This window comes from Stegostoma tigrinum, chromosome 19, assembly GCF_030684315.1.
Source record: "Stegostoma tigrinum isolate sSteTig4 chromosome 19, sSteTig4.hap1, whole genome shotgun sequence".
Classification (NCBI taxonomy): domain Eukaryota; kingdom Metazoa; phylum Chordata; class Chondrichthyes; order Orectolobiformes; family Stegostomatidae; genus Stegostoma; species Stegostoma tigrinum.
The window spans coordinates 47,333,156-47,405,244 of NC_081372.1; the positions used below are offsets into that span (position 1 = coordinate 47,333,156).

Sequence of the window (72,089 nt, forward strand, 5' to 3'; positions counted from 1 at the left end):
TTTAAAGCCTTGGGCCATTGTAATTACCAAAGTCAGAAAGAGAGTTCTATTTAGATTGTAAAATAATAAAATGTGAGGCTGGATGAACACAGCAGGCAAAGCAGCATCTCAGGAGCACAAAAGCTGACGTTTCGGGCCTAGACCCTTCGGTCTAGGCCCGAAACGTCAGCTTTTGTGCTCCTGAGATGCTGCTTGGCCTGCTGTGTTCATCCAGCCTCACATTTTATTATCTTGGATTCTCCAGCATCTGCAGTTCCCATTACCTCTGATTCTATTTAGATTGTGCCTTTTTTGTTCTTAGTTTCCCGATAATATGTCAAATATATGAGAGCTGAAAGCTTGGATCTCATGAAATCCATTCATCAGATGGAAATCAGTCCTGGACTCCCAAAGTGAGACTTAACGCAGTCCACTTCAATATTTACACTGGAAACAATTTCACACCAATACAGAAAAGCATTTAAAAGAAAAATAATGATTAAAATGATACATGAGTTTTATTAATTCTTTTTCATTTCCAACCCACACACATTTAGAGCATGCAGTGACATGACCTGTTGACTGTGTCCCTGTTAGCTGTACATCTTGCATATGTGCAGCAATTAGTGTTGCTTGAGAGCTCAGCCCTGGTTGACGTCATGACTCTACCTCTGGGATGTTGCAGCTTTGTGAAACTGGGTGAAATAATAAAATTGTAGACCTGCTGGAATCACAAGATTGGAGCCCTTCTTTACCACCTGGCTACAGCACTCCATTGAGAATTATATATGACATACATGTTATATATCTGATTACTGCTTAATGTATGCAGTCACCCTTAACAGTAAGAATAGTCCTCAGGGATGAAAGCCTTTTCTCATTTGTAGAAGTTCTGCCCTGACAGCATGGGTTTGCTGGGAAATCCTTGGGGAAGAGAGCATGTAGTATGCCTCATAGTCAGATGCGGATTCTCTGCATATCTAAAGAGCTCTGTTTGCTATGGGTGCAGAACCACCTTCACTGGGCTATAGCTCTGAAAGCTAAGGCAACATGTAAGTTTATCTGAGATAATGGGAACTGCAGATGCTGGAGAATTCCAAGACAACAAAATGCGAGGCTGGATGAACACAGCAGGCCAAGCAGCATCTCAGGGGCACAAAAGCTGACGTTTCGGGCCTAGACCCTTTTTGATCTGGCCCTTTTAAAGAAAGACTGAAATGTTTATGTTTTTAACTTTTGTTCTTACTTTTCTAACTATTGCTATAAATAACTATAAGGTAATGTAACTTTTTTTTCATCTCTCTACTTTGTACCTTAGATTTGTACCAAGATACTTTGTATCTAATATGGTGCTGTGTGGGGTGACGTTGTAAACTTTTCACTGTACTCCTGTACATGAGACAATTAATCTGTTCTAATACTATTTCTAAGGACAGGGGAACCATGATGACTTGAAAATATATCAGCATTCCTTCTGTGTCACTGGGTTAAATATCTGGAACTCCTTCCCTAACAGCATTGTGAGTCTAAGTACACAAAATGGACATCAGTGGTTCAAGAAGGCAGTTCACCTTCTCAAAGACAGCGAGAGCTGTGTTATAACAGCTGGTCCAGCCAGTGGCTCCCAAATCAAATTAATGAATCTTTAAAAAGTAAGTGATATGAAATGTATTGCATTATTGCAACAATTTACAGATGACATGAATCTGATCTACATTACTACAAAGACTGTGAGGGCCACACTAGCTCACGGTCTGCCTCCTCCAAATTTTTTTATTCTGACCAAATCCCTGTGACATCACCACTGGTACTGGTGTTTACTGCACTCATTCAAGAATTAATGGTTTTTGATGCATATACAGCACTAGTGATTCCATTCACTATCACCCAATGACTATTGAAGACCTGTTCAAAGAATATCTTTGAAAGATCACGGGTCAACTGAGATTTGAAGAGGATGCATTGCATAGCAAAAACCCGCATAACATACAGAAACTATGATAAACACTGTACTTAACATTACTATATTCATATGTAATGTTTGTCCACAAGCATGTGTATCAAAGGTGCAGTGCTCAGACAGAATATAGTGATCGATTTGGTCATTTCCTCTCTTAAAGTGCAAGTAAATACCAGCCCAACATCCAAAATAACTTGTGCAACACCATCACACCAAACATTGCCCTTGAATAGGAATTAACAATTTTGAACAAATAGAGAGCACTTGCTGCAATAATTACAAAACTCCAATGTGTTGAAATAAGATGCATTTGTCATCAGTCCCCTGAAACATGTTGAGAGATTCTCTGATGAAGGGTCTAGGCCCGAAACGTCAGCTTTTGTGCTCCTGAGATGCTGCTTGGCCTGCTGTGTTCATCCAGCCTCGCATTTTGTTGTCATGTAAGTTTATCTCTTGATTATCCCTATTTGCCTAAATGAAAGGAAATATGACTCTATAAAAGTCTGAAATGGTACTGTGCAGCCAATGTGAATTAAACTAATGTGGAATTAAATATTTGTAGGAGGTGAAGAGATTGTCAGTTGAGAAAGAAAAGCGCACAGCAAGAACTCATGAGAATACAGTGTTTGAAGCTTCTGGTTTAGTTGAAGTGCTTTGAGCCTGCTTTCTGGGACATTTTTTAAAGAGGGAAATATCAACTGCAAGAATGCACAGGGTGTCAGTTCAGGAGTTTCTGCACATCAGTTGTTAAACTGAGCAGAATGTGTTCATCACCCAGAACATGCCCCTGGAAAGAAACAGCAGAGAATGCCCTCAAGGTCATGACCGTCACTTTCACAATGAAAGAAAGCAAACGTCAAGTTAACTGGCTGTTTACTTCAATGTGCCAGAAAAGAATCAGGGATGCAGAGAGAGCAGGCTGTATTCTGTGCCCCCAATCGCTCTTGATGCTGCTGCTGCTACCTGTGTCTGACCTCATTCCTGCCAAGTATGACCGTTTCTCAATCAACATGTTCCTCCACACTCTCATAATCCCATGTGCTCTTACCTTAGTTCTCCTCCCACTTTGTATTCCTCTTGGGTGTGACCTCATTTCCTGGCCAATTGGTTCGTATGAAGTCAGTACCACACTGCCTCAAGAGGCCCCATGTGGTCCTCTGGTTGTGAGTCACAGATCCAAGCCCTCAAGGGCCACCACAATGACTGCAGATTTGGTTTCAATACTGGCACATTCACTGGCTGTCAGCAACATTCCCGTGTGTGTGGGAGTGGCAGACATGGATGGCGATGATGAGTCATAGTCGTAGAGGTATACATATCAGAAACGCACCCTTCAGCCCAACTCGTCCATGCCGAGCAGGTTTCCTGAACTAAACTAGTCCCATTTGCCTGCATTTGGCCCATATCCCTCTAGATTTTTTCCAATCCATGTACTTGTCCAAACATTTTTTTCAATGTTGTAATCGCACTCATCTCTACCATTTTCTCTGGTATCTTGTTCCATACCTGCACCACCATCTGTTTAAAAAAGTTGCTCCTCAGGATCAATTTTAATCTTTCTCTTCTCATCTTAAACCTATGCCCTCTAGTTTTGAACTCTCCTACCCAGGGGAACAGACCGTGGCTATCCATGCCCCTCATGATCTTATAAACCTCGATAAAGTCATCTTCCCGGCCTCCTATGCTCCAGGGGAAAAAGTGCTCCAGCCTATTCAGCCTCTCCCTATAACTCAAATCCTGCAGCCCCAGTAACAACCTTGTCAATCTTTTCTGAACCCTCTCCAGTTTAATAGCATCCTTCCTACAGCAGGGCCACCAGCGTTTTATGCAGTACTCCAAATGTGGTTTGCCAATGTCTTGTACAACTATAACATGCGATCCCAACTCTTGTACTTCATTCCTTTGAATTAAATTGAAGGAGAAAGGCTGATACTTAATCATCTAGCAAACTGCCTAATGAATGGAAAGGGAGTGAAACCACAAGATCAGATAGCTGGCCATATCCTGCACAGGCCACCTCTCTGTGTAGTTGCCCCCATGACACCATCAGCAAATAGACTATTTACATTAGCTTTTGTATTCAGGTATGAACTTGCTGGATACTGTCAGACAGATTAGTTGCTACTGATTGGATTACTGTTCTTCCCCAGATTCTTGCAAGATCTCCATGCATTTGTTGCAAAACCATTGAATGCTAAGGAATAATGGTAAGTATTTCTTCTGTTGTATGAATGGTACTTGCCATTTGTTGGCCAAAGCATGTATAATGTCCAGATCTAGATGCATTTGAAATGTTGAAGGGATATTAAATTGAAATCGAGTCCAAACAATTTCAAATTAGGCGATGGGCTGCCACTCTGATGACTGAAAACATTCAAGCTGTGGGAAACAGATTTTCCACAGTCTAGCTGCCATTGTTTAAAATGCAATCACTGCAATAAAATCTTTAAAGGAAAATCTAAAGTTTAGCAAAGTAAAATATGAATTCCTCCGTTATAACCCCACCACTACCATTCATACAGAAGGGCATACTGTGTAAGATTAAACACAAACAAAATTAAGATAAACTGTTTTGTTGTTGGCCATAATTCTAGCACCCATAGTTGCAATCATGTTCAACATTACCAGGAGTCAAAAATATGAATTCAAGATCAGGCAAGTTGTCTCTGTGTGTAGATGGTGTACAAACATCTATTAAGGAAATTATAGGCACTGCTGAAAGCTCAGATTTCAGTCACGTGAAACAAACCAGAGGAGGGATAAACCCTGTAGTAAATCATTGCAGATCCTAACTTCCATTTACTGTGCAACAAAGAATTTTCTTAAAGCACCATTTGCACACTAGCATTCCAAGATATCAACACATGCCGAAATGCTTATCTCAAAAAAATTCTGCCTAGTCAAAGCTGCCATCTTTCAGACAAGCGATCAAAGAAATCCTACTCATTCCTGAAGAGTGCCAAAGACCACACAGTGTCAAGAAAACAGCTCACCACCACCTTCACCAGGGGAAATAGATTTTGGCCCAGCCAGTGACACCGATATCTCGTGAACAAATAAAACAAAAATCGAGCCATGAATCTTGGCAAGGAAGAAAGAGAACAGGATCATGTACAAAAAACTGTGTATATGGTAGTATAACCATAATGATATCTGTCGGTGCCCAAATGCTTGTTGTGGAAAGGTGTGTGAAAGTAGTGCGCAACTGTTATATTTCATTCACATCCCAGTCGGAAAGCAAATGGAACTTGTATCAGGATCTTTTGTGTAGGTTTCCACATAGGAAAAAAAGGCACCTGAGGATCATGTGTAACATCCATAATAGTACTCTGTACCAGCAACATTTTCAACCTGGGAGATCCTTTATCAACTTGAATAGCATTTCATATAGGAGGTACGTTGATTATGCACAGCTGTTCTAATCCAGCGAAAAGGGTTTATATGTTATTTATTTTATTGGAGATGAACTCTCTCGTACAAAAAATAATGAATTTGATCCCTAACTGCCATTGATTTAGTGAAGGATTTCCATGTGTGAGTCCATACTTAAGCCATTTCATGATTCACTGGAAATGTTGTATAAATCATAGATCATAGAATCCTTACAGTGTGGAAACATGCTCTTCAACCCAACAAGCCCACACTGACCTCAGCGCATCCCACCCAGACCCATCCCCATATAACCCACCTAACCTACACTTCCCTGAACACTATGGGCAATTGAGCATGGCCAATTCATCCAGCCTGCACATCTTTTGACCGTGGGAGGAAACCGAAGCACCCGGAGGAAACCATGGAAAGTTGGTATTGATGTGAGCTGCAAGCATCGCCAAGCTGGCATCTGGCTGGGGTCATGCCAGGGCATTTCCCGTTGAGGATCACAACATCAGTATTTATAGGCTTAGAAGACAGACCTGCACTGAAGAAAGCTCAAACCTACTCCAAAACGTCAAGATCTAATGTAAATTTAGGTTTCAAGGGATCAAATGGTATTGGTAGAAAGTGGGATCAGCGGACTTGTTTGATGATCCACCATGATCATATTGAATGGTGGATCAGGCTCGAAGGGGTGAATGGCCTCCTTACTAAATCATAGAACACCTACAGTGTGGAAGTCGGCTATTTGGCCCATCGAGTCCAAGCCAATCTTCCGAGCAGTATCCCACCCAGACCTTATCCCTATAACCCTATATTTCACATGGCTGACTCACCTAACCTGCGCATCTGTGGACTGTGGGAGGAAACCAGACCACCGGGAGGAAACCCACGCAAACATGGGGAGAATGTGCAAACTCCTCATAGACAGTTGCCTGAGGCTGGAATTGAACCTGGGTCCCTTGTGCCTACACATGCTCCTATTTTTCTGATTACTCACATGGACATGCATGAATTACTATTTGAAGCCAACACAAATCATTCAGAAATTACACTTCATTTAAATACTAAAATAATCTCAAAATTGTACAAAATATTTTCCAATCCTTATTTTACTTGGAGAATTGTCTCCAGATGAATGTTATAAATAACCGATGAGAAGCTAAATGTGACTACAAGATTCCTCTTGGATCTGTGTCAACATATTTTCTCCCAGGGGAATATCTTCTGGGAGTTGTTGTAAAGTTTCTGTGAGTCATTAACATAGACACTGGGTTGAAATTACGCTCTTTTAAAAACATTTCTCTTTTCCCAACCATCGGCTCTGCCTCCAGTTCTGAAAGGGTAAGGGGAACTTGCAGCTGAATTACCCAAAGCTAAATTCCCAAGTATACACCCATCTCAGTTCACTGTGTTGCTGTCCTTTAATTGGGAGGAGGGAAACAAAGAAAGGATTTGCCCCCACTTACCATATGGTGATGCCCTTTGGGAACATGGGAACAGACAGATTGTACTTTACTGCAAATCTCTATCTGTTGGTTAGCTGTTAACGCTTACTGGCTGAGCACAAGATACACCTCTCTTCTGCGGTTGGAGATTAACTGGAACATGATTAACTCAACTGACTGGCAAAAGTTCTGACTCATGCCAACACGCCTATAACAATCCTATTTAAATACATCTCATGTTGTTTTCTTTCTAAACCACTGAATTCCTGTAAATTATTTAACTCACTCAATTTACCGAAAGAATATTGTAAATGTGCTGGTGGCAACATACAGGTATGCTCCAAGTTGCCACAATATCATCACACTTTGAAATTTAGCCCTCTTTGGTATAGTCAGGGATTGTCCATTTCATTTCTGGACAATATAGCTCTGGGTAATTCTCTGCCCCCTGCATGCATCAGTAGATTGGAAGGATGATTGTGGTACATGAATACAGGCAAAAACCAGATTAGTGCAAACTTCTGTAACCAAACGCGGAAGTCACTTGCTGATGACAGGTGGTAGTACCATTTGTGATCAAAGTTGTTCTTAACTCGAACTTTTACTTGGTTCAGTTGTTACAGGCAATGCAGGAGATGTCTATCTCCCAACTCACCATTCACAGATGCATCATACACTACACAAAGATGCCAACTGGCTGGAGCCACTCAGTGCTTTGGAAAATACACAACAGAATTTCATCATACAAAGGTCTCTCATGATGGAGCAAACAGGAAAAGACAGACAGCATCAATAAGTGATAATGGGAACTGCAGATGCTGGAGACTCCAAGACAATAAAATGTGAGGCTGGATGAACACAGCAGGCCCAGCAGCATCTCAGGAGCACAAAAGCTGACGTTTCGGGCCTAGACCCTTCAGGATGAAGGGTCTAGGCCCGAAACGTCAGCTTTAGTGCTCCTGAGATGCTGCTGGGCCTGCTGTGTTCATCCAGCCTCACATTTTATTGTCTCAGCATCAATAAGTGTTGGAAGGTGACCTCAGCAAAGAACTAGACGGCCCACTTTCCCAGATAAGTGGCCACACAGCCGAATAAGCAATAAAGGTGGAGCTGGAAAAGCACAGTAGATGTGGCAGCATCCAAGGAGCAGGAAAGTCTACGTTTTGGGCCAAAACCCTTCATCAGGACTGGGGAGGGGGAGCGGAGCCCAGAAATAAATAGAGGGAGGGGAGGTGAGATGGAGATAGGGTAGATGCAAGTAGGAGGTTATTGTGTGGGTCAGTGGGAAGGGTAGTGTGGATAGGTGAGCCAGAAGATGAACAGGCTGGGGGAAGAGAGATTTTGAAACTGGTGAAGTAAAAAATCAGGCCATTGTTCTGTAAATTCCCAAGGTGAAATATCAGGTGTTATTCCATCAGTTTACATTTGGCCTCACTCTGATAGTAGAGGAGGCCAAGGATGGATATGTCATCAGGGGAGTGGATGGGGGAGTTAAACTGAATGGTCAAAAGAAGATCAGGTTGGTTGGTGCGTGCAGAGTGCAGATATTTGGTAAACTGGCCCCTGAGTCTGAGTTTAATCTCCCCGCTATAGAGGAGACCCTGTCAGGAACAATGGACACAGTAGATGAAATTAAATGAAGTGCAGGTGAATCTCTGCTGGATTTGGAAGGATTTGGAAGGATCTCCAGACTACATTTTCTACATGAGCTCCATATTAGGAATAAGTCAACCAGGATTCTTCAATCAACAGCAAATAACTGGGTTACCATCAAAACCAAACCTACTCTAACAAAGACACAAAGATTAATGACAAACAGTTTGTATTTTGCAAATAAATATATGTAACCTTTTATGAAACTGCACACAAAATTCAGAGAAACAACGGAAATTAAAACTCTGCTGTCTGTTGATTTTAAAGTACATTGGTCAAATAATAGTTAAAGTCTTGTGAAATGGAATGAATGATGAGATGAGGAGAAATTTCTTCACCCAGAGAGTAGTTAGCTGTGAAATTCTCTGCTACAGAAAGCAGTTGAGACCAAATTCGTGAATGTTTTCAGAAAGGAAATAGATATATTTCTTAGGGCTAAAAAGATTAAAGGGAGATGGGGAGAAAACAGGAACAGGGTTGAGATGGATGATCAACAATGATGATAATGAACATTGCAGAAGCTCCACGGGCTGAATGGCCTACTCCTGCTTCAATTTTCTATGTTTCTATGTCACAGAGTATCCCAAATAATGTTCCAATTCTGAAATTAATTTTGCTTATGCTAATCATTGGCTGTGAGACGTCTTCCTTGAACAGTTGTAGTTGGCTGTTTGACCCTTTCTTCAGATGCCGGAATGGATTTTAGTGGGTGTCACCAGCAAACCTTCGCAAGTGGTAAGTATCATTTTCTGTGGATGTTCAACTCACCCACTGCTGAGAGGAGTTGCAAAGCAAGAGAGAGAGGGCAATAGCTGTTGTGCTTGGGTCTACTTCAATTCTCTCATGTAGCCTCTCCATCTCTAGACTACATTTTCTACATGAGCTCTCAGCTCCAATGTGCCATTATTACTGCTATACTGGTGCCTCAGCAAAGTAAGCATTGTTTAAAAGTAGATGATATATTTGTATGAGTCCTCACAACTTTTTTTTCAAAAATTTGGATTACAGGTCTTTGCAACAGCATGTTTTTAAAAAACAAATCTTGCCTTTATGTGCTAAAATTGGTGGAGTTGTGGGTAGTGAGAAAGCTTGTCAAAGGATATAGGAAGATTTAGATCATTTGGAAAGTTGGATGGAGAAATGACAGGTAGAGTTCAAACAGGACATGTGTGAGTCAATGCATTTTGGCAGGTCAAATGAAAGTAAAGCATGCAGCAAATTGCAGGACCCTTAGGAGCATTGATACACAGAGGTAATAAGGTGTAGAGCTGGATGAACACAGCAGGCCAAGCAGCATCAGAGGAGCAGGAAAGCTGACGTTTCGGTTCTGGACCTTTCTTCTTTCTGAAACATCAGACCTGTAGCATCAGCTTTCCTCCTCCTCTGATGCTACCTGGCCTGCCGTGTTCATCCAACTTTACACCTTGTTGTCTCAGGCCCCAGTATGGGCAGTTCCTATTATCTGAGTTAATATACAGAGGCATCTGAGGTGCAAGTCCACAGCTCCCTGGAAGTGGCATCACAAGTGAATAAGATGGTAAAGAATGCAAATGGTATGCTGCCTTCATCAGTCGGGGCAATGAGTATAAAAGTAGTCAAATTGTATTGTAAATGTATAAAACTTCAGTGAGGCCACATTTGGAATATTGTGCGCAGTTATGGTTCCCAATAGGAAGGGTGTGGAAGCTTTGGAAAAGTTGCAAAATTGGTTTACCACGATGTTGCATAGATTGGAGTGTATTAGCAAAAAGGAGATGTTGGACAAGCTTGAAATGTTTTCACTACTGTGTCAAAGGCTGAGGGGCAATCCGATAGAAGTATATAAAATTATGAGAAGCATTGGTAGGGTGGATAGCCGGAGGCTTTTTCCCAGGGTGGAAATGCCAAATACTAGTGGACGTAGGTTAAAGGTGAGTGGGGGAATGTTTAGACGAAATGTGAGAGGCACTTTCTTTACACAGAAGGTGGTAGGTACCTGGATGGTGCTGCCAGGGGCAGTGGTAGGAGCAGATACAATAGCAACGTTTAAGAGGTATTTAGACAGCCAGATGGACAGTGAAGTAATGCAGAGTTATGGACTATGTGCAGGCAGATGAAATTAGTTAAGAATGGCATCATGGACAGCACAGACATGGTAGGCTGAAGGACCTGTACTTGTGCTGACTGTTCATGTTCTATGTTATTATATTGTACCATATCAGGATCGCCCAAGTACTTTATAACTCAAAGTGTTTTTGGAATATCGTTAGTGTTGTAATGTGGGTAAATGTTTTTGGGGAGATCAGCAGTGGAATTTAAATTAATTTAATAAAATCTGGAATTGAAAGCTGATCATAGTAGTGATGACCATAAATCAATAATTATTTGTAAAAATTCATCTGGTTTGCAAGCCAGAAAATCTGTCATTTTCGCCTGACCCCAGATGCACAGTAATACGGGTGGCTCTTAACTGCCCTCTGTAATGGGCTATCATACCATTTAGTTCAAGGGGAATTAGGGGTGGGCAACAAATGTTGTTTTCAAATATATGCTGCTGGACCTAGTAATGTCTCTGGCTGATATTCACCCATACTGCACTGCATTAGATGCACTATGGCTTACTCACACTCTTAGGTCAGTCATTCCCTCTTGTAAGAGTACAGAGTCCAAAATTAAAGGGAGTAGGAGAGGAAAGGGGGGATCTTCACTGCGGATCTTGCACTTGACGCTTGCAGACTGTTTTAAAAAGGGAATAAATATATTAATGAGATAAAGGCGCTCAATCCATGGAGGCAGTTCAAATCACAGGAAACAAGGCTAAGGGCTTAAATGGCATAACAGCGCTTCGAACAAATGGAAATTGAAAGGCAGAGACTTTAAAGTTGTACGGTGAAATTAAATAACTTTAACTCCCTTCTTACTTCTTACATGCAGTGTGTCATGTTTGCGAATGGCTTGCTTCCCCTCTGGCTTGATGGGCTCGAAAATGACAGATAAGTTCACAGCCTCTGATGTTTCCACACTCTGTCACATATGGCAGCCACCACCTGACTACCTCATGGCACTCTGTCTACAGCACCTCACGCTCACACCTCCTCCTAAACTTCTCCACAACCCAATTAGTTTGGCTAGCTTTCAACCTGGTAATATCTCCCGACACAAACCAACTTACCTTCCTGATCCAATCCAACCAACCTTACCATTCTCATCGACTGCCACCCTATCCCCATATCCATTTATACACTGATCCATTCACTCACACATTTAGTTACACACACATTCACTACTACATTGAGAAGATTTGAGACCTTTATACTCATCAAGCATGTTTTTCTGCTACTAGATGAAGCAAAAAGAATGCTGAGCTAAACCTGAATTGTACAAGAGCCCAAAAAACCTGATCCTTGCCATTGAGATAAACTTTTGCAATTATGTCCTCTCTCCTCAGAAGGTGAGTTGACCTTCTAATTTGGGTTTTCGATAAAGTAGGATTTCCAAGTCCATCCAGGACCTTTGAGAGTACATGAAACTCTCTTTTGTGGGTGGCATACAGGGGATTCTGAGGGCCTGATAATTACTTTGGCCCACTGTGGATGACTAATTGAACTGATCAGATAAGGTATCGTCCAGAGCAGTGATGTGTTTGGTATTCTAATTTTTGTAACTTCATCCATCTCCTTTTCTTCATAACCTTCTCCATTGCAGGAGGTTCAGGAAGTAAGCAGCAGGAATGAGATCCTTCCATATTGCAGATAGCACATTGGTAGAATGCAAAACTTCAGGGTGATGCATACTTTCAGTCTCACGACCGATTTGCTCAGCATTCTCCAGCACAGCATACTTCAGAAATAAAAACACACAAACATTGCCACTTTACTTATTTGTCTCTCTGTAGGCATCTGACAACCCCTTTTGAGCAGTCAACTGTCATCATCTGCCTATTGACCTCACCAGCACCCATCACAAATATTGTCCTCCCTCCCCTTCATACGTTAAGGATTACCAACACTATCACCTTTTGACATTTCTCTTTGCAGGAGAAGAGAGCACATGACTTAGCAAAAGGCAGAGATCCCGAGGGAGGTCCTCCAGGGTCAGACACATAGGCCGTCTTTGACGAAGTGTGTCCACCTGCTCCACTCGGAGGAAGGAGGCTGCATATGTCAGCAATGAGCTGCTATGAAATCCTGAGCATCCTCAGGCACCAGTGCTCAGCCGTGTTGAGAGAGCTGATCCTCTTCCTGTAGACTCTGGTTTGTGGCTCTCATATCCTTGGTGCTGAGTCTCTCCATCCATTTCAACTGTCTGGTGGAGGGACATATGGTTGAATTTAATCTTGCTGGAATTGCTGATGAAGTTAGTCCTGTTGCTGCTCAAGTTGCTGGTCATGGTGGCTGTTGCCTTTGCTCTTTTACGTCAGTGGAAGTGGAATGGATACGTGAAGTGCCGCACTAGTGAAGTGCTATCCAAAGAAAGTTATCAATCCCATATCCACCAGTGATACCTATGTGCGGAAAAAGTCCTTTGAACAACAGATTTTCAAATGTCAGGACTGAGGAGCTGTCTTTTTCTTGGCCTTTTCAAAGTTAACCTGTTTAAAAAGATGTTCAATGTTAGTGCACTGATATTCAAGGATACAGTTTCAGTGGGGGTGACTTTAACTTCTAAGTTGGCCAACCAGCAGAATTTATTGCCATTTTTAATGAAGCTGTAAGTGTAAATGATGAAAACCTTCCCACCTTGCCAGCTTAATTGAGGAACCACTTCCCATCGCACCCTTGGTACCACGGCCAGTTGCTGGGAAATACAGGATTCAGGATTGAAGCAGCTTAATTTTATTCCCTTAACAACTTCAACAATTACTTATCCAATGGATTCAAGGATGTTTACTTGTAACTTTGAGTGGTGTTTTTCAGGGAAAGCTTGAAGATTGTGCATTATCTCTGAGATGCTGATCTGATGTTGAATTCCTGGATATTGCCACTTTGCCATTTCCAGACTTTCAATGGTATGGGAAAACTTGATCCTGATCTTAAATGTCACTCAATCTCCCTTCCATTTCATGAAAGATTTTCCAAATGCCCAGGTAGGCTTTGGTATTAATTTCAAATTGCTAAAATCTCAAGAAAGAAGCTTCAATTAAATACTATATTGTTGAACTGGCCTCTTCACAGTTGGTTACTTAGAAACCACAGAAAACGTCAACATTAAAACGTTCCTGGCAACTCAGCAGGGGATCATGCGCGCTCGACTATATAACTCCTCCCCACTCCTCCAGGTCATAGCAGCTAGGTTAGTTACTTTCCGATGTTGCTAAATAACAAATCTCTTCCGGAGATTGGAGGGCAAATTGTCCAGAGCACTGGCAAAACATTCATCAGGGAATGTGTGCTTGAGTTCAGAACTTTGTAGAAAGGAGATTCTGGTGAACAGGAATGTGATATTGCCATGTTCTGTATGGATTAAGGAATGGCAAGCACAGAATGCTTCACGGCACATTCCTTGTGACAAACTGCTGACTATTGGATGTCAGTCTTTGGACTGCCATTACCTTTACTATGCACATCCAAGACAGGCCAGGGCTCTACATAGGTAATCTCTACCACTTGGCCTCAGTCCAAGACCATTTTGCACTTGTGGAGAGTCATAACCAATGCTGCCCATTATGAGAAGAACCCTCTCTCTGGACTAAATGGCAGAATAATCACATGAAGGTAAGCAAATATCTCCTGACTGCAGGGATTTGCATTTGCCAAATAAATGAACTCATACCTATTGTCAAGGATGCAGGTGAATCTCCAAAGCTGTTCATATTGTATGTGGACTGCAGCAGTTCAAGAAAGTAGCTCAGCACCACCCTCTCAGTGGTAATTAGGAAAGGACAATAAATGCTGGCTCAGCCAGCAATACCCCCATCCCACAGGTGAATTAAACAAAACAGTGCAATGTTCTGGGTTCCTAATTCTTACAAGCAGCGACTGAAAGAACTTGTGGGATGATTTTCATATCTGTTTCTACATGACTGACTTTATTCAAATGTTAGAACTACACCTGAATAACATCTATTGTGTAGTAACACCCAATCACATTCATGGCCTTTATTTCGAAATAAAGCTCATTAAAGCTCATTAAAGCACTGTATGAAAGCTCAGTGTCTTTTACTAGGTTATTTCAATGCTAACCTGTTTAAAAAGATGTTCAATGTTAGTACAACTGACATTCAAGGATATGGGTTCAATGGAGATGACTTTAACTTTCAAGTTGACCAGCTAGCAGAATTTTTTGCCTTTTTTCATGAAGATATAAGTTTGGACATCTGTACTCCTATTTCAGGGCTAAATACTTACATGGGTTTAATATTTTCTTGATTATTCCTATAATACCAGGCAAGAGATTAGGCTACAACAGATCTGAACCAAACTGAATTCAATTTTTTAACCTCAAGCCAACAATCTGCTGATGTTATTCCAGAATCCTCATGCTATAATAAGTTACAAATTGTTATCTTTTGGCAATTGTGTTCTAATCAGATAAAAATTGGTTCCCGAGAGACATTTTGGAAAAGAAGCCTCCTTAATCTTTTTATAGGCACCTACAATGGAAATACTGTTAAATTTGTGTACCATGGTTGCAAATGTTTCATGTGGTATGCTGTGGTATGTTTTTCTTAAAGTAGCTCATGGAACAGGAAGTGGTGTCTGTACTTAAGGTGGTACTGTTTTTCACTGAACAAGTGTGGCAAATTTGTCGTTTTGGTAACAACAAAATTAATATTTGTCATTTTAATCATTATGACAATGTATAAAGAAATTACAGTATAATTACACTGGAAGAAAATGTAATAATTTCCTTGGGTATTTGTGAGTATGAATTTCAGACCTGTCTAAAAAGACAGTACACCTTTAATGGCATACATTCTGTACCTGCATTGTGATGTGGAGTTTAAACAAAGTGGTAAATTTATGCAGACCGTTACTGTGCGTCAGTTATTACGCTGTGAAAATTAAAAAAAAAACTTGCACACAAAAGTAGGCGTGAAGGAGAAAGACAGAGGGCCAGGGACAGCATATTGACCACTACAAACCATGGCAAACAGTGAGTGAAAATGCTGGATTGTTTGTTTTGATTCCCTTTCTCTGATTTCCTTTTTCTGGTATTAATTGACTTTTCTCAGTTTAATCTTTCTAATTCAATCAGATTTCAACAAAGTTTAGGAGTGGCATTTGGGGGTGGTCAATCTGCTTTGAATCGGGCTCTTTTGTTTGCCTGCTATTTTATGCATTGAACTTAGCCACTCATAGAAACAAGTAAGGAGGCAAAGATTTAAGACAGGAAGAAAAGCATTAAATCGAAACTGAAAAATTACGTGTATATCATTGCGCACTTTAGCACAAATTAAAAATTAGATCTTCCAGTCAATTAAAAATAACACGTGCGCAAATAGCGAGTAATCCTAGATAAAGGTTGATTTTGAGAACTCTGATTCATTGCTTTTAGATAGTGAAGGTAATAGGGAAAATAAGGCAAGGGCAGATGTCTGGTGTTAAATCTCAGTTCAAGCAGGACCTCATTGAATGGTTGGATTTGATTGAGAAATTAAATGACTTCTCCCTGTTCTTTTGGTCCTACAGGTTTCCAAGATTATTATTCTTCTCATTTGTGAAAGGATTACATAACCATTACTTTTATAAAGTCAAAAAATGAAGTTAAATTTCACACTTTCTTTTTAAGATCAGTTTGATCCCCATCGTTTCACATTGGGAGCTGGTTTCATGTTTTGATATATATTGCTGAAGTGATTCTAAATCAAGGCTGAAAAATGTTAGAGGTGCAGTTATTTTCCTGCCATCTGGGTCCACTGGAAGTTATGCACTGGAAGCATTTCTGGAATTTAAATGGACGATTGGTGTTTTGAATTTACCTCATCTGCATCAGCAACTGGATTCAGAAAAAAGATAGTTTTGATCCAACAGCTTCACACAAAAAATTTCCAAGAACACGGTGTCACAAATCATAAACTATTATGGGATACAAAATTTTCTATAGGCGCATATAGCATGCTTTCCTTCATTGGACGGGGTATAGAGTACAAGAGTTGGCAGGTCATGTTACAGTTGTATAAGACTTTGGTTCGGCCACATTTAAAGCACTGCGTACAGTTCTGGTCACCACATTACCAAAAGGATGTGGATGCTTTGGAGAAGGTGCAGAGGAGGTTCACCAGGATGTTGCCTGGTATGGAGGGTGCTAGCTATGAAGAGAGGTTGAGTAGATTAGGATTATTTTCATTAGAAAGACGGAGATTGAGGGGGGACCTGATTGAGGTCTACAAAATCATGAGGGGTATAGACAAGGTGGATAGCAAGTAGCTTTTTCCCAGAGTGGGGGACTCAGTTACTAGGGGTTTGGAGTTCAAAGTGAGAGGAGGAAAGTTTAAGGGAGATATGCGTGGAAAGTTCTTTACACAGAGGGTGGTGGGTGCCTGGAACGCGTTGCCGGCGGAGGTGGTAGATGCACACACGTTAGCGTCTTTTAAGATATGTGGACAGGTACATGGATGGGCGGGGAGCAAATGGACACAGACCTTTAGAAAATAGATGACAGGTTTAGACAGAGGATCTCAATCGGCGCCGGCTTGGAGGGCCGAAGGGCCTGTTCCTGTGCTGCAATTTTCTTTGTTCTTCTTTGTTCTTTGTTGAAGTAACTCAGAAGTCCCATTTGTGACATTATGGCATGGACTTAGGGCAACATATCCCCATTTCCAAAATGGGTGGAAAATGAACATATCATCAAAAGAAATCACAGCCCTAGGTCACCATTAGAGTTGAGGTGCCTGTTCAAATATTTAAATTTGTTTCCTACAAATAATTTAACAGTTTTTATTTAGTCTGAGAGGGAGCCGAGATATTAGCAAAATATATGAGAATGAATTCCTCATTTTGTTAAGTTGTGTGGTCTCACTTCCTGTACCTTTCCTGTTAACAAATGCTCCCCTGTAAATACCACTGCCATTTCTGCATATGGGCCTTTTCAGAGAACTATCAAAACTGGGCTGAATCTTTCTATATTTCAGCTAAATTTTTAGTTGATGTTTCATAAAGGGCTTCGCTCTGTGAGGTCTGGTGAGTTTTCTAATGTGGTATTCCCAATCCCACCTCATTCATCATTCACTGCTGCCTTATGGTATCCCTCTCATCTGATGTTAGCTGGATTTTCCCAATCATTGTAGCTGTAAGTACTCACTATTGCCACATTGTTCCAGGATATACCAGCTTTCCTGGTGCTGGCACCATATGTAAAAGGCCAATTTTTACCCTAGTCAAGCATTGGTAGTTTGGAGGTGCCCTACGCGGTTGCAGACTTGTGCCCTGGGCATGACAGATTGGTGCCCTGATTTGTGGACAACAATTTGGTGGATGGGGAGTTGCAGAGGAGGGACATCCTCTTTCCTCAGAGGAATCCACTAAAACCACAGCCTGATCCAACATTGCTACTTGCTTTATTATGGTCTGCACAATGCAGAAGAAGACCAAGAAATGCTGAAAGAAGGCCAATGACTTCCTGTGCTACATGAGGGTAAGTATCACCAACTTCTCTCTGCTACTTCATTGTCACTATGTCTCTGCTAGTGCACCAAGGCTCATGGTCTGCCACTCTCACAATCACATGTAACATCTTCACTCACCACTCATTTTCAGCCACCCAAAACTCCCTACACTGCCTTCTCTGCATGCTTTCTGTGCTGCCTACTCTCTCACTCAAGACACCTCACTACTTACCCCCAACTTGTACCAGCATTAATAGCTGGCCCACCCACTTGTACCTCACTCAAACCCTTCCTTTGCCTCCTTTCAGGAGGACTCAGCCTATAACAGGGCCAAAGGAGCCATTGGAGGTGAAGGGCTGCTGGATGTTTGTTTCCTCAAACCCTAAAGGAGAGAATCTTGACCTGTGTAGGTGAAGCCTGGGATTGTCCTGTGGTGATGCTAAAATCTCCATGTCCTGCCAGCCAAGTAAGAACCATTGCTTATGGTGTGCTAGTCTCCCTCAAAGCCACTGCAAATTTATTATTGTCATGCCACAGATTTTACCACTTGGCGAGGACACTTTCTCTTTTTATCTCTGGCAGGGTGTCCACAATAGGTGCAATCAAGAGCACCATCCCAAAAGGCATACTCTCTTCCAACTCTGAGGAAAAGAATAGTGAGGCCTCAGAGGCTTCACTAACACAGCTACATCCTGCAGCCCCCACTGCTAGGTGACACGCCTGTGGTATTTTCTCCAGATTACAACCAAGAGTACATTCTGGTGAGCGCATCATCACCATGTTTCCACAGCTGGTTGAGGAAGAAATTGCCAATGCTACTGGCACTTAGTGGACAATGGACAGAAAATCAGGCATCTTCTCAGCCTGGAACAGGAGAGATCTCCATTTGTTGGCAATAAGAGACACCATACAAGCAGGCACAAGAGCAATGGGCAGGCTTATTGGCACTAGGCAACCTGGCACTAAGGTTACAGTGCTGCAGCGCAGTCATTGGCACCCTGCTACCTCAGGTATGTGATCATCAGGTTGTCTCTTTTGACACATTGGTAGTTTGGCATGGAGAGGCAGGTCCTACAGTCTCAGTTTCCCCTGGATATACTCACAGGCCTGTAGTCCAACACTCTAGCCATTGGTACTCAGTACCAACAACAAGGTGCTGGGGAGATGAGGCACGTTGTCCTCACTCCAGGTGCCTCTTCCTGATGAAGAGATAGGGTGGTGCTGAATTCATCAAAGGCAGAGTAAAATGGCTGCCCAACATTTAGTGTCAAGGCTATCTTGGTCAACAAAGCAATTTTGCCTAACGAGCCTGGGAATGAAGCCAGCCTGATATTGATTGGGTGACGAGTCACATTTACTCCATCTGAAAATAGCTTTCTCTGGCCTTGCAATATCAACAATGATCTGACTTCTCTCTCTCTGAAGCTGTTGTAGCTCTAAATCATGTCTTCAGCACTTCAAAGTTAGGCTTCTCTCATTCATCAGTCTACCATCTGCAAGTCCCTCCAGTTTTCAGACTAACACTGTTGCTATGTTACTGAACTGGCAACGATCTCCACACATGAGTTTAAGTCACATCATGGCAGCTGAGGAATGTAAATTTGTTTAATAATTACATCTGGAATAAAAAGCTAGTTTCCGTAATGGCAGACACATAAATATGGAATAAACTCTTAATACCAAGTCTGATCTACATTTGATTCCAGGCACACAATAATACATTAATTTGTCAAGGGAATTTAGGGCAAGAAATAAATGATAGCCTTGTCATTGATGCACCATATCATAAGTAATACAAACAAAATCTTGATTATTTCAAAACATTAAACATTTTCTTAAAACTTTGCATAAATCCACTTCTCCCCAAAGTAGTGATGTCCTTTGGTGTTATACAAGTGAGACTGTCTACCCTTCCAATACAAGACTGCGGATTACATCCCATTCCATCTCATGTGGCATTGATAGTTGCATGTTCAGCCATTGTGCTCCTGCCTTCCAGAATACTTCAGTCCATTTATAATATCTTGCAATGCCTCTCCTTAGAATTTTCCTGCCTGTGCTTTTACTTTCCAACCCAGACCTCTCCATTCTGTCTTCCTACCAAGGTCTTTATCAACCGTTCCTCTTCCCTCATTAAGAAACCCTTGCCCACATCATCCTTGAAATAATTCTGTGGAAGCCGATATTGCATCACCAAGTCACCCTTTATTCACACATGGAGAGTCCTTGACACTGAACCAACTCCCACAGAGTCTCAGCCCTCAGAGTGAACAGGATGTCTGACATACCTATTCTTATCTGTCAGCCTGGGCTCCCTGATTGGGACTGGTAACCTGGTCTAATCAGGGAGCTCATACTTTATGTGGTCCACCTGGCTGACCTTGTTACAAACTCTACAGCCCTTCCCCTCTGAATCCAAGGACATAAGTCAGTTCTTTTGGTTATAGCGATTCCTGGAGTTTTTTCGCATCAGGTCAACTGTACTGAGGATCAGGGTACATGTTGTTCCCACACTTTGTGAGTTTGTGAGTTTGCAGCTTTCAAATGCTCCATGTGCTTGCTCAGGACTGTCACACCTAGCTGAACTCCACTCATCACTGATCTTGACCTCATGTCGAGCCAGCCTCTTACCCATGCAGGCCCATTTCCAGTGATCTTGCACCAAACTGTGTCTGGCATTGGCGTTCCTGATGCAGTTTCACCCTCCCACCCAGGTTTAGGAATATCTGATTTAACCTGGTGTAGAGTCTTCTCCCCATTGGCAACTCTGCTGGAGCTATTCCTGTAGTTGCATGAGGGGTGGACCTTTAATCAAATAGGGGCTGGGATGGTTTGGTACCTAGTGAAGCTATAGGCTGTTTCTTTAAGCCTGCCTTCAATGTTTGGACTGCTTTTTCCACCAGGCCATTGGATGATGGATAGTATGGAGCTGTCCTTATATGTCAAATCCCATTTGACTTTTGGAAGTAGTCAAATTCCCTGCTGGTATATGATTGCCCATTTTCTGTGACCAACACTGCTGCGCAGTTTTTCTGTTGTTGTTCCTGTGTTTGATGAATGAACTCTATGAACTTTGAGTGGGTGTCTGCAATAATTAAGAAGATTTTTATTGAGCGAATGAAAGCACCTGTATAGTCCACATGTAACCAAGTTCGGGGCTTACTTGGCCATTCCCATGAATGTGGGGGAGCTGCTGGCCCTAATTTTTGGCACACTGGCCATTGCCTGATCAATGTGGCTGTAATGTCATCTGCTGAAGATACCCCAAATAGCAGCACAAGGGTGGGTATTCAATTGTAACATACATCTGGAAACCTTATCTAACCACAATTACAAGTGGACAAGGCTCACATACATCTTTGTGAAGCACGGGCCCCGTGCGTAATTGCAAGTACACAAGTCTCATGCCCATCTATGTGAAGTACAGGCCCAGTGAGTATGAGTCCTCTACGCAAGGGCCTGGATATTTATCTAGTTGTGAGAAAAGTTTCCAATTTATTTAAAACTCCCACAAAGTTGAACCACCCGTTGGGCATTGACAATCAGTACAAATGGAGTGAAAACTGTGCTGATTTTAAGATTACTTCACTTTCCAGCCTTCTGATTTCAGCCTCTAATTTTCCCTGTGAGGCAAATGGCACTGTGTGGGACTTGCAGTATTGTGGAATTGCTTCCTGGTCAGCACGCAAGGTGGTCTTAGCTCCTTTGATAGTTCCTAGACCTTCTTGAAAAACTTCCAAGGATTTTATTAGGACTTCACTCGGACAGCCATTTTCTAATCGAGAAATCTAGGTGAATCTCTCTCAATCAATTTCAATCCATCAGGCTTGGGCCTAAGCCTTTTAGTACAATCAGTGGTAACTGAGCCAGCTGCTTCTCGTAAGATACCGGAACAGAAGTAGCACCCTTAATCGGTAAAGGTTCCCGGTATAGGTTTTCAGTCTAGACAAGGTTTTGCACAAACTTAAGGCTTGGAGTCCATAGCAAATTTTGTTTATGTGATCACTGAAACAGCTATGCTGGTATCGACCTCCATTAGAACCGCATGACCATTTAACCAGATGTTTATTTGATTGATTCTAATTTGGATGATGCTACGCAATTTAACTGTTCTAGGCCAGATGTAGGGTGAACTTTCCAGAGTGTGGAGTCTCCTGGAATACTGGGTTATGAGTTCTCTTCCTCAGTTTGGTTCGAGAGGGACTCTTTTACTCTCTCAAGTCTATGTACTGGCAGTGACGACAAAGGCTTGCCAGCCCAGATCCAGAAGAAAAGTTTAACTGTTTAGCAGAGGCTTGGCTTTGTGTTGGGGTTTTGCCAGCCTAAAGTCGCTCTGTTCAAGATATATCCTGAGTGAGGCTATGGAATTTCCTTCACTTAAGTGGTGCTCCCTAATCTCAATCAGACTGGTGAGGGTGTCCACTTCCTCAAAGTACCCTGCAATTTGTATGTTCTATTTACCACATGTTCCAATGATAAAGCCAGTAGTAATGCTGTTTGAAGTCTGGTTGGGCTTCAGCTGGCAAGCACTTTTGCTTGGTTGAATCATTAATCACACATACCAAATGGTCTCTCAGCATCTCATTAAGGATTAAATGAAATCTAGTCAAAAATCCCAAAACGGATTCTTCTGGTTCTCGAATTGCTAAGTAAAAATGATAACATCTCAGAATTAGAGGAGGCTTGGTTTTGTAATATTTCTTAACTAAATCCATCGACTGAAATATTTTAGTATCTGATGCTTCAGGGAAACTTAAGCTCCTAATAACTGAAAAAGTTGTTGATCCACAAGCTGTCAGGAAAATTATTTATTGCTTTTCAACTGCCCCAATATAATTTGCTTGAGAAAAAAAAACATTCTTTCCATGTACTGGGCCTAGTCTTCAACGGCATTGTTGAATGAGCCTTCCCAAATAATGGTCAGATGTCAGAAATTCTCATCCCATCTCAAATACAACTGTTGCGAGCAAGTTTCTTCAGGACTGTGCTTTACTCTCATTGCCATAGAAATAACTCCACTGAGGCTGGCATCCTGCCACCAAGTCACTCTTTATTTACACATGGAGAGTCATTGACATTGGTCCAGCTCCCTCAGAGCCAGCTCACAGAGTGTCAGAATGTCTGACACTCATCTTTTTAACTGTAAGCCAGGTATCCTTCTGGTTAAAAGCCCCAATCAGGGAACTCCTATTCATCTGGCTGATCTTGTTACAATCACTGCTGTCGTGCATTTAAATGCCGTTATGTAAGTACAGTGTTAAACTGATGTACCTTTAATTCTTCAATAATTTTGAAGGATAGCTTCAGATGAACAAATATCATTCATCATTTTACATAAACAAAAATGAGACAAAAGTCCCCGTGGGTGAAATTACATTAAATTATATTGCTGAATAAAAACTTGATACATTTGAATGAATTTCCTTTGCTGTTCTAACAAAATAGAAAATTGGTTACGTCCTCATTAGGGGAGTCCTAACCGCTGCAAATTCTCAACACCTAACACAATTTCCCTTTCTTCAAGGTGCAGACCGTGTCATGCAAGATGTGAGTTACGTTGACTTGCATTGTGAGAAGAATAACCAAGATCACCGAACTGCTGAGATCAGCACCAAGCGACTGATAGTCAGGCGTGGACAGCCCTTCAAGATCACAGTGCAATTTAACAGAAATCAATATGATCCAGACAATGACAGATTTAAACTTGTTGCTCAAACAGGTAACCACTTTGCAATAATGGTGCGAAACTTCACAGAGTATCTATTAATGATAATCGATAAAGCGAATTTTAAAAAAAATCATTGTTCTTTTACTTCTCTAATAACTGATTTTAGTGTGTGTTTGTACCGCCAAGATCTTTGATTGGTTTGCGTGACTGAAGGGTCACATGAAATGATGGTTGAATTACAATTTTCGTTTTGAAAAGCTCACATGCTTTTTTTTACATTTTTACAATCACCATCGGCCAGACAGGGAGTGGCAGACAGGATGTTGAAACTGGGCAAAAAGTTGAGATAAAATATCATAGTTTCCCCTTATTTTCAACGTTATGGCCAACTGCTTTTGCAGCATCCTGTCTGAGTAGAGTGTTATCAGATTTTGTGGTTTAGTTGCTTGCTTGCAATTACTTTTCTGGCAGTTGAGCGTTCTGATTTGAAGACCATGACATTTAAACAAACACTCACAACTCCATTAACTGGACTTGGACATTAGATCATTAGAAATAGGAATAGGAATGGTCCATACAGCCCATTGAACGTCTTCTGTCATTTATTGATTGATCTGAATTTTGCTTTATCTCCACTTTTCTGCCTGTTCGTCATAATTCTTGACTCCTTTGTTAATCAAAAATCTGAGTTAGGCTTGAATATGTATTCCGGCCTAACTTATATTGCTTCTGTAGATAAGAATTTAAAGCTTTATGACTTCCTAAACGAAGAAATTCCTCCTCATCTCCATCTTACTATTACTATTACTATTTTTAAACTATGCCCCCGCCTCCAGTTTACATTTCTACATGAAAATAAACACGTATTCTGTACCATCCAATCAAATATCTGAAATTAGGAGTCTAATGGGGATCTTGAAACCATTGTCGATTGTCAGAAAAACCCATCTGCTTCATTAACCATCCCTCCCTGGACCGGCCTATATGTGACTCCAGACCCACAACAATGTGGTTGACATTTAACTGCCTTCTGTGCAATTCGGGATGAACCATGAAGTCCTGGCCTGGTTAGTGATGCCCACATCCCATGAATGAATCAGAAAATCCCCTTCAGATTCTTGTAGCAAGATTTGCTGTCGGTCTGATAGTGATCGTCAAGTAGTTAATGTCTGTTCTAGAAATAGTGCTTCCATTAAAGGTCACTAATTTGATTGTTGGTTAAAAATCAGTTTAAATAGCTTTAGAATTAATTAATTCATTTCTGTTCCTTTATTTTAGGGACTAACCCTTCGGAGACTTCAGGAACTAAAATCCTGTTTCTGCCATCGGACACAATAAACGCAAAGAGATGGAGTGCTGTTGTTGTCTCCTCGTCCAGAATCAGTTTGTCACTAATTATAAGCGCAGCACCAAATGCTAAGATTGGTTGTCACACCATTGCCCTGCAGAAAGTAACTGTGGATCAGACTCTCGTCTATCCACTTGGGGAGTTTGTCGTACTTTTCAATCCATGGTGTTCAGGTACCGTTGCTTTTAACATTCAATTCAAATGATTTCCTGTATTTACTCTGTTAGAACCATAATACAGGTTAACCAGAAGGCTGTTACTTTTGAGGAGATACTACTTTTTGATGTACTCTTCTCGAAGATTTGAAGATAGTCATAGGGCTTTGTGACATTTTCTTCCAGAAATACAACTTGAATGAAAAGTTGCTTTATTCCAGATTCTAGTTTGTACAGGTACAAGATGAAAATGTAAGAATAAGCGCTGTATGCTCTCAGGAAAGTTTATTTACTGGTGCATGGAATCTTGAATTAAATTTGCTTTGAAACTTAGATATGAAAGTCTAAAGAAATTTGAAATTTAGATTGATTTCTGATGACTTTGTGATCACGATGCCTTGTATACACATGACACAATTGTACCCTGTACTTACTTGGCTGATTGTCAGTAAATGTATTCCAGAAGGAAATACCTGTAAAGTAATGCATGACAGGCACAGTTATGGCTTATATGAAGCTTCAAAATGGAATAGATTCCTTTCCAAGTATTATGTATAAATATTTGACTTTGTTTTACCTCTAAGATAATGATGGAATAACTATGCTCATTAACCTTGTCCAGTTTCTAGTGAAGGGATTTGGCTCAAAAGAGCCCATGCAATCGTAATGTACAGGCAGATAAACGCTGTTGAAGACCTTGGAACTGGTTACCTCTAGTTGTAGCTGTAGATCAGGTGTGATATCAAAATTTCAATAAAAATTTCAAACCTGAACTCAGGAGGTTTTAACTGACACAGTAAAGGGAGTGGAAGTGGGGCACAGTTGCTGGGTAATGTTCCAAAGAGGCCTGTCCTTTCTTTCGGTGTGCTAATGAGGCGACGTGACTCAGTTGTGAAGAAGCATGCTTCAAATCAAAACCTTAATTCTACTTTCTCTTCACAGATAGCTGCCAAATGTGCTGAGTTTCTGCAGCAATTTCTTCTTTGTTTCAATTCTACAGCTTCTGCAGTGGTTTATCTTATTTTAGTACATAGCTCAGATCTTTTCTCTCCTTCAGCTTTAATGCCAGCTAGCCAGACATTTTGACCAGAACTGCATCCCAAATGTGGAAGCCAGCCACAATAAATATTGAGTCCATTGCCTCTGTGCTGATAGGATGCTTCTAAATACAAAGCCTTTCTTTATTAATAGCTAGAGTGACAAACCAACACAGGCAAAGTTGCAAAGGCTGCATATTACAGTTGGGGATCATGGTCACAGGGCACTTAGCCATTTAGATCTTTCCTGACTTCCTTATAGTTGTCTTGCTTTTTACTTTAAGTTAAAGGAAGATTATATCATCTCCTCCATGACATTTACTCATGGTTTATGCTAAGTTACATTAATTCACTATTCCGGAGAGTGGGACCTCATATAAAAAAAAGACTGCCCTTACGTGTATAGAAAAGATAAGTACGTGTCCAATTCTAATCAGAATGGGTATCACGTGATGTTTACAATTAGTTAACTTCTCCTCATCCCTCACTCAAAATGTGTCTGGGCTTTAATTTTCTGCAGTGGTCAGGGTAACAGACCTTTTTAGACCTCAGTGACCGGTGGGACTAAAAGCATATCGTATTATGCAATGATATTTAAGGATGAGAGATAAACAGAAGACCATTGAGGGATATAAATCAGAGTCAAATCCAGTGCTGAAAGAGGAATAAAGAGAAACAAAGGAAGATTGGATAAACTGTGGGAAAAAAACAGAGAGAAATAAAATAAGAGAAACACTGTCTCGGAAACAACTGTGCTAAACTTAAATATCTACAATTACAAAAAAAAATGAGGGCAGTGAGCTGGATTGAACTGGGAAAGGAGTTTAGCAGAAAATACAGTTGACGTTTAGGGCGGCACGGTGGCTCAGTGGTTAGCACTGCAGCCTCACAGCACCAGAGACCTGGGTTTGATTCCACCCTCAGGCAACTGCCTGTGTGGAGTTTACACGTTCTCCCCATGTCTGCGTGGGTTTCCTCCGGGTGCTCCGGTTTCCTCCCACAGTCCAAAGATGTGCAGGTTAGGTAGATTCACCATGGTAAATTGCCCACAATGTTTAACGATGTGTAGGTTAGGTGGGTCACTGAAGGATGTGTCTGGGTGGGATGCTCTGTCGTTCGGTATGGACTTGTTGGGCCAAAGGGCTTGTTTCCAAACTGTAGGGATTCTATGATCTACGTTCAATGGCAAAAAGTTCAGGACTTGCAGCAAAGATATATCCCACTCAGGAAGATGGATTCATGGAAATGGACAAACCAGCCTTGGTCAACCAAGAAAGCTAAGGATAGTATTGAACTGAAAAATAAAAACACACACACACAATGTAGCAAAGATTAATGATAAACCAGAGGACTGGGAGAGAGAGAGAGGGAGAAAACAAAGCATGAGGGGAAAATGAGCAAATAATATCAAAATAGACTGCAAGACTTCTTTAAAAGTGTTGAAAGGAAGAAAGTAGCCACAGTAAATATAGGTCCATTAAAGAATGATGCTGAGAAAGCAATAATGGGGAACCAGGAAATGGCAGAGGAGATGAATTGATGTTTTACATCAGTCTTCATGGTAGAGGACACTAATAGCACTAAATCAAGGGGAAACAGATGGGAAGGAGTAAATACAACGACTATCACCAGAGAAAAAAATATCAGGGAAAATAATGGGGCTGAAGGCTGATATTTCCACTGGACCTAATAGATTGCCTCCTGGAATATTAGACAAAGTTATTGCAGAGATAATGAATGCACTGGTAGTGATCATTCAAGAACCTGTAGATTCTGGAGAAGCTCCAGAGGATTATAGAATTGCCCATGTAAAACCATTATACAAGAGCAGAGAGAAAGAAAAAAAAGGTAACCATAGGCCCTTTATCTGGTTATTTGTCATTGGGAAAATGCTATATTGCTGCAAAGGATGTAATACCAGAATTTTTAGGAATACTTAATATCGTGAAACAGAGTCAATGTGGCCTAATAAAGTGGAAATAATACATGAAAAATTTACTAGAATTCTTTGAGAAGGTTACAAACAGAACAGATAAAGAGGAGCCAATAGATGTAGTATATTTGTATTTCTAAAAGGCATTGCTTAAAACACCACATGTAATGTTACTTAATAGGATAAGAACCCATACTGTTGGGATGCAGTAAATTAGCATGGCTAGAGGGTAGTCCAACTGATAGAAGGCAGAGTGTTGGGCTAAATGTGGTATTTTCAGGATCACATCTTGGAACTAGTAGAGTACAAAAAGGCTCAATGCTGAGACCACCATAAATTATAATTTAAATTATTGGGTGAATGAATTTGTTATACTATAGCCAAGTTTGCAGAGACACAAAAATATTCGGGAAGGCAGTAGTAGAATGACACAAACACTCGAATCTTACAATAATTCACTGAGTGTCAATTTCATTACGTTTTACGGAAGGTCCTTCTGTGTGGGACTTGGTGAGGTTTCTTGCTGCATTGTTCCAAGCCCACCACATTAATTATCTACCATGCCTCTATGGTGCCCCGCTGTCAGGTTCGTTTTCGGAGACCCTCACGGACTTGCTGCAATATCAAGACATTGACCTGTTTAGAAAAACACAAATCCCTTTATTGCCAAGCAAGTACAAGCTGGGGAGAATCGCTGTACTTAACCCAGCACAGAGTGCAGAGTCTCGCAAGTAATTCTTTCCGAGCAGCGGACAGTCCCCACTTTTTATACTTTACAAAAGACATGTTGCATAAAACGATTTCACAATTTACAATGACATGATACATAAAACGATAACTACAACAGACAAAAACAGGATACCAAACAATTATTACATAAAAGACCAGGACATAGCATCGATTGCCAGTGAAGTAGCTGCTAATGGCAGGAAGCGATTTCGAGTTATTGCCTGGGACAGATAGTGATTTCAAGTTGCCAGTGTGTCTGGCTAGAACAAAGTCAGTGCCCTGGCCCCATTGTCAGCGACAGAAGTTACATGCTTTAGAGATTTCACATCTTTACCAAATTTTCCCCACCTAACCCTACTTGAAACAGTTTGATTCTAATTTTAATTCAGTCAGGATGCTTAAGACAGCGTCTGCATACCGACGTGTGAGAAGATAAGGAGTTACAAAAGCTTTACACTGAATTCCTAGCTGGGCAGGAAGCTTCAGGGCAGTGCCTGCATACCTATGTGTAGGTAGACAAAAGACTTTACTTCTATAAATTAAAGTTTCTGTATAGGAATCAAATGCAGATAAAAGACTTTAATTTATAGAAATATAGAAATCAATGGGATGTTATCACATTAACACCTCACTGCTTGCCTGATGCTATGTCAATTCTACCACCTTGTTTTGCCTAGAAGAATTCACCTTTATGAGGATATCTGGGAATGGGCTGGTATCCCTGGCAGCTATAGTGTCTTTAAAAGGCTGTATACCTGAATAAACGCTGTTAGTCCAGAGCTGCCCTGCATGACTCTGATATTTGCTTGGGGTGTGGCAAATAAAGAAGAAACTCACACCCCACTCTTCGGATAGGTACCTGGAGATACTGATGAATGAGGAGGTGCAGACAGGATTGATCTCTTCCCTTCGGACCAGCAGAGGATGCCATGCTTACAGACACTGCCCGCTTGGTTCAAGGTTCCATGTAATTGAAATCTCAGCTGTCTGAGGAATGCCCAGCAATAAAGGAAGAAGGTCAATGACATCTTCTGTTTTATGAGGCAAATGCCACCACAGTGTTACCTCATGCTCACTCTACCCCTGTTACTGCACCCACCACCCAACAAATTCTACCGATGTTCTACTTCTCTCAGAATTACCCACAATATTTTCCCTCACTCTCCCTCACCCACCTCAGGCCATCTACTTTCTAATCCTAAATAGCACCTGTGCTGCCTACTCACTCACTTGAGAACAGTCCCCTACCACTGTTTTCCCTACATCTTCAGCACAAACAGCTGTGCCATCCATGTTCATCTTGCTCAATCTTTCATTCTTTCTCTGAATCCAGGAGAAACGGGTCAGAAGTAGACATGGTGGGTAGTGGGCTGTCTAATATTCAGCACCTCACCCTCTTTAAGGAGAGAATCCTGACTCTGACAGCACCACATGACTGTGCACAAACCTTGGAATCAATATCAGAGACTGCACTTGAATGGTAGTAGATTCGCCAACTTTAAGTACCTTTAAGTCATCATTGGACAAGCATATGGACGTACATGGAATAGTGTAGGTTAGATGGGCTTCAGATCGGTATGACAGGTCGGCACAACATCGAGGGCCGAAGGCCTGTACTGTGCTGTAATGTTCTATGTTCTATTGTACCAGGTGTCCTGACTGAAGGCTGTCTTCTTGCACTTGACTAAGGACTGCTGCCAACCAACACAAGTATCTTGGCCTTAAGCCTGCACACGAGAGGAAGGTGATGGCCTAATGTTAGCCCAGAGACTCAGATAATGTTATGGGGGCCCGGTTTCAAATCCCACCATGTCAGATGATGGAACCTGAATTCAACAATTATCTGGAATTAAGAAATTAATGATGACCATGATTGTTGATTGTTGGGGAAAAATGAAACTCGTCTGGTTCACTAATGTCCTCTAGGGACTTTGGCCTCTGAGAATTAGAGATGGGCAATAAATGCTGCCTGGCAGTGATGCCCTCATCCTATGAATGAATAAAGGAAAAGCAAAATGGCAAGACAAGGCAATGCAGAATTAAATGAGATTGGTAACTCTGGCTGGATGTGGTGTGGAAGGGGGTAGGCTGGGCATAACCATGACCATCCAGGTTGACTCAAGGTTAGTGAGCATGAAAAAATCAAGCAAACAGTCTGGTGATGCAAGAGGTCTAATCCAAGAGCTGGGTGGCATCAAACCACCAGCGAGTTGTGGATCTATGCAAGTTACACACCCACAGTGGGTCTGTTAATCTTCTGACTTCCATATTTGTGTGTGTGTGTGTGTGTGTGTGTGTGTGTGTGTGTGTGTGTGTGTGTGTGTGTGTGTGTGTGTGTGTGTATGTGTGTGTGAACACATTATTTTTACACCAAGATCTGGTCCATAGACACTGAACAGATTTTAAAAATTTGTTCATGATATGTGGACATCATTGTCTAGGCCAGCATTTATTGCCATGAGAGGAAGTGAGAGTGAGCTGCTTTTTTGAATTGCTTCAGTACATGGGGCAGGCATGTGCATAGTACCATTAGGGAGAGACTTCTAGGAATTTGACCGTGTGACAGGGAAGAATGGGCAATATAGGCTCAAGTCAGGAGAATGTATGACTTGAAACTGATTTTTCAGGTAGTATTGTTATTACGGATCTGCTGCCCTTGGTCTTCTAAGTAGTGAATCTTTAAGAAGGCTATTGTTTGCAGAACAACCTACACACCATGGTGATTTGAATTTGGTTATTAGTTGGCCTTCCAGAGATTACAATTTGTGTTGATTAATTATCACTGCTGTTGTGTGAATTATGTTCCAAACTCTAACATATCCAGAGATAAACACACAATCAGTAGCAAAATACAAACCCCAATTTTTTTCAATGCCCCGGTTGTACTGGAATGTCAGCACATAGAAGTTTCCCTTTTTGTTTGATTTCTTTTTAATTTGCATGCAAATACGCAGGTACCAAATAATTACAGGTCCCACTTCAGCATCCATCATTTATCATCAAGAAAGTGGCGTTATGAACATTGGAAATGATAAATAAATTCCATGCAGAGTACACCATTATGTCCCTTGTAACTTCAACTCTGCAAGTTAACCTTCAGCTTGAGAAAAGCATGACATTTAGTTTTTTTGCATGAAACATGTATGGCGTAAACAATCATGTATTTTCTTCACAGAAGCAGTGCATCCTTGAAATGATTTACTAATCTGAATATTAAAAGTGACTTGCTAACTCCTTCTATTGTTATGCCTTAAGATGTATGATGAACAGAAGGACTTAGCCAGCTATGAAGATCTCTGGCATTAAAGAGATCCTGTTCTAATCTCCTACAGTCCGCAAATTGTAGCTTTTGTAATTCTTGCACTTTCCTTTTCTTTTAGAGGATGAAGTCTTCATGAATGATGCTGCACAGCTAAATGAGTATGTGCTAAATGAGCAAGGAATTATCTTCACGGGTTGCTCTGAATACATTCAACATCTGCCATGGAACTTTGGACAGGTCTTTGTAAAACTGAGAATGTTTGTTATTAAGTTGTCTTTAGCAACTAAGCTCAACTGTTATTTTTCCTTATCTCCTTGTTGCTCATCGTACTTTTTTCCGAAGAATTGTTCATGAATATTACATAAAGCTAATTCTTTTAAGCAGTGTTCATGTTTTATTTTTAATCTGTTTTCTAGTTTGAAGAAGATATTTTAGACATCTGCCTTAAATTACTAGACAATAGTCACAAACATCTGAAAAACCCAGCAAAAGATTGTGCACGCAGAAGTTCACCTGTTTACATCTGTAGAATAGTATCCGCTATGGTAAGAACAGTTCTACAAAGTTAGTAGTCTTAATAAACAACAGTGTACCTTTTCAAAGCGTGACCTAATAATGTATTCCAGAAGACTAAGTATGCCACTGCTGACTGCTCAAGCTTTTATGAGCTTAGATTACTTATGACAATGGACTGAAGCTTACAGTTGTTGATTTACTCAGATTTGTTGAGCCTTTTGGAAGGTCTCTTACCATGACATCCAGTGAGATTCTCACAGTATCTTACCAAACTCATCTTATTAACGACCTGTGGTCCTATATTACCCTCACCCGCCCCCCCCCCGCCCCCGACTCACCGCTGATTCTAGCCCATCACTCATCTTACTTGGCACTGTTCCAGCTGCAGTTTGCTACCTACTGGATATTTGCTGACAGACTGGCATCCTTGGTATAGCTTTTAAAAAGCTACTGTGCTGCCAGACAATATTGGCAATCTGGCATTGCCCTCACAGAAACATAAAGGCATCACAGCCACAAAACTACACTACTTGTGGGACACTGTGCTGTACAGGAAGATGACTTCCCACTCTACCCAACGCATGATGGGCAGTGTGTCTGCACAAAACAGGGCATCAGTACAGAATTACAGGTAGTCTTTAAGCTTTTGGTGAAGTGCCGACATGCTAACAGGCATGGCATAGTGTTTGCAAGACAGAGTAAGGCAAAGCATGCATGCTGCAAGCATGCAGGTAGGCATCCAAACAAGTGCTAAGAGAGTAAGCATGCAGTGCTAAATTGCAGTGCTAAATTGCAGCATGGTCTAATCCGTGAGATGGATGCCTGTCCCTGCGGCAGAGTTGCCTTTCAATACTAGTTGCAATGCAGATCAATGCAGAGAGACACCATGAGGACGATGAGTGTTTCACAAATATGAGATGTCATAGTCCTGGTGATTGGATCCTTGCCTTGATGCCTGGGACTTGCTTAAAAGATTGACATTGAGATAGACCATGGTGGGCTTCACATGTGATTCTGCCACATTTCATGCCAAAGCCCACGGCATGCAGGCCTCAATAAGATTCTACCCAATATGTTGAATAGCCTTACAGTCTTTCTCATTTTTTTTTCATTTGGCTATTTGTGGGTTACCTGATCAATTTCACCTCTGGAGTTCATCTTCATGCACAATGGCTGTCAACGCCACAGACTCAACTAAAAGCTTGAACCACATTGATTGTCACCTCAAGCCTTGACATTTTCCTGAAGTTATGCTGAGAGCAATGATAGTCTTTTAATTCACTGCAAAAGGCTGAAAATATTTCAGTATCAGAAAATGAGTGTTTCTTTAAGTAGTTCAGTTCCATAAATAGTTGTAAATTATCACATTGATGCATTGATGTATTTTTCTTCTCAATATTGTCACAACGCCATAAAAAAGCCAGCACAACATTTCAGTCTTAACCTTTCAGATAAATTGTAATGATGATAATGGAATACTCTTTGGCAAATGGGATGATCCATATACTGATGGAGTGCATCCAGGGAAATGGAATGGAAGTGTTGCAATTCTTCGTCAGTGGAACCACAGTGGCTGTCAGCCAGTTTGCTATGGGCAGTGTTGGGTGTTTGCAGCAGTAGCCTGCACAGGTAGGCATAATTTGGTTTTCACGTGGAAATGATATTGAAACAAAAAAGAGTGTGCATTTAAATATTATCTTATATATTTGAAGTATGTTTTCATCCAAGTATATATGACTTTGCATAATTGCAATCTATATTTGTATAGATTCTAAGTTAACAGGTTCAATTAGTCCCATATTTTATGGAACAAATCAAAACAATTTTGCCATTAGAATCAATAAACATTTCACTGAAATGCCTTTCCCTCCCTCCCTCCCTCATAAGATGTGTTTTTTTTGATGAAAGTGACTCATTTTATTTAATTATATAGAACCAACAGGGCAAAATGCTCCATGATCCAACCATTCATATCGAAACAGCATATCCTCCCACTGCAACAACCACTTTCCACTCTGATCTCATGTGTGTCCCCCTACATGTTTGCCTCAACTGTCTCTCAAAAGATGTCAGTGCTGTTTGTTTCAAACACTCCTTGTCAGTCAACTCCATAAGAGATTCTATGTAAATAGTATCAGCTTTCCAAGAATAAAACCTGACCGCTCTGTTTCTGAATATAAAAAAACATATTCTTAAATCATGAAAATATTACTACAAACATTGTCTGAAATTACAATTTAAATTTATGGACTAAATTGAATTTCATGAGATCCTTATGCTGTCACTGTCTTAAAAATGGAATAACATTCAAAATAAATTCATCACTTTTCCTTTCTTTAGTTCTGAGGTGCTTAGGAATTCCAACCCGTGTTGTTACAAACTTTGAATCTGCACATGACACCAATGGGAACTTAATCATTGAGAATGAGTATGATGAAGAAGGAATGGAACTGGGCAAATCAGAAGATAGTATATGGTGAGTTAAAACTGTAACTACTGTGTCTTTAAAATTTTGTGACTCTAAAGTATCAACCATTGTTAAGATATTTTTGTCTGTTGAAAAATTTGTCCAAACTGAAATTGCAACTGGCAAAAAATTCATTAATCAGGCTTCCAATTATTTAACAAATACAATATGTACCTTTTGCTCAATAGGTTTATTTTTTTCCATAGAAGTTTGAGTACTCTGACTGAAGATTCCAGATGTTGTTGTATTTCAGGAATTTCCATGTTTGGGCAGAATCTTGGATGGCAAGATATGATTTGAGACCTGGTAACGATGGATGGCAGGCACTTGACCCAACGCCGCAGGAGAAAAGTGAAGGTCCAGAAACAAATGATGATTGCAGCCTTAATTGCATAATAAATAAAAAAAATATGCTGGCGTAATGGTTATTGTCACTATTGAAAAGAAGACTATTTGGTTCACTAATATCTTTTAGGAAAGACATCTGTCATCCTCCCCTAATCTGGACTACGTGTAACTCCAGACCTGCAACAATGTGGTTCACTCTTAATTGCTCTCTGAACTGGCCTATCCAGCCACCCAGTTGTGTCATATAGTTAAAAAGCCAAAACATTGAAAATAAATACAGATAGTCAGATAATGGTCAACAGTTGATTAAATGGGGTGTAATTTTAACTTTAGGAGTGTGAGACAGAAGGTTGTTGACTGTTGTCAATTATTTTTTGTTCATTCACGGGATGAGGATATTGCTGACTAGACCATCATTTTATTGTCCATCTCTAATTGCCCAGAGGGCAATAGACCAGAACAAGTAAGGATGACAGTTTCTTTCCCTAAAAAACTTTAGTGAACCAAATCGGTTTTTCTGACAATCGGCAATGGTTTTATTGTCACCATTATAGTCTTGATTCCAGATTGATTTTTCATTGAATTCAAAACTCATCATGTGCCATGGTGGATTTGAACCCGGGTCCCCAGAATATTAACTGGTTATCTGGATCAAGGCCATTGTCTCACTTAATTATTGTTTAGATTCCATACAACTAAGAATGATTTATGTTACACTGTCATGATGTGACACCTCAGCGCAAAGTTATACTCACTCTATTAATTTCTGTATGGTTTAGAGTAACAGCAGTTTACAGATAAAATGTAGCATTGAAATAAACCAACACCACTCTCCAAATTACAGTAACAAATATTCAGGATCATTATTGTTTACCAGGAGTATTCTGCTGTGGGCCAGCCCCAGTGAAAGCCATCAAAGAGGGGGAGACAGACATATGCTACGATGTTCCTTTCATATTTGCTGAAGTCAATGCGGATTGTGAGACTTGGGTCTATTCTAAAAAAGGGAAAAAGATGAAAATTGACTCTAATACAAGACTTGTTGGCCAGTACATCAGCACCAAGTGTGTTGGCAGCGATGACCGTGAGGATATCACAGCAAATTACAAATACCCTGAAGGTAATAAAACAAAGTCTGTTGTTAGAATAAATGAAGCAAATAGATTCTTTGTTGAAGTTGACACTAGTTATTATACATTTTAAATTATAGGATCAACTCGATAGCTGAAAAACCATGCTCACATCCCTCACTGATTGTGCATGGCACTTTGAAGTGTGGGGAAATCCTTAGGCTCTCAATTGAATTTAAAACATTGTGGTGGAATTTTCATTGCAATATAATTGATATAATGTAGGGTAGGAGTCATTGCAATAATTCTTGGCTAAAGCCCTTCATTGATCAGAAATGTTACAAAGTATACACGTGGGAAAAAAGAAACCTATAATTACACATTGATCTTCCCACCATCATCCCTCACCACCAAGCCCTTCCCTACCACGACTGCATCTAATATTTCATGGAGCAACTTGCGACTTGGCTTCACTAGTCTATTCAAAGACAATTTCTGGTTTCTGGCATTTTGTGAAGATATACCCCTTCGTGGCTCTGAACATATCTTTTGCCAGTCTGTATTTTTTCAGTAATCATAGTTTAACTTAAAATGGTTTCAGAATTAATCCTATGTGCTCCCAACATCAGTGTCTTTTACACTTAGGTTTCAAAACTGTATTGAAGAACCTAAATTTGATGAACCTATCTTCATTATCAATTTCTCTGACATGTTTGATCAATCTTGTTATCTTCTCTGAAAAGCTTCCAGGGTTTGAACATTTACTTTGTTTCTTGGTGACCAGAACTGAAAGCATTATTCAATGTTCAGTATGTTCAGAGTATTCTACATATTTGAGGATGATTATCTTGAAGGTGGACTAAATTGGTATTCTAATATAGCTCAGTATTTTGTTGGCTTTGTAACTGAATAAAACTTACTTTCAGTACCAGATATGTTTCGGCCTCTCTTCCATCTGGCTCAATCCTAATCATTATATAAATTCTGGCAGAGACCAGCAAAATGTTTATGGTTTGATTAATCTCTTTATTACAGCAGTTATTCCTTAAATGCAGGATTTCTAATTTATTTTCATTAAAACTTGGACAAAATCCATCCACCTCATTCTAGAAAGAGCTATATACAGTTGCCCACGTGGGCTAGGAGTATATATAGATTATGTTAAAAATCTGGTCTTATCTTATTAATAATTACAGGAATTGAAATCTAATTAGTATCTGTTTTATTCTCAATTGAAAAGACACTTTTTAGATATAGTTGGATCAATATTAACCAAGGATAAATGATATCTTCCATGATAATGTTTTGGTTAGGATTCAAGTTTCATAGTAACATTGTATTTGTTTTTCCCTTCAATCTACGTTTTGGGTAGTGGCCTGTTCACTGGGTTAGACATTTGTTATGAACCCAGCTGATTGGTTCTACTGGACAATTCTGAGTGAGACCTGGCTTGATAAATCATGTGTTTTTTTTTTTCTCTTTGCTTACATGGAGGTTATTTGCTGAACCTAGCCATAAAAGGCTGCAATTCATACCAACAATTGGCATACAAACACCCAAATCTCAGTGAAGGGCCATCTCTGTCTCTGTGTCTTTATTAGTCAAGGCATTGCGTTTAAGAGCAGGAGGGTTATTTTGGATCTGTATAAAACACTGGTCAGGCTGCACTCTAGAGTATTGTGTACAATTCTGTAATCTACATTACTGGAGGGATGTAACTGCACCAGAGAGGGTGTAAAGGATATTTACCAGGATGTTATTGAAAGCAACAACTGTTAGAGATGACAGCAGGTCAGACAGCATCCATGGAGAGAGAGCAATCTAATATTTCGAGTTTGCACAAAACTGGATGGGAATGTGAGTTGTGAAGAGGGTGCAGAGAACCTTCAAGGTGATTTAGACAAGTCAAGTGAGTGGGTAAAAATATGGCAAATGCAGTACTAGGTATGAAGTTATACACTTTGGTGTAAAAAACAGAAAGGAAGGGTATTATTTAAATGGTGACATATTGGGATGTGGATGAAGGGATCTAGGTGTAGTTGTACACCAGTCAAGGAAAATAGTCAGGCATGTGCAGTGAGCTGTTTGGAAGGCAAATGGTGTATTGGCCTTCTTTGTAACAGGATTTGAGCTGAGAAGTGAGGAATCATAGAATCCGCACAGAGTGAAATCAGGCCATTCAGCCCACTGAGTCCACATCAACCCTTCAAAGAGCATCCTACTCAGATCCATCCTGTCTGGGTAACCCTGCATTTGCCATGGCTAATCCACCTAGCCTGCACATCATTGTGACTGTGAATGGAGACCACAGCACCCAGAGGAAACCCATGCAGATGCAGGGAGAATGTGCAAATTCCACACAGACAGTTGCCTGAGGGTGGAATCAAACCTGGGTCCCTGGTGCTGTGAGGTAGCAGTGCTAATCATTGGTACATTGTGCCACCCTTGCAAGCTAGTGAGACACTGTGCCATTTTATTAGTTATAAAGGGTCTTGGGTGAGAACACATCCGTACTAATGTATCAGAGATAGTAAAAACTGCCGATGCTGGAGCCAGAGACAACACAGTGTGGAGCTGGAGGAACACAGCAGGCCAGTTAGCATCAGAGGAGTCCTCTAATGCTGCCTGGTCTGCTGTGTTCCTTCAGCCCCACACTGTAGTTTGTATGCAGTTTCTATGGATCCTCTACCTAATGGTATACTCTCTATAAAGGGAGTGCAGTAGAGATTCACAGGGATGACAGGACTGCTGTATGAGGGGAGATTGTTAGATTAGCCAGTATTCATTGGAGTTTAATATTTTGAGAGGGAATCTGAATGAAACATAAAATCCTGAGAGGGCTGGACCAACTAGATGCCAGGTGGCTATTTTCTTTGGTTGGTGAATCTAGAACCACGTGACACAGTCTCAGGATCGAAGGTAGATCATTTAGGGCTGAGATAAGCAATGATTTCTTTACTCAAAGAGTAGTGAACCAATGGAATTCTCCATCACAGAAGATTGTGGTGGCTAATTCACTGAATGTATTCAAGATCAGGTTAGATTTTTAGAGTTTAAAGGCATCAGCGTGTATGGGAAAAAGTTGGAGTATGGCATTGAACTAGAGGATTAGCCATGTACATATTGAATAGTGGAGCCAGCTAAAAGGGCCGCAAGGACTACTTTGTGCACCTAATTTCTATATTTCTCTGTTTGATGCTCCTTTATCTAAAGTCACATGATTTCTTAGAAATTACAGTTTTTTAAACTTACTATTCAAAATGACCTTCTGACTTCGTTAACATAAAGGTAACCCAGGACTTCGGACAACAGCAAACTAAAATGAGATTACAAGGTTTGGAGCTGGATGAACATAGCAGGCCAGGCAACAGCAGTGGAGCAGGAAAGCTGATGTTTTGGGCCCAGACCTGGCAGACGGGTCCTGCGTCTCAGATGCTGCCTGGCCTGCTGTGTTTATCCAGCTCCACACCTTGTTATCTCAGGCTCCAGCATCGGCAGTTCCTACCATCTGTTAGAAAACTAAAATGCATTTTTCTTCCAGTTTAGAACCAACGTTCCCAAATAACAATTGCATACTATCATCCTTCTTCACACCGTATTGAAGCTCTGGAGGGTATGAGTTGTTCATTAAATAAAAGCAGATATATCCTTTAATTCACGTGACAGCTTTTAGAAATTATTTTCTTTCACCTCTAGTGAAACTTCATTTTTAGCACAAATAATGATTTTCAAATATTAATTCATAATTATTATTTGTCTCCACAATTTTGACCCATTAACAAACTTCATCATCTTCTTCACTCCTGTAATGAAGATTTTTCCCATGCTATGCCCTCCTTTCAATGCTATTCCCATCCAATACTTTCCATCTGCTCCAGCCAGGATTATCACAAATCAAAGCATGTGATGGCTATAAAATTTCATGCAAGTTTTTTTAACATATTTGCTTGGGTTCTTGGCATGGTAGCAAAGACTGGATTTGTTGTCCAGCCCCAGTTGGCTTTGAACTATGTACCATGCTGGATCAACTCAGATGATAGTGAAGCATCAATCCATTAATGTGCACTTGGAGTCATAAGTAAGCCAGCTAAGGATGGCAGATTTCTGAATTGACACTAGTAAACCAAATGTGTTTGGTCAACTTTTATGAGCCTAGCTCTCAATTTTAAACCCTAATAAATTAAATACCAACTACCATGGTGGCATTTGAACCAAATCCTTACAGCACTAACCTAGGATTTTGGACTATGTGTTTGATGACAATATCACAGTACCATATTTGTCATCATAATTCATCACAGCCTAACAATTGACGTTAAAGGACTATTCACTGAATAATGAAAGCCAATAGTGCAATTCTAGGTTTTGTCCTTCGAAATTTGGGTCTAATCTGGTGAAGCTAAAGGTGAATGTGGAGTGGGTGGCTGGGTGGATAGCATGTTGATCAAGCAGAGTGACACCAGTAGTGTGGGTTTAATTCCTGTCCTTCTCGTCTCTCCCCTCACCTGACATGCAGTGACCCTCAGATTAATCCTCCACCATTTGTCTCTCTGTAATGAGGGCAGCCGTGTCGTCTGATAGGACAGTGGTGAATTTAGCTCATTTTTACAGGTCTGTCATTGATTCCACAAGTAATGGAATGATTTAAGGTGGTATAACTATCAAAAAGCAACATTGAAAACTTTTGCATTCTATGCATTATGGGCAAAGTTACATTTATTGCAGCATATTGAATTGGTTGAGAGATAATGGTCCAAGGACATGACCTATATTCTGTCTATGTAGTAAGAAAATGATTAATTTCCTTAGGTCTCACTCTTACCTTTTAGACCTAGATGCCCCCCCGCCCCCAACTCCCCCACCAGATCTTTGTATTTACTTCAGTATACCCAACAGGTTTCAGCTGATTTGACCTATTTGAAGGCCATGCTGTAGTCTCGAGCTTGAAACCTTTTGATGAATTACCATGCTGTGTGTTGATATGTTAATCCCCTGGACTTCTCTCCTTTTCCAATGAATCTGTAGTGAATAAATCATTATCTATGACTTCTGGTGCACCCTCTTGTGTATCCCATCTGCCAGGAAAGTTTGGTCCGCCTCCCCCTCTCTCCCGATTTATTCCAGTTCCCTCTCCCCATCCCCCTCTCTGATGAAGGGTCTAGGCCGGAAACGTCAGCTTTTGTGCTCCTAAGATGCTGCTTGGCCTGCTGTGTTCATCCAGACTCACACTTTGTTATCTTGTCAAGAAAGTTATTTTTTTTCTCTACTGTAACAGTTTTAATCATTTATTTTAAAGGCTCTGAAGAAGAGAGAAGAATTTTTCAGTTGGCTGAAAAAAGAAGAGTCCCTTTGAAGCCAGAAAATAAACTTCAGTTAAGTTTGAAGACCAATGATCCAGTTTACAATGGAACCACTGTTAAAGTGTCTGCGGTCATTTCCAACAAAAATTCAACAAAAAGAATCTGTACATTCAAAATTAATGCCATGAAGAAGAAATACAATAGATCATCAAGAGGGGAATGTATAAAGAAGTATCAGCAGGAGATCTATGTTGCAGGCCATAAAGGTAAGAGGGCAGAGGTTAGTTTCATATCTAGCCAGTTTTTACTTCTCTATGTCACAATGACACCACCTAGCAACTGGAGGAGCAGAACCTCATACTCCGCCTCGGGAGCCTACAACCCAATGGTCTCAGTGCCGACTTTACCAGTTTCAAAACCTCCCCACCCTCAGCCTCATCCCATGACCAATCCTCCCTCTCATTCCCACCTCCTTGACCTGACACAACTTGTCCATCTTCTCTCCCACCTATCAGCCCCTCCCTTCTCACTGACCAATCCCTACCACTGCCTACCTGCACTCACCTATCGCCATCCCACCTACCTTCCCCAGCCCCACCCCTCCTCTCTATTTATTTTGGAACTCTCTTCCCCCCTCCCCCATTTCTGAAGAAAGGTCCTGACCTGAAATGTCAATTTTCCTGCTCCTATTTTTAGCAGAAAGTGCCAATTTTGATGAGTTTCAATGGAGAGTTTCTCTCGATGTGTCCTAGTGAGGTTTCTCTCATTATTTTCTACTGTTTCCCTCATTAGCTGCGCACCATATTTCTGCCACACCCTGCTCGTGTTACCTTCCACTTAACAATGGCAGAAGTATACTTGGCTGTCAAGATATTCCAGGATTCCTGACGCCAACAATATTTATAAATCATAGCCATGCGCCAGATCAATTGCAGCTAGTTAGCAGCGCAGAATGAGATGAGAATTCAAAGGAAAATCATCTGAGGGCACCAAGACAGTATTGGTGATGCTTCAATGCATATACCAACTCAAATTTATAAATATTTCGCTTTTTTACATCATCACATGTCAGATCTATTGCCATGGTATCTGAAGCTGCAGGAACAAAGCTACCACCTATACAGTACCCGTTCCCTCCACCTAACCCGAAGAAACTACTGTTCTTTCCCCAGCATGTACAATCTTCTTACTATACAATGTGAGACATCACATACTGGAAAGCCTTCCAGTGGTTGAAAATGTACACTTTTATTGAACCGTAGCAAAAATGACAAAAAAGAAACAAAAGTGGCATTTGATTTTATGAACAGAGAGGGGCTGCTTGCTTTCTAAGACACAACAAATTTGAAGTCAGTGAATGATTGTAATGCTGTGGACAATGAACTCTGCTGTGGCTGGATCCATTGGTCATGGTTTCAATGGTCCTGTGTGGGAAATACCAGAAACAGAACATATCCTTGGTCATGTGCGCAGTCAGCCTCACACACAAAAAACAGTTTATCATAGACCTTGACACAATGGAACATGGAAGACTGTAATATGGAGGGCTCTGTAGTGTCTCTACATGGAGCCTTAACGCAGCAGATCTTATTCTGATGTATGCACTACAAGCCATACCAGACAAATACAAGAGGAGATTGCAAGCACAGTCGGATCACTGAAACCGTGGCCCTGCCAATCCCAACATCCTACGTCAGCCAAGAGGGGCAGCGTTGCATATAAGAACAATGTTGATGACTATTTATAGTGAAAGGTGAGAAGATATCAGCTCCTTGTCCTTGTAACACTTACGTGATCTTTCATTATGCTTATGAATTGTCACCAGCAGGTGAGACTTTCAAATTCATAGTAATCACTTCTGCTTCATAGAGATGACTATGGCCAATCTGCAATGGCCATTGACATGGTCAAGATTGCTTCATGACCAGGATTATTGAATGCTGCATATGTCTCACACATAGTTTACTGTGATTACCAATATCTTCAACCTGTACTGCATAGGTGCTTGACTAGTACAATTTGTTCTTTGGAGAGTCTCACATTTCACAAATAGAACCAGGGAGCTCAAACGCAAAAGAAACCTCTGCCCAACTCTGGGAGCGGTCATAATTATTTTCCATTTCCATTTTGCATTCATGATTTGCATGAGGATAGAAGAAAATACATATCATGCTCAGCAGACTGAATCTCAGGTTCAGCGAGGAAGTCAAGAGTTCTCCAACGCGATCCTCCACGTTCCTTTGTTTCTGACACTCCATCCATCCATCCTGAACTTGTACTGTATACACCCATGCTTTTCCTCTCGCAACATTATGCCTGAAAGCTGACCCTACAGCTTACTCTTGCCAACTATAATGCTAGACACCCAAATTGAAACCAATAAAACATTGTTTTATTGTGATTGTTTAGGAGCGCCCTCCCATTGTACCCATGTCCTCCAATGCGATACCATCCTCCACCTTTCTGTTTTGAGTTGTTCCCTGAATAACTATTGTCCCCTTTACATCTTGGTATGCTTCCCCCAGTCCTAGAACTGATTTCCCCAGCTTTCCTGCCACAATAGTCCGCCCTGTTGATTTTCCTTGAACCATCCCCAAGAATGATTGTGGCCCACTCCTCCCCTTTACTCCAACTGAAGCAAAAAGACAACCCCAACTGCTGTGTGATTGAACTCTTGTGTGCAGCAGATGACTTCCTATGAACCCCCGGACTGGATTATACTTAACCTTCAGGCCTGATTGTGGCTTGCCCTGTGAATGCAATGATACAGATTTTCTGATGCTGACTATGCCAAACAGCGACTAACCATGTTCAAGCCCTGAGCTGAAAGCGAATACTGGCCTTAACTCACTGTGTTGACTCTCAGACTAATAAGATTCTGCCTTGACCCTTAGACTTTGAGACATGGTCATTTGTCAGAAGGACATGCCATATGTGTGTCATGCAAGCTGCAATCACATGGGGTAGCTTGCTATTGATGTAACGCCATGATATAGCACAACATATTCACTCCCTTGACTGATCACAACTGAGAGGCTGCCTGGCTTTGTGTCTGTATTAAATGGCAAGCCAACACAGAAGTGCTGGGAGCCTTGAACTTCTAAATGAGGGAGCAAAATGCGAAAAGGCAAAACAAGACAAGGCAAGATATTGATCTTTCAAGTAGGCGCAACGAGAATGAATGCAAGGAGAGCAAACAAGGAGCCCTGAGGTGAAACCTGGTCCAATCCATAAGATGGCTGCTTATCCCATCTCACAGTCTCATGGAAACCACATTACAGTGAGAGGTGCCAGTGTGCTCCAAAAGTGCATCATTAAAATGTAGAACTGCATTGTAATTGGATTGGAGAAGTTCCACGATGATGTGATGAGATTGATACTAATCTGCATGGACGAGCAGTGTGGGCACTGTATTGTGCATAACTGAAATACTGGAGGCTAATATTCCAAGTGGAGTAAATAGTAAGCTGGACTCACCAGGACCCGCATTGACGCTCATTTTGGGAATTGTTACCATCTAGTTTCAATTCATCCTGTGGGACAATAGAAAAATGCATATCAATGAGATGAGATTGGTTACTATTGACACGAAAATGTGCTTCGCACCATTCTCTTGTGAGGTTCCTACTTTCATGTTCAAAACCTGGTTGCAGAATTGGACTTCTTTCTCAACAAGGGAATCTCATTTCTTCCGATCTCATCATTTTTTCCCAATTGACTCACTATTTTCCACACAGTTCAGGGGATAGGAAAATTCTGTCCCCAGTGTATCGTTCTGTTTACAGGTTTATTAAGTGATGTAATGAAGTAACCTGTTGAAGTAGAATTTTACAGTAATTGTAGATCAGTTATGTCAACTGAGTTGTGGATATATTGTAACAGAGCTTTCAATTCCTTTTTTTAATCAAAAAAATGACATGTGGGCGCCCTCAGTGTATTATGTTCTATTGTTACACATTTTGACAATGAAGCGTTGAAAGCTTCCATCAGTTATACAGTGTTTTTTTTAATATTTAATAGGAATCTACTAATCCTTTGTTTCTGCTTTATGCCATAGCCGAAGGCTATTCCTTTAAAAAAAACATAATTTGATAGCCTGTTCTTTATATCTGAATTAATATTGCAGATAAAACAGTAGAGATGGAAATGTCTTATCAAGAGTATGGTGAACTGCTTGACAAGTATAATCTAATCAGGTTGACAGCTCTTGTATTCGATGCAGAGACAAATGAAAGTGCATTCGTACTAAAGGACATCGCTTTGTTCAATCCTAATATCTCAATTCAGGTAATCAAAGAACATGTACACCTCCTGTTTAGAAGTTGTTACTGTTTCTTTTGATATATCTATTGTATCGGCACTTTGTTTCTCTGCTTTATAAACTTTGCAGTCAAAATCTGGGAGACCATTAGATTTATCTTTGCTTTGAGATATATTTCCACTAATTTTTAAATTTACTGTTAATGTAACCCAACTAAGAGTGGTATTAATTAATTAAATTGTGCCTCCATGTCAAGCCCTTTGAAATTACTCCACAGAAGCTGATATCCTGTCACCAAAGAACCCTTCAGTTACTTGTACATCGTACTTGACACTGGTTCAGCTTTCTCAGAGCCAGCTCTCAGAGTGAACAGAACCCCTGACACTCTGTTTATATCTGTCAGCGAGGACTCCCTGACTGGATTATGTTAACAGTCCCAATCATGGAACTCATATTTTATGAGATCCACCTGGCTACCCTCATTACAATCACTACACCCTTAATTAATAGATCAGTCAGGAAGTAAATTAATTGGCTAATACAAGAATGTGCTAAATTCTTGAGACATTCCATACCCTGTTGGCTGGCTAACTTGATTTGAAAGGAGAAGACATGTAATGGATATAGAAGAAAACAGATCTCAGTGGAGCCAATTGAATGTCATGGAAATGTAAAATAGGTGATATTACACTGTAGAAGCAAATTACTGTAGATGCTGGAATCTGTACTGAAAACAACAAATGCTAGAGAATATGGCGGGTCAGTCAGCATCCATGGAGATAGATCAAGCTAATTAGATAATTGGATAAATCAAGCTAATCTTCATCAGAGATCTGAGGAAGAGTCATTGAGACTTAAAATGTTAGCTTGTTCTCTCTTTGTGGATGCTGATATTACATTGGCTGCCTTGTATTTACCCTGCTGGAGATTTTTGATTCCATTGGCATTGCTAGATCTGAATACTCTGCATGTTGTGTTACAGTGGCGAGGTAAATGCAATACCACCCAGCAATATGGGCAGGGACTCAATTCTATAGATTTCTAATGAAAAATAAACACTAGAATGAGTGTTTAGTTCACAGGTCAATGCAACATCGAGGGCTGAAGGGCCTGTTCTGCGTTGTATTTTTCTATGTTCTATGACAAATAAGACCAAGAGCAGGGAGTGAAGACAAGAATAAAAATCATATTAGAATGACTTGTGAAAGAAGTAGATGTACAATAAGACCAAAAAACTTGAATAAACAAATAAATAACCTCTGGAAGAAAACATAACATCAATAAGGGAATGTGTGAAAGATAAAACGAGAGACTGTAATTGCAAATTCATGGGATGAGGACCCTTGGTGGCTAGACCATTATTTATTGCCAATCCCTAATTGCCCAGAGGGCAGTCAACCACATTGCCATGGGTCCAGAGTCAAATGTAGGCCAGACCAGATAAGTATGGCAATTTCCTTCCCTAAAGGACATTATGAAGTAGATGGGTTTTTACTGACAATTCACAGTGGATTCCTTCGAGTCTTTAATTCCAGATATTTATTTAAATCAAATTCCATCATCTGCTGTGGTGGGATTCAAACTTGGGTCCCCAGAACAATATCTGGGTTTCTAGATTAATATTCCAGCAATAATACCACTAGGGTATTGCCTCCCCTCCTAAAATGTACTTAATCTTATGTATATCGTAAGCTATTGCACTGGAAACATTCTAGCTCATGGTTAGCAAGCACAGGAAGCCAAAATAGGGAACGCACATTTTCTCCAGGGTTGAGATGAATAATGTTCAGGTCTAGAGGCTTTCCACCACCTCATTTTGGCCAATCGGTAGACACTTGTGGTCATGAATGTTGCAGCAGTAATTCATTTCCCTCCCCATCACAGCCACAATGACCTAGGGGCATTCATGTGTCAGTGCACTATAGAGTTTTGGGTAACAAACTCACATTTTGGGCATTCTAGATAACTGGGTTTGTTTTCTCAGGTCCGAGATGTCCCTGTGCTGTCCCAGAAGGTGATAATTGTAATCAGTTTTGAGAACATCTTGCCTGTAGACCTGACCAATGGTGTCTTCACACTTGAGGGCGCAGGTTTGATTGAAGGTCAGATGGAAGTATGGTGAGTTAAAACTCCGAAAGTGAGCAGCATATCGCGATGTGGACGGTTTTATAAAAATATCATTTACTTTAGATTATTGAATTTGAACTAGCGGCATGTGGATTTTGGTCTATGCATATTTGGGGTTTAACAATTCTCATGGCATTGGGAGTCATGATTTTAAACCAGGAGTTATCAGGGATTGATATCTCTCTTGGAGTGATAATGTGACTTTGTGTTCAGAGAGTTTTATGATTGAAGGAAAACCTATTGAAAGGCATTAGCTTTATTTTAGTTCAGGAGAATCAAGATTTGATTTTTGTTTAGGAAAAATTTATAATTTGAAAAGCATGTGGCTTCTGTGAGAAGACTTAACTGGAGTCAGACATAAGAATAATTTCTCCTGGAGAAAGGAGATTGTTTAGGACAAATAAGAACTAGGTTATTTCAATTTAAGGCCTTTAGTTTGAAAATTTCAGACCGAAAGTTGGCCTACTTCATAAGAGTAGGAATAGGCTATTCAGTGCCATTAGCCTACTCCACCTTTTAGTGAGATCATGGTTGATCTGTGATCTATCTCCATATGCCTGCTTTTGAACCATATCTCTTAACACCTTTGCTTAACAAAAATGTATTAAAACTATTAACTGATCTAGTATCAACTGCCATTTATTAAAGAGGGTTCCAAACCTCTGCCACTCCTTGTGTATGAAATGCTTTCAAACATCTTTCCTGAATGATTCAAGCCTAATTCTTAGACTATGCTCCAAGTTCTAGAATCTTCAGCCAATGAAAATAATTTATCTTTATCTACCCTGTCTTTTTCTGTTTATATCATGAAACATTTGTTAAGAAACGTGATAGCTTTATTTGAAGCCAAGAAAGTATGATATCAGTTTTGTGAGTAATTCAGTAAAAGTCTATCAAATTTTCAAGACAGAAAATTGAAATAAATAGTTTTTGTGCACTATAAAGTGATGGTGTTGGAAACAGATAGGTTTTTGTTTGGCTGTCTGTTTTGAAATCTTTCAATCCTGTTATGAGTAAATAGTTTGGTCTGTTCCATTTTATTTTAATTCCATTTGTGTAATAAACGTTTTTTGTGTTAAAATCAAATTTGCTTTTTTGCATGCTTAAGTTTCAGTGAAAAAAATAAAGAATATAGCATGAAATAAAGAAAATTAAAAAAAAATTATCTTTCAAGCCTAATTTTAGCCTGGTGCTTGATTTAGTCATAGAATCATATAGGTCTATAGCACATTGTGTCATAGTGTCAAATAACAACTACTTAACTATTCTAATCTCATTTTCCAGCGCTTGGCCCATTGCCCTGTAGCCTTGACATTGCAAGTTTACATATAAATACTTCTTGAATGTCATGAAGGTTTTGCCTCCAACACCCTTACAGGCAGTAAGTTCCATATGCCCAGCAGCTTCTGGGTGAAAGGGGTATTTTTTTCTCACATCTCCTCTGAACTTCTGCCTCTTTACTTAAACCTTTGCCCTTGATCATTGATCCCTCCATCAAGGGGAACAGTTTCTTCCTATCTACCCTATCTACATCTCAATCATGTCTCTTCTCAACTTCCACTGCTATAAAGAAACAGCCTTAGTCTTTTCAATGTCTCACCATAACTGAAACTCTCCAGCTCAGGAAACATCGTGGTAAATCTTCTTGATACCCTCTCCAGTGCTGACACATCCCTCCTATATTCTATATTCCAGAGGTGTATGCAACAGACTAGCAGTGGCCTAAACAACATTTGATATGGTTTGGCATAGCCTCCCTGTTCTTAAATTCTACACCTCAACAAATAAAGGCAGTATACTATATGTGTTCCTTACCACTTTACCCATCTGTTCTGCTAGGGACAGGAGTACGTGCACACAAGAGTTGTTCTGATCCTCGGTGCTTCCTTACGGCCTTGACGTTGCGCCGACCTGTGAAACCAATCTGAAATCTATCTAACCTACACTATTCCATTTTCACTCATATGTTTATCCAATGACCATTTAAATGCCCTTAAAGTTGGTGAATCTACTACTGTTGCAGGCATGGCATTCCACACCCTTACTACTCTCTGAATAAAGAACCTACCTCTGACTTTTATTCTATATTTATCACCCCTCAATTTAAAGCTATGTCTCCTCGTGCTAGCCATCACCATCTAATGAAAAAGACTCTCACTGTTGACCCTATCAAATTCTATTTGCTATTTATCAGCCAATCTGCGCAGCCCATCTACATCCTTCTTTATGCTAAGGCTATCGTCCTCACTATTTAGTCCCCATCACTTTTTTCGACCCAATAGCAGCTGGGATCATAACAATGCGTAAAGTAAGTATATCATAGAAAGTCTATAACATGGAACAGATTGAGACAAATAATTAATTAATTTTGATACTTATCATTGGGACAACAGAAAGATATAATTGTCATGATTTCAGTCCAGTTAGATAGTACAATTAATGATATGGCACACAGACTAAAACAAAGAAAATAAATGATAAAAGTACAGTGAAGATCATGATCAAGCTGTAAAGAAGATTTCAGGTGCAAACGTTAGAATATAATATTAGAAAAAAAATTGGAAACGTTAATATTATTTAAAGTTCTAAAACTATGTTGTTCTTTATTCATCACCTGTCAGTTTTGGCTGAGTTGGTATAACTGATGCTGATGTGTCAGAGAATTGTGAGTTCAAGGTGTCCTCCAGGATTTCATTGAATCTCTACAGTGTGGAAACAGGCCACTCAACCCATCAAGCCCACACTGACTGTCTGAAGAATATCCCTCCCAGACCCACCCTCTACCCTATCCCGATAACCCTGCATTTTCCATGGCTTATCCACGCAGCCTGCACATCCCTGCACACTATGGCAATTTAGCTTGGTCAATCCATGTAATCTGCACGTGATTGGATTGTGGGAGAAATTCAAAGCACCCAGAGAAAATCCACACAGACAAGGGTAGAATGTGTAAACGCCACACAGACAGTTAGCCGAGGCAGAATCGAATGTGGATCCCTGGCACTGAGAGGCTGCAGTGTTGATCACTGAGCCACCAGGCTGCTTGTGTCTTATTTTGAATACAAAAATCAAGGGTAACACTCCAGAACTGTACTAGTAATGCACCATCTCCAAAACATCCCTCACCTTCCTGGACCTCTCGGTCTCCATCTCAGGTAACCAGCTAGAAACTGATGTCCATTTCAAGCCCACCGACTCCCACAGCTACCTAGAATACACCTCCTCCCACCCACCCTCCTGCAAAAATTCCATCCCCTATTCCCAATTCCTCCGACTCCGCCGCATCTGCTCCCACAATGAGGCATTCCACTCCAGCACATCCCAGATGTGCACATTCTTCCAGGACCGCAAATTTCCCCCCGCAGTAGTCGAGAACACCCTTGACTGCGTCTCCCACATTTCCCGCAACACATACCTCACACCCCGCCCCCGCCACAACTGCCCCAAGAGGATCCCCCTCGTTCTCACACACCACCCCACCAACCTCTGGATACAACGCATCATCCTCCGACACTTCTGCCATCTACAATCCGACCCCATCACCCAAGACATTTTTCCATCCCCATCCTTGTCTGCCTTCCGGAGAGACCATTCTCTCCATGACTCCCTTATCCGCTCCACACTCCCCTCCAACCCCACCACATCCGGCACTTTCCCCTGCAAACGCACGGAAGTGCTACACTTGCCCCCACACCTCCTCCCTCACCCCCATCCCAGGCCCCAAGATGACTTTCCATATTAAGCAGATGTTCACCTGCACATCTGCTAATGTGGTACACTGTATCCACTGTACCCAGTGTGGCTTCCTCTACATTGGGGAAACCAAGGGGAGGCTTGGGGGCAGCTTTGCAGAACACCTCCACTGGATTCACAATAAACAACTGCACCTCCCAGTCGCGAATCATTTTAACTCCCCCTCCCATTCTTTAGATGACATGTCCATCATTGGCCTCCTGCAGTGCCACAATGATGCCACCCGAAGGTTGCAGGAACAGCAACTCATATTCCGCTTGGGAACCCTGCTGCCCAATGGTATCAATGTGGACTTCACAAGCTTCAAAATCTCCCCTCCCCCCACTGCATCCCAAAACCAGCCCAGCTCGTCCCTTCCCCCCACTACATCCCAAAACCAGCCCAGCCTGTCCCCCCCTCCCTAACCTGTTCTTCCTCTCACCTATCCCTTCCTCCCAACTCAAGCCACACCTCCATTTCCTACCTACTAACCTCATCCCGCCTTCTTGACGTGTCCGCCTTCCCTGGACTGTCGTATCCCCTCCCTACCTCTCCACCTATACTCTCCTCTCCACCTATCTTCTTTTCTCTCCATCTTCGGTCCGCCTCCCCCTCTCTCCCTATTTATTCCAGAACCCCCTCCCCATCCCCCTCTCTGATGAAGGGTCTAGGCCCGAAACGTCAGCTTTTGTGCTCCTGAGATGCTGCTTGGCCTGCTGTGTTCATCCAGCCCCACACTTTGTAATCTTGGATTCTCCAGCATCTGCAGTTCCCATTTTTTCTAGTAATGCACTGTTGTGTTATCCTCAGTGGCCTGGCTAATACGTATCATTCAGTCAAGATCTTTAAATCTGATTGCATTTTCAACAACTGCAGTTCCTTGTTTTATTTTTGTTTTAAGTGTCTGGACATAATGATATTGCTTGCCAGTATTTGCTGTGTGCAAAAAAGGGTCTGCCCTTTTTCTTACAGTATATCATTGACTATGCTTCCTTATTGCTTCATTGGCAGTAAAGTGCTGTGAGATGTTTTGAGATCATGAACAATACTACTTTGACGCAATTCTTTCTTTTCTTCAGGCTTGGGACAATAAATCCTGGAGAAGTGATTACAAAAGAGATTTCAATTATTCCGAAGAAAATGGGGCTGAAGAAATTAACTGTGGATTTTGACAGTGATAATTTGAAGGATGTAAAAGGATATGCAAATATTGATGTTCGAGATGGAGAAAAATGATCCAACAAGATCTTGGAATCCCCATTGACAGTGCAAATCTATTAGCAGGCAGTCTTATATAACTTTGCCAATTTGTAGTTTAGTTTTGTCTGTCAATTCATCAAGTTCTAGTTCAGAGATCAAAATATTCTTTTCTCTTTGAGGGCTAATTTTGAGATATTATCTAGAGCTACTTTTTTATTTTTAAGTCCATTTTTATTGTCACTAACTCCTTTATTACATGATGCAGTCACATAGTAACATTATTTTCTATATTAATGATAAGTTTTTATCACAGATTTTTTCTTTAGATGGCCAAGATAACACAAATGCCAAATGGAAAGTCTCCATAACAGAAGGCAACTGATTCAATCTTCCAAAAAAAGGATCAAAGAAATCAACATGCTAACCATGTGTAATTCTAGATTAAAAATGAATGATGCAAAGTAATGCCTAGAGACTAGATAGTGGCTTAGTGAATATGTTTTCTGCCCTTGATTTTTAACTTAAAATGTTTTTCTAAATCTTGGTGTGGAGTGAAATCCTGTGAGCAACAAATGCTGGAGATCACAGCAGGTCAGCCAACATCCATAGAGTAAGCTAACATTTTGAGTTTAGAGTAATTTGCTCATACAATGTGGACTGAAGTCACTTGGTCGTCTGTTCTTTCAATAGATCTTTATCTTTGATGTGATAATGCTCTCTGCAGACTTCATTAATCTGAATGTTAAGTTCAACATAATTACTCCTCCGCTTTCAAACTTTCTGCAGACCCTCGATCCAGCGCTGATGTATTACAGTTAATTGGTCTCATATATCACAGGCTTCTTTTGCTAATATTGATGCATCACTCACCAGGGAGCTGGGTAACATGCTATCCAACATGATACACGTAACAACTATTTTTCATCATTGTGGAATGCTATAACATTATAACTACATTAAACCAAGCGTTTATGACAATTACTTTTCTTTCACTGGATCAGAAGTAGAATATACCCACATACTGAATGTGACTCTGCTTTTAGTTTTACAATGTCTTTCAAGAAATAATAAAATTGACTTAATGACAAAATTTTAGACCATTTTGATGTATCAGTGAAATGCACCAACACTTTTGATTGCTATGTTTATGATTTCTGGCCGATATTCTGGCTGATTTTGGTGAGATTAAACCAGGTACTGAATGAGCTCTGGTTAAACGTAATTCTCAGGGGCTGAGTCATTGGTCTGAGTCTTTTTTGGATGTGAGTTTTATTGAGTTTCGTGGAGAGGTTCTCTCTGCAAGTCTTTGCGTGTTCTTTTGATGCATCTTACCAAATGTGCCTCATTACCTAATCAGCCCACCCCACGACACTCTAATCATCTGATTCTAACCCAATCCTACCACTCACCACAGCCAGAACAGCTATTGGCTGCCAATATGTGCCGAATGGACAAACTTCCTGGTGCCACTACCACATTTAACAGACTGTTGTGCATCAGGTGGAGCACATGCAGTCTGGAGCTGCTTTGCACTGTTCTTAACATTTCCTGGGTCATAGCAGACAAGGGAAAATTGGTGCATTGCTTTACAGGCAGGGTCGTAGGGGTCCTGCTGGATGGGGTAGTACAGACACAGAATACTGCCTTCTCCCAGTACCATCAGAGGAAGCTGCAGCACCAGCCCATACCAGCCGGGTCCAAAGGTGTCACCCGGATCAGTACAGTCTGAGTCATTTGGAGGGTCATGGAGCTATGTAGGAAGAAGGCTAGTGTTCTTCTCCACTCCACCAGTAGAAGTGGCGTTAGCTTCTCTGCGCTGTCTCACACTCATTTTATTTCTGCTACAGTACCGTACTATTCCCTAACAAAGGTCATGTTCTACCACTAGCACTATTTCCTGGAACATCTGCCCCATTCACTGCCACTCACCCCATCGCTTGACAGATCTAACCCTGCAAAGCGCTCTGCGCTGTCTACACACTTGTTTAGGGCACCTCCACAATTGCACCAACAGTAATTGCTGTTCTTCCTACTCTCACATCTCCTCATTCCAGATGCAAAGCATCCCAGCGAAGGGCAGAAAGAATCAAAACAGGTTGTTGATTTTTGAGATAGCGAGAACTGTAGATTCTGGGGTCAGAGATAATAGAGTATGGAGCTGGAGGAGTACAGCAGGCCAGGCAGCATCAAAAGAGCAGGAAAGTTGGCACTTTGGGTCTGAAGGTCTGAAGAAGGGTCCCGGCCTGAAACGTTAGCTTTCCTGTTCCTCCGATGCTGTCTGGTCTTTTGTGTACCTCCAACTCCACACTGTCACTTTTGTTGATTTTTGGCTCCTCACCCCTTTTGAGGAGATGCTCCTGGCTGAGCCCAACCCTTCTGTGGCTGACTGACCGCGTCCAAGCCCTTAGCTTGGAATCGGAGGCTGCCCTGAACTGACTATGCCGAGAGCATTTGACATGGCTAAAGGTTATCTACTTTTACTTGACTGAAGTCTGCTGACAACCGAAGACAAGGCTCTTGATAAGGTGCAAAAAGGCAAGGAAAAGCAAGGCATGTATGCAGTGCTAAGAGAGCAAGTGAACAGCTCAGAGATACACCCTGGTCCAGCCCATGAGCTGGTACATGTCCTTAAGTGTAGAGTACTCATTCTACAGCATTACAATGATTGTTGTTGTACCCCAAGGAGCAACACTGAAGCACAGAAGAGTACTGTAGATCAATCTAAGATGTGTCATGAGGGTTTTTATAAGCTGGCACACATCAAATGCTAGTGTCCGTGGATGAGGAGTACATAGGAATATGCCATAAAATGCTGTTGTGTGGTGTCCAACATGGAGGCCCTTCACAGCCAATGGTAAGCTGAAGAGGCTAGGCCAAGCTTTGACTTCCGTGGCAAATTCTCAATGTTGAGTTATCTTGTGGCATGATCAGAAGCTGCACATTAATGAGACAAAATGTGCAGTGAATGAGCAATGACCCCCATTTGATAGGCAACTTACCACTGCCTAGCGAGAATCTTGCCTCAATGCCCGGAACATAATTAAAAGATGCAATGAGTTGTTCCCAATGTTAAGAAAGGTCTTGCTGGACATCCTGTATGATTCTGCCACATTTCCTGCCTTAGCCAACCTTGTTCAGACCTCTGGAGCATTCCTTCCATTTTGTTAACAATTGTTTTCAACAGCAACATATTGTGAATGTGTGTGACATCCATTCCCCATTTGAACATTTCATCAATTACAGTTTACAGTTTGTGGAATGTTTCCTTTGTGTTTTAAAATGAACAAATGGGTCACATATTTATAGAGAAGAGTAGTTTTAATGAATGGGGTGTTAGGCCATTCAAATGGAAGTTTGGAAGAAATCCTGGGACACTGGCACAAATGGCTGTTCACATAATTTCTCCACAGTTTTGCTGGGTGTCCACTGAGGGTTTGGAGAAAAATTGGTAGAATCTTCACAGATATCATTATTGAGGATTACTCATTGCTTTAGTCATTGCATGTAGAGAAATAGTTATAACTATGTAACCTAAATGAGAGAAATGGAGCTGACTTGTAGTATTTTGGGAAGAGTCCAATGTTTAGTTTGCCAGTTATTGATTAATAGCTCTTTGTCTTTGCTGGAATGTTAAAACTGTGGTACATCTACCACCTCGAGATGAGCTTTCACATTCAGTTTCTCTTTCCTATTTTCATACACCCAAAATTTTGGTCATAGCAACAAAAGGCGTAATCTTTACCGATGCATTTTCCTTTGTCTATTCATGGGATGTGGAAGTTGGTAGCCAGCATTTCTTGCCAATCCCCATTTCTCCTGAGAATATCGTGGTCATCTGCTTTCTTGAACCGCTAAGGACCTTGTTATCAATGTACTCCCACAGACCTGCTGGTGAGAGAGCTCCAGCTATTTGACCTAGTTGCAGTGGTATATTAAGTTAGGATCATGTGTAACTTAATGTCATATCCTCGCTGCCCTTGTCCTACTAAATGGTAAAGAATGTAAAATTTGGTGGTGTTGTCACACACTCTGTAATGGCTACAGTGCATTTTATAAGTGGCACTTACTGCAACATTGTTGATGAAGAAATTGAATGTTTTGGTGTTAGATGCTAAATCCATGTACATTTTAGACTCAAATCAATTTGCCCACTAACCCCTGAGTGCTCTCTTATTACCATGTGGCCTCACAACGCCAGTGCTTCCAATGCATTGTGAGTAATTTAACTTGACAGCACACGGCCTCAGTTGTTGCCAGAATTAATTGGGACAGTGAGGAGTTTCTGAACATGAAGATAAGGCGATCTGCATCAATGATTTCTGCAACTGGGAAACATTTTATGCAGCAATATATTGTTCAACTGCTTGCACATAACTAAAACTTGCATTTACTGTTTCAGACAATGACAGATTTTCATCCCTATTCCTTACATGGGTATTTCTCATGAGGAGGTCCACCACTCCTGATGGATATTTATTAACATATGACATTATCAGAAGGTAGACAGAACAGCACATGATAGAGCAAAAAAATTCACAAAAATTTAAGAAGGGTGCCGTCAAACCAATATTACATAAGACACTTACAATCACTGTAGCATACCATCAGCACAGGCATCTGAAGTTCTTAGTTTAGAAACAAATCAAAAATATTGTACTTCACTAAAGGGCTAATGGAATAACCTTTTCACCCTATTCATAGCCCACAACAATATCCTCTTACTGCATTGCACTGCATCACGCTTTCTGGGGATATGAAGATGATATGTTAGTGGACAAAAAAAATGATTTGAAGCAGGGTCAGGGGGTTTCATTAATTTGAGCCAGGCTGCAATATATCTTTCATCAGATGTCTGAAGTGTTTTACAGCAGAGGCTGGGGAACTTGTTACATTTGAAGGCACATTAAAAAGAATCGGAACATAATTTAATTGGAGTTGGCTGGCAGAATGCTTTGAGATGGAGGCACCTGAGTGTCCTTGTAGTTGAATTGCAAGAAATCAGCATACAGGAGCCATCAATAAGCAGGTAGGCAACTGGAATATAAAACCAGAAGATATTGGAGCAAAAGTAAAAGTAAAAAGGGCTCAGCTACATAATTATTTGAAATTTGCATCCCAATTAGACAGGGTGGATAGAAGGCATTTAGCACACTTGCCTTCATTGCTCTGGCTTTTGAGTATAGGAGTTGGGCTGTCATGTTGAGATTGTACGGGGTGTTGGCGAGGCCTCTTGAGGACTGTGTGCAGTTCTGGTCACCCTGCTCTAGGAAGGATCTTATTCAACCGGAGAGGACTGAGAAAAAAAAACTTACTAGAATGTTCCCAGGAATGGAGAACTCGAGTGAGGAGAGGCTTAATAGACTGAAACATTTTTCACTGGAGTGTGAGACTTTGAGGGGTGATCTTATAGAGGTTTATAACATCACGAGGGGCATAGATAAAGTGAATGGCAAGGGTCTTCTTCCGAGGGTGGGGAGTTCAAAGCTTGAGGGAACATTTTTAAAGTGAAAGGAGGAAGATTTAATAAGACATGAGGGGCAAATATGTTTTACAGCTAGTGGTTTCGTGTGGAATGAACTGCCAGAGAAAGCGATGTATGCAGGTACAGTTACTATGTTTAAAAGACATTTGGGTAAGTTCATGAATAGGAAAGGTTTGGAGGGATGTGGGCGAAGCACTGGCAAGTGGGATTAGTTTAGTTTCGGAACATAGTCGGCGTGGACTGGTTGGATCGAATGGTCTATTTCCATGCTGTATGATTCTATGATTCTATGACTTATGACCATAATTCACTGACAAAGGATTTAGAGCAATCAACAGCATGGTTGCTTACAGTCTTGTACATCCTGGAGCCCATTCACTTCCTCTACATAATTAGTGGTCAACTTCCATAATATGCATGTGGACCCAACTCTGATGCAGCATCTGATGGCCAATGTCTGAGTTTTCTTTGGAGCACCAGCAGAATCCATTCATCGTTGGAGTACTGCAGTGTGAGCTTGCAGCCACTAGCGCTCGGATTGCTGCCATGATGGCTATGGATATTAGAACATAGAACATAACAAAGTACAGCACAGTACCGGCCCTTCGGCCCACGATGTTGTGCCGTGGAATAATCCTAATCCAAAAATAAAATAACCTAACCTACATTCCCCTCAATTCACTGCTGTCCATGTGCATGTCCAGCAGTCGTTTAAATGTCACTAATGACTCAGTTTCCATGGCTACCAAGGGCAAACTATTCCATGCCCACACAATTCTCTGGGTGAAGAACCTCCCTCTGACGTCTCCTCTATACCTTCATCCTAACATCTAAAACTAAGACCCCTCGTGGCTGTCAATCTTGCCCTGGGGAAAAGTCTCTAGCTATCGACTCTATCCATGCCTCTCATTACCTTGTACACCTCGATCAGGTCACCTCTCTTCCTCCTTCTCTCCAGAGAGAAAAGTCCGAGCTCAGTCAAACTCTCCTCATAAGACAAGCCCTCCAGTCCAGGCAGCATCCTGGTAAACCTCCTTTGCACCCTCTCCAAAACCTCCACATCTTTCCTATAATAGGGCGACCAGAACTGGACACAATATTCCAAGTGTGATCTCACCAGGGTTTTGTAGAGCTGCAGCATAACTTCGCGGCTCTTAAACTCAATCCCCCTGTTAATGAAAGCCAAAACACCATATGCTTTCTTAACAACCTTATCCACCTGGTGGCAACTTTGAGGGAGCTATGCACTTGAACACCATGATCCCGCTGTTCCTCCACACTGCCGAGAATCCTGCCTTTAATCCTATATTCAGCATTTAAGTTCGACCTACCAAAATGCATCACTTCGCATTTATCCAGGCTGAACTCCATCTGCCATTTCTCAGCCCAGCTCTGCATTCTGTCAATGTCTCGCTGAAGCCTGCAATAGCCCTCGATACTATCAACGGCACCTCCAACCTTTGTATCATCAGCAAACATGCTAACCCACCCCTCAACCTCCTCACCCAAGTTATTTATAAAAACTACAAAGATCAGAGGCCCAAGAACAGAGCCCTGTGGGACACCACTCAGCACTGACCTCCAGGCAGAATGCTTACCATCTACAACCACTCTCTGCCTCCTGTCAGCCAACCAATTCTGATTCCAGACAGCCAAATCACCCTGTATCCCATACCTCCTGACTTTATAAATGAGCCTGCCGTGGGGAACCTTATCAAATGCCTTGCTGAAGTCAATGTACACCACATCTACTGCTCGACCCTCGTCAACCTGTCATGTGACTTCCTCAAAGAACTTAATAAGATTTGTAAGGGATGACCTGCCCCTCACAAAGCAATGCTGACTCCTTTTAATCACGCTATGCTTTTCCAAATAGTCATAAATCCTATCCCTCAGAATTCTTTTCAAAACCTTACTGACCACAGACGTAAGAATGACTGGTCTGTAGTTTCCAGGGATTTCCCTATTCCCTTTCTTGAAAAGAGGAACAACATTTGCCTCCTTCCAATCTTCTGGTACGACTTCCGTGGAGAGTGAGGAAGCAAAGATCTTCGCCAGTGGCTTAGCAACCTCCTTTCTCGCTTCCCGGAGCAACCTAGGATAAATCTGGTCTGGCCCTGGGGACTTATCAATCTTAATGTTTGCCAAAATTTCCAGCACATCAACTTCCTCAATCTTGATCTGTTCAAGCCTGTTTTCCTGCTCCTCAAAGTTTTCATTCATACAAGATCCCTTTCCTTAGTGAAAACCGAAGCAAAAAACTCATTCAGGGCTTCCCCTATCTGCTCAGACTCCATGCACAAGTTCCCTATGCTATCCTTGATCGGCCCTACCTTCTCCCTGATCATTCTCTTATTCCTCACGTGTGAGCAAAATGCGTTCGGGCTCTCCCTAATCCTTCCTGTCAAGCCTTTATCGTGCCCCCTCCTGGCCATCCTCAGTCCACTTTTGAGCTCCTTCCGAGCAAGCCTGTAATCCTCTTAAGCTGTGCTAGACCCTTGCTTCCTCCACCTTACGTACGCTGCCTTATTCTTTTTGACAAGAAGCACCTCTGTACCCATCATCCAAGGCTCCTTAATCTTACCCCTTCCTACCTGTCTCAGAGGAACAAATTTATACATCACTCGCAACAACTGCTCCTTAAACAGCCTCCACATGTCTGCTGTGCCCTTTCTGTGGAACAATTGCTCCCAATCTCTACTTCCCAACTCCTGTCTGATAGCGTCATAGTTTCCGTTACCCCAGTTAAATATCTTCCCCTGGTAACTGCTCCTTTCCCTTTCCATGGCTATGGTAAATGTGAGGCTGTTGTGGTCACTGTCGCCAAAGTGTTCTCCCACCATGAGATCTGACACCTGTCCTGGCTCATTGCTGAGCACCAAATCCAAAATGGCCACCCCCCTCGTCGGCCTGTCCACATACTGAGTAAGGAAACCCTCCTGAACACACCTGACAAAAAAGGCTCCATCCAAACCATCTGCACTAAGGAGGTTCCAATTTATATTGGGAAAGTTGAAGTCACCCATAACAACAACACTGTTATGTTTGCACTTTTCAACAATCTGCCGGCCTATGAGTTCTTCGATCTCCCTACTGCTATTTGGGGGTCTGTTGAAAACCTCTAGTGAGGTGACTGCTCGCTTGCTGTTCCTGACTTCCACCCACACTGACTCAGTCGACAAACCTTCCTCGGCAACCTCAGCCCATACCACATCAGTGGACGAGTCCTCATCAAAGGTTCTTTCAGCCACCATTATACTGTCCTTGACCAACAAAGCCACACCTCCCCCTCTTTTAACACCTTTCCTGACCTTAATGAAAGATCTAAACCCTGGAACCTGCAACATCCATTCCTGACCCTGCTCTATCCATGTCTCTGAAATGGCCACAACATCAAAATCCCAGGTACCTATCCAAGCTGCAACAGGATAAATATTTAGTTGGAATGACTTAGATTATTCTGAGACAAACAACATGGATTTATTGAGTCTGATCACTATGAGTATGGTTTGTGAGGGGATAACAAGTGGTATTGATGAGGATTCAGCATTTCATGTAGCATTGATGGATTTTAGCAGGCATTTTGATAAGATCCAACATGGCAGACAGGCCACGAAAATAAAGACCCATGAAATGCAATGTAAACTTGCATGTTAAATTGAAAATTGGTTCAGAGGCAGGAAGCAAAGGGTAATTGTTGATGGGTGATTTTGTAAAAGGAAGTCTGTTGTCAGTCGGGTCCACAATGTGTTCAATTCCATGTGATATGCATCAATGATCTTGAAATGGTGGGAATATGATTAAGAAGTCTATAGAGATGATGCATTATTTGGTCACATAATTGATAATGAAGAAGAAAGGCATAGACTGCACATAGATATTAATGGACTGGCTGGGCAGTTGGAATAGAGATCAATGAAGTTCAAATCCAGGCAAGTGTAAGGCATTGCAAATGGAGAGATTCGACAAGACAGTGCAGAAGAACAGGGGCCTGGACCTTATCCTTGAAAGTGTGGGTCTGAACAAGTATGTAAGGTGATCAAGGAAGTAAAAGGGATATTTGGCTATATGTAGCTGAGATAGAGAATATAAAGACAGGGAGATTATGCTGGAGCTGTATGAAACACAGCAGCTGGAGTATCCATGAAGCTCTGGTAACTGTACAACAGCAAAAATATGATTGCATTAAAGAGAGTATAGAGGCAATTAATGAGAATGCCACTTGGTCAGGTAACCTTTAACTTTGAGAATAGCCTGAACAGGCTAGAATGGCTTTCCTTTGGACAGAGGAGGCAGTGAGGAGACCTAATTGAACATAACATTCTGAGAAGTACAGAAAATGTGACTAAGAAGGGCAGCCCATACCAAGGAGGCATAGCTTTAGGGTAAGAAGCATGAAGTTTAGCCAGCACTCAAGAAGATGCTTCCTCCAGGAGATGATGAGGATCTGGAACTCATAACTTGAAAGTGGGATAACAAGTGGTTATCACTGGCATAATAAGTGGTTAATCTCAGGTAGAAACCCTTTTAGAAATATTTTTGATACACATTTAAAATACTGTAACCCATGACATTAAAGACAAAAAGCTAGGAAGTGGGCTCAGACTGGATGACTCCTTGTTCGCCAATGTAGGAATGAGGAACAAATGGCTTCCTCTGTGAAATAAATTACCATAATTCTGGGGTATTGCAGGTTTGTGCTAAAAATACGTCTGAAGGCTCAGTTTTGCCACTGCAAACAAACATTCTTTCACAGATGTTGCAAACATCAGCATTGTTAGAGCTATAGGTCACTACTGGGCTTAATCACACTCATTGCTCTAGCAATTATTGTGGCCCTGATCTTTAAATGTTATAAACCAGAGACATATTTGGTCCTTAATGGTCCTTCAGCCTCACATTTTCCCCCATTTTGATCTCACCCTCAGAGCGCATGGACATTTTGAAAGATCATCTTTGCCCAGTTACTGTTATATTATTGCACAGATTACAGAAAGACACAATACGTTTAAGACAACCAGATGCTATCATGATCTGTGATGCTGTGATATAAGAGGTATAGATCTTACTCTCTATCCATTAGTCAGCAGGTAGCTTACGAACAAACAGACAGTTAATCAATACGTTAGTCAGCCAGTCAAAGATGTAAGCATATAAATCAAACTGGATATTTAAGTCAGAGATCTCATATTGGTGCACATAAACAGATTCAGACATCTCAGACAAACTCAGTTACTGAGGAAGGGTCACCGGATCCAAAACATTAACTCTGTTTTTTCCTTCACAAATGCTGCCAGACCTGCTGAGCTTTTCCAGCAATTTTGTTTTTGTTCCTGATTTACAGCATCCACAGTTCTTTTGGTTTTTATTTAGATTCAGGCATCTGTCTTGAAAGAAACTCAACACTCTATTGTACAGATTATGTGCACAGGCATAGAGAAAACCACAAGAGCATTGGTTACATTATTAGCACAGTTGCAGCTTGGCATGAGAACTAGTTCCAAGCCATTATTAAAATTGCAGAACTAGTAGTTTTTGCTGGAGCTAAGTGCATGTAGACTCTATTTTCTGTGTGATTATTGCTCTTCTCATTGTAGTACCACATTGCATTGTGAACTATCTGCTCATTTTCAGAAAGCAGCCACACTGGTCAAAGATGGCTAAAGATCTTTTGAATATTTTGATGGGATGACCAGCATAATTCCCTGTTGTTCTGTTGGTTATTCTGATATAGATTATGTTCTCATGGAGAACAAATTTGTGAGAATCCAAGTTTCATTTTTGAAGTTTACATTGTAATTTGTTGTATTCATGACCTCAAGAACTTCAATGAATTTTCCGTGAGAATCCTCCACTGTACCAAAAGCAAACATGGCGGATGCCAGAAAACTGAAATAAAAACAAAACAAAAAAATGCTAGAACATTCACTAAGTCACACAGCAAGTGTTGAAGAAATCAAATAAACATGTCAGGTCAAGTATAATATGTGGTACTGGATATGGCTGCCTGTGGAAACTTGCTGTGCACGCCGTTGTCTGTGGAACAGCCTCAAATGCGTTGTGTGCGTCTACAGGGCCTTGAGCTGAGACTATTGATGGCTTGATAGTGCGTGGAGTGCATTGCCCCTCCTTTTCCCTCAGCCCAGATCGCTCCCACCTCTTGTCATCCCTTACCCTCCAAACTGTGATATTGACGTCGCAAATGTCTACAAGACATGGCGGGGAGATTGCAAACTGTGGAAAACATAAGGCAGGAGAGAACGTTTCAAACAAAACGGAGGAAATGGGGAGAGAGAGGGAGAAAAATAGATATCGATTGATTGCCAAGAGCAGGGAGAGCTGAGCAGAGAGGGAGAGGTCGATGGGGGCAAAGAGAAGAAGGTAGAGGGAGAGAGGAGTGAAAGAGAGGGAGAGAGTGATGGGGCAGAGACAGGCAGAGAGAAAGAGAGAGAGAGAGAATATGATTCTCGAGCAGCAGAAAGCTGAGCAGAGATGGAGAGGTGGATGGGGCAGAGAGGGAGAGAGACAGAGGGACAAGCGCAGACAGACAGACAGGCGACAGAGAGAGAGAGTTTGATCAATTTTTGAGAGTAGGAGAAAGCTGAGCAGAGATAGAGAGGTGGATTGGGACAGAGAGAGGGAGAGAAGACTGAGAGAGAGAGAGAGATAAAGGTAAATGTATCAGTTCATCATTAATATTTCATGTAGAAACAGCCCCAATCCTGGAAGTAGTGGGCATGGGGTGTGTGCCTGATGAATGGGAGTGCGACAGCCATTGGTCTTCTTATTGTAATAAAATGTGAGGCTGGATGAACACAGCAGGCCAAGCAGCATCTCAGGAGCACAAAAGCTGACGTTTCGGGCCTGGACCCTTCATCAGAGTCTGATGAAGGGTCCAGGCCCGAAACGTCAGCTTTTGTGCTCCTGAGACGCTGCTTGCCCTGCTGTGTTCATCCAGCCTCACATTTTATTATCTTGGAATTCTCCAGCATCTGCAGTTCCCATTATCTCTGGTCTTGTTATTGTGTTTTCTTTTAACATCAGGGAGTCAGAAACCAGCTGGAGAGATGAAGGGAGAGACACAGGCTCTGGGGAGTGACTCCGCACCGTTGAGTCATTTCCCAGGCTCTCAAAAAGTAAACCTTGGAGGCAGTCAGAAAGCATTTGCCCCTTGATCCCAGATCAAATCTGTTCCTATTCTCTGGGTTTAAAATCTGGGGAAACTACTGATATTTTGGGGAAGTTTTGAAAATCAGTCTGTGATGGAATCTCATATGTTCTTCTTCATTTTTGTTTCAAAACTTTGGCTTTGATGTGATCAATGTCCTTCTCTTCCACCAGAGGAGATTACTGACAAATTGAAGCTTGGACATATACAGAGATAGACACAATCTCCAGAAGTGGAGATGGCCGGGCTGGGGGGTGGAGGAGGGTGGTTGGGGAGGCGCGGCGGAGGTGAGATCCAGCCTCTGGAGTAAATATCTCTCTCTCTGTCCTCCCTTCAAACAGAACCACTGAGGCAGTTTGCGCCTCTCCCTGCTCCCCCCGTTTAAGATGATGGACTGTTCTGGAGGTGGAAGGCAAAGTGAGGGAAAGTGTCAGATTATGAAACTTCAAGATGTGAGTGGTTTGATCTTGCTGTGCCTTTGGGGCTGGATGTTGTTTTTTATATCTCTCTGTCTTTCCAACCTCACCCCTGAGGAGACTAGATTTGGGAGCTGAAATTTGGGATGATGCACAGACTAAGAGAATCGAATGGTTCTGCAGTGAGGAATCCTCAGACAAGAGCTGGAACGAGAGAGAGAGACAGAGACAGAGACAGATAGAGATGAGAGAATTATAATAAACTAGCCCGCCTTCCTGTCGTTCATTTACACACCTGCGTGCTCACGGGGAAACGAATTGTGGGGTTCAGGCTGTCCCTGAGGTTTGTACCACAAGGGGATAAGCTCTGGGCTGGGGGTGTGGGGGAGACAAAGGTGCAAAGAGGGGGCAGCTGCTAAGTCTGATGTCACAGATTTCACTTGGTCTCTCTCTCTGTGTCTCCATATTCACACTTGCCTGTCCTTCCCACGGTTTTCTATAAATCCTTGCCTCCCTCACATCCTTCACATCTACCCCTGTTCACTCTCCCCCACCCCCTCATATTCCTCCCTCCAACTGTCTTGCCCCCTTGCTGGGTTTTTCAAGAACTGTTTCATCGTTCAGTCTTCCTGATTTTCAAGTTTGCCCACTCACTCTCCACAACACTCCTCTCTCTTTCTCTCTCTCATTGTCCTGTGTGATCCTGCTGTTCCTGCCTGAGTGTCATTCTATCTGCATGCCCCCCATCTCTGTCACTGATTCTGGATGGTATCTCTCTGTCTGCTCTTCTCTCACTCAATTTTCCTCTGTCCCTTCTGTCTCTCCCACTCTCTGTATCCGTTCTTTCTCGTCCTGTCCATGGGATTTCTATCTTTTTCCTATCTCTCTCTCTCTTTTCTTGCTCTCTCTTTCTCTCTCTCTTTCCATCTCCCTCTCTGTCCTTCACTGTCTCTTCATGGGTAAAGCTGGGGCATCTTCCTGATCCTTGCCCCACCTGTGTTTTGCCCCATTGTGCTTTGTCTAAACTGAAAGGTGGTCGGGCTTGTTAGATAAAACGTCTTTCTCAATGGGGTGTAGGAATGGGGGTCTGCCTATGACCTGGGATCTTGCTGTGCAGTAAGACAGTCAGTGAACAGGCCAATGTGTCTCTGGCCGTACTCCCTGGGGTGGGGTCAGGGAACCAGTGAGGGCAAGGGGGGATTCGGGTATTGCACATGGATGGAGATACAGTGGGGTACCTATACACAGTGGAGGCATCACAGAGGAATGGAGAAAGAGGGTGAGGCTACACAGGCAGCTCTCAGGAACTATTAGGCCTGAAAATTTTCATTGGGCTAAAAGTCATGGGGGGAAATATTTGAACAGGTGCAAAAATTTGTGAGGGGCAATATTTGAGATGACATAAAGTGAGGAGGTTGCAAAATTGGGATGGAGAACAAAATTTTGGGGAGCTGAAATTGGGAAATGCAATAATTGAGGGGACAATATTTGGTGGGTAGGGCAGCAAAATGTTAGTGTCGGGGGAGTGCAATATCTGGCAGGGGCAATATTGCTTTCAGCAGCACAAGATTTTGGGATGGGAGTACAATACTGGAAGGGTGGGACAAAATTAGGGACATGCCTCTGGTAGGTAAAGAGAGAGACAAATCTGGGCAGCAGTGAAATTTAGTGGTGGTTATATTGGAGGCTGAAAATGGAGGAAGAAGAGAGTGTGAAATGAGAGGGATATTTGGAGTCTCAAATTGAATGACAAAATTCTAAGGTCAAATTTGTAGGGACAGTCATATTTGTGGAGGTGGTGTGGGGGGTGTTGGAATTTGGCAATTTTGAATGGAAACAAAATTTTGGGAGTGAGGCAGGAAAGAAAGAAGCAGTGCAACAAGACACCAGGAGATGAAATACAGAAAAATGGAGGAAAGATTGAGAGAGTGAGGGCTTTTCTCTTTAGAATGACGAAGGATGAGAGGTGTACAAAATGATCACAAGTATAGATAGAGTGGACAGCCAGAGACTTTTTCCCAGGGGGGAGGTAGCTATTATGAGGGGGCATAGTTTTGAAGTGAGTGCAGGTAGATGTAGGGGAGACGTCAGAGGTAGGTTCTTTACTCAGAGAGTGGTAGGGGTGTGGAATGCATTGCTAGAGAAGGTAGTGAAGTCAGCCTCATTAGGGGCATTTAAACAACTATTAGATAGGTATATGGATGATAGTATAAGGTAGGGGTCGAGGTTAGATTGACCTTAGGTTTAGGGTAAAAGTTCAGCACAACATTGTGGGCCGAAGGGCCTGTACTGTACAGTACAGCTCTGTGTTCTACGTTCTATGTTCTATGTTCTTCAGAAAGTCATTTAGACCTGAAATGTTAATGCTATTCGTTGGAACTGCTATGTGTTTCTAGTGTTTGTTGCTTTAACTCCACTAAAGCCTTTTGTTTAGTCTTCTGGAACAGAGTTTTCTGGACTTGTTGACTTTTCAAGATGCAGTTCTGATCTGTTTTTAGTACTTTGTTGTTTAGGAGAATGTACCCAGTATTCAAAGTGGAAGGTTCTGTAATATGGTGTTCCCTGTTTCACTGTGCAAATACAGACTCTTTCCCAACAGATGTTACATTAAAAGGGTCACGCAAGCAAATAATCTCTCTCATAACCTATGGAATTGAGATACCTTGTGCAAAACAGCAAAAGCACACCATGCCCCAGCAGAAACTGGGAAAGCTGAAAAAAAACAGATTTAAAATCCTGTCTGAATTAAGGGTAAGAGAAAATCTGGGAAATCCCTCCCTGACCCCTCCAGTCCTTCTGATTTCCTCTGCTCCCCTCTCTTCTCCTCACACTCCAAGAAATCATTACTAGATCATAATGGGGTTGATATTTCCATGTAAGTGCTGATATTTTCAAGGAGGAAATTCAACCTGATGGTATCTTTTGTTACGTAGAATGTGACAAACATGTGGACCCAAGCAGTTATGAAGGTCCAGTGAAGCCTAATATAATCCTCCTGGATTTGTTTACATGGCTTGGTGAGGCTGCCAAATGTTCCCAAAGAGGAGAGTGACCAGCAGCAGGTCATTGTACATGTTGATATCAATGACGTAATAAGAGAAAGCGATGCGGTTCTGAAGGGAAAACATAGGAAACCAGGAAGGAGGTTAAAATGTAGGTCTTCAGGGTGGTGATATCTGGATTACTCCTGGTGCTATGTGCAAGTGAGAGGAGGAACAATATAGAGCAGATGAATGCGTGGCTGAGGAGCTGGTAGAGGAGGCTGGGATTTGCATTTTTAGAACACTGGAGTCTCTTCTGGGATAAAAGTGACCTGTATAAGAAGAACAGTTTGCACCTGAATTCGGAGGGGATCAATATCCTGGTGGGGAGATTTGCTAGTGGCACTTGGGAGGCTTTCAACTTGTAAGGGGAGGGGTGGGAGGTGCAACGAGGTAGTGAAAAAAGAGGTAGGCCTTAGGCTAGTACAATTGAGAAGAGGAACCAGTCAAATATTCAAGGCAGGCAAGAGCAAGATAGAGAATGAGGTAAGGCTGATAAATTGATTTGCATTTATTTCAATGCAAGAGGCCTGGCAGGTAAAGCAGATGAACTCAGGACATGGTTAGAAAATGGGACTAGGATATCATAGCTATTACAGGAATGTAACACAGGGTAGGGTAGGTCTGGCAGCTTAATATTCCAGCGGACAGGTACTATAGGAATGATAGGAAGGGGGCAAGAAAGGAGTGGAAGTGATGTTTTTGCTTAGGAATAACGTTATGATGGTACATTCCTATGAGTATGTCCAATGAAGTTAAATTGGTGGAAATGAGAAATAAGAATGGGATGATCACCTAATTGGGTTTGCTCTACAGCCAACCACCCCAATTGTATTCCCCGGCCCCCCGCACCCAAATCAGCAGGAAATTGAGAAGCAAATTTGTAAAGAAATCTCAGATAGATGTAGGAATGATAGGGTGTAATGGTAGGGAATTTTAACTTTCCAAACATAGATGGGGACTGCCATAATGTAAAGGGTTTGGATGGAGAGGAATTTGTTAAGTATGTACAAGGAAATTTTCTTATTCAGTATGTAGATAAACCTTCTAGAGAAGGTGCAAAGCTAAATCTACTCTTGGGAAATAAGGCAGGGCAGGTGTCTGAGGTGTCTTTGGGATCAGTGATCGTAATTGTATTAGTATCAAAATAGTTATGGAAAAGGATAGATCTGATCTAAAAGATCTAGTTCTGCATTGGAGTAAAACCAATTTTGATGGTATTAAGCAGGAACTTTTAAAAGCTGATCAAGAGAAGCCATTCACAGGTAAAGGGACAGTTGGAAAGTGGGAGACCTTTAATAATGTGACGGGGAGAGTCCAAAGGCTATACATTCCTATTAGTGAGAAGGGCAAGGCTGGTAGGGAATACTGGATGACTAGAAAATTTGAGGCTCTGGTCAAGAAGTGGCATATGGCAGGTAAAGACAGCTAGGATCAAATGAATCCCTTGAGGAGTATAAGAGCAGTAGGTGTATACTCAAAAGCGTAATCAAGAGGGCAAAATGGGAACACAAGATTGCTTTGGTAAATAGGATTAAGGAGAATCCAAATAAATTCTACAAATATATTAAGGGCAAAAGTGTAAGAAGGGAGAGAATAGGGCCCCTTAAAAAGTGTTCATATTACTGAGGAGGAGGTGCTAAACAACCTTAAAATAAAGGTGGATAAATCCCTGAGACCTGATTGGGTGTGTCCCAGAACTTTGCGGGAAGCTAGAGAAATGATTGCTGGGCCCCTTGCTGAGATATTTGCATCATTGATAGCCACAGGTGAGCTGCCAGAAGAGTGCAGGGTGGCTTATGTAGTGCTGTTATTTAAGGGAAGTGTTAAGGAAAAGCCAGGGAAAAGTAGATTTGTGAGCCTGACGGTAAGCTGTTGGAGGGGATTCTGAAGGACAGAATTTACTTGCATTTGGAAAGGCAAGGACTGATTAGGGATAGTCAACATGGCTTTGTGCATGGGAAAACGTGATTTGAGTTTTTTGATGAAGCAACAAAGAAGATTGAAGGAAACAAAGTGGTGTACAATGTCTATATGGGCTTCAACAAGGCATTCTGTAAGGTTCTGCATGGTAGGATGGTCAGAAAGATCACAAAGAATCCTGGGAGAGTTAGCCATTTGGATACAAAAATTGGCTTCAAGGTCCGAGTCAGAGGGTGGTGGGGGTTGTTTTTCAGACTAGAGGCCTATGACCAGTGGTGTGCCGTAAGAATCGGTGTGAGGTCCTTTGCTACTTGTCATTAAATAAATGATCTGGATGTGCACATACGAAGAATTATTAGCATGCTTGCAGATGACACCAAAATTGGGGTGTAGTTGGCAGCGAAGAAGCTTATCTTTGAGCACAATGGGACCTTGATCAGCTAGGCTGATGGGTTGAGGGGTGACAGATGGAGTATAATTCAGATGAATGTGAGGTGTTACATTTTGCTAAGATACATCAGGGCAGGACTTACACACTTAATGGTACAGCCCTGAGCAGTATTGCTCAGCAGAAAGGTCTCAGGGCTCAGTGCAGAAAAGATTTACAAGAATGTTGCCAGGGTTGCAGGGTTTGAGCTATGGAGAGATGCTGTATAGGCTGGGTTATTTTTCCCTGGACCATTGGGGGCTCAAACATAGAAACATTAAAAAAAATGTGCAGGAGAAGGCCATTCGTACCTTTGAGACTGCACCACTATTCTATATGATCATGGCAAATCATGCAGTTTCGGTATCCTATTCCTGCTTTTTCTCCATACCCCCTGATCCCTTTAGTTGCAGAGCCACATTCAGCTCCCTCTTGAATATGTCTAACAAACTGACACCTCTAAGGGGTGACCTAATAGAAGTTTATAAAATTATAAGGACGTGGATAAGCAAATAGCCAAAGTCTTTTTCCCAGGTAG

General features: G+C 41.4%; 1 protein-coding gene across 3 annotated transcripts; it reads left to right on the top strand.

Annotated features, from left to right (window-relative positions):
* The first annotated feature begins 4,087 nt into the window (after nucleotides 1–4,087).
* LOC125461521 (protein-glutamine gamma-glutamyltransferase 2-like) lies at nucleotides 4,088–54,325 on the top strand. Of its 3 annotated transcripts, none has more exons than XM_059652832.1 (13): nucleotides 4,088–4,146; nucleotides 23,466–23,660; nucleotides 24,888–25,130; nucleotides 32,192–32,310; nucleotides 32,490–32,618; nucleotides 34,041–34,218; nucleotides 34,930–35,065; nucleotides 35,310–35,413; nucleotides 36,282–36,524; nucleotides 41,771–42,040; nucleotides 45,901–46,061; nucleotides 48,020–48,153; nucleotides 52,974–54,325. In XM_059652832.1, exons 1-13 carry the CDS (start codon nucleotides 4,131–4,133, stop codon nucleotides 53,128–53,130), a joined length of 2,085 nt encoding a protein of 694 aa, XP_059508815.1. In that variant the 5' UTR covers nucleotides 4,088–4,130; the 3' UTR covers nucleotides 53,131–54,325. The 3 variants fall into 3 exon arrangements, with proteins under 3 accessions (XP_059508815.1, XP_048406362.1, XP_048406361.1); XM_048550405.2 differs by lacking the exon at nucleotides 4,088–4,146 and adding an exon at nucleotides 13,708–14,108; XM_048550404.2 differs by lacking the exon at nucleotides 4,088–4,146 and adding an exon at nucleotides 15,344–15,489.
* Nucleotides 54,326–72,089: the final 17,764 nt, after the last annotated feature.

Bases quoted from the DNA above. Each gene is read 5' to 3' on its own strand.
- LOC125461521 (XM_059652832.1), top strand. The intron at 23,661-24,887 runs GTAACCACTTTG...CCTTTATTTTAG, and splicing joins TAAACTTGTTGCTCAAACAG to GGACTAACCCTTCGGAGACT. The intron at 46,062-48,019 runs GTAATCAAAGAA...TTGTTTTCTCAG, and splicing joins ATCCTAATATCTCAATTCAG to GTCCGAGATGTCCCTGTGCT.